The 64324-nt window shown below is 29.8% G+C and overlaps 4 protein-coding genes and 1 long non-coding RNA gene across 6 annotated transcripts; 4 read left to right on the top strand and 1 right to left on the bottom strand.

Moving 5' to 3' along the window:
• Positions 1–5858: 5858 nt before the first annotated feature.
• LOC129915739 (protein takeout) lies at positions 5859–16669 on the bottom strand. Its single transcript, XM_055995404.1, has 5 exons — positions 16514–16669; positions 6779–6871; positions 6561–6714; positions 6349–6482; positions 5859–6224 (listed from the first exon to the last, which is right to left on the bottom strand). Exons 1-5 carry the CDS (start codon positions 16602–16604, stop codon positions 5887–5889), a joined length of 810 nt encoding a protein of 269 aa, XP_055851379.1. The 5' UTR covers positions 16605–16669; the 3' UTR covers positions 5859–5886.
• LOC129915748 (uncharacterized) lies at positions 14233–15084 on the top strand. The gene is made up of 2 exons (XR_008772366.1): positions 14233–14511; positions 14574–15084. It is a non-coding gene; the product is annotated as an uncharacterized LOC129915748 (long non-coding RNA).
• A 6572-nt stretch (positions 16670–23241) lies between the features above and the next one.
• LOC129915740 (circadian clock-controlled protein daywake-like) lies at positions 23242–24741 on the top strand. 2 transcript variants are annotated; one of them, XM_055995406.1, is made up of 6 exons: positions 23242–23345; positions 23417–23539; positions 23780–23875; positions 23937–24087; positions 24149–24282; positions 24348–24741. In XM_055995406.1, exons 2-6 carry the CDS (start codon positions 23461–23463, stop codon positions 24695–24697), a joined length of 810 nt encoding a protein of 269 aa, XP_055851381.1. In that variant the 5' UTR covers positions 23242–23345; positions 23417–23460; the 3' UTR covers positions 24698–24741. The 2 variants fall into 2 exon arrangements, with proteins under 2 accessions (XP_055851381.1, XP_055851380.1); XM_055995405.1 differs by having other exon boundaries at positions 23272–23539.
• A 6350-nt stretch (positions 24742–31091) lies between these two features.
• On the top strand, positions 31092–43348 carry LOC129915724 (polycystic kidney disease 2-like 1 protein). The gene is made up of 13 exons (XM_055995384.1): positions 31092–31261; positions 31327–31693; positions 31767–31991; positions 32056–32281; positions 32391–32864; positions 32929–33146; positions 37198–37422; positions 37483–37714; positions 37773–38003; positions 38069–38311; positions 38368–38612; positions 43138–43185; positions 43240–43348. The coding sequence occupies exons 1-13, from the start codon at positions 31105–31107 to the stop codon at positions 43337–43339; spliced, it is 2991 nt and encodes a 996-aa protein (XP_055851359.1). The 5' UTR covers positions 31092–31104; the 3' UTR covers positions 43340–43348.
• Positions 43349–44264: 916 nt separating this feature from the next.
• LOC129915741 (uncharacterized) lies at positions 44265–48268 on the top strand. The gene is made up of 3 exons (XM_055995407.1): positions 44265–44521; positions 47275–47533; positions 47596–48268. The coding sequence occupies exons 1-3, from the start codon at positions 44516–44518 to the stop codon at positions 48093–48095; spliced, it is 765 nt and encodes a 254-aa protein (XP_055851382.1). The 5' UTR covers positions 44265–44515; the 3' UTR covers positions 48096–48268.
• Positions 48269–64324: the final 16056 nt, after the last annotated feature.

A 64324-nucleotide genomic window follows, 5' to 3' on the forward strand; every position in this document is an offset into this window, starting at 1 on the left:
AGATTGTATCCTGAAAGTGAACTTTAAGAAAGGATTTCTACAATTAGGGTAAATAGGGATAAAATGATATGGTAAAAAAAATTATATTCCAAACGGCAGAGATTTGAATTTTTGATTAATAAATTTGTTAAAAACATGGCAAAAGGGTTGGAAAAATTCTAAAAAATCAATACTGAGCTAAGAACTGTTTTTATTTTTTAACTATAAAATACAAGTTTTGAAATTTTGCAAGAAAACATTTTTAGGGGTATTTTTGAGTGTTTATATAATAAGATTGATTTACCTACTTACACTGCGCGTCACTTGAATAGAAACAACAATTTTTCTTTAGAAAATTGCGATTGGCGCTTTGGCGAGGTAACTTAGTAGATTTTTGGTTTTGCATTTTCAAAGAGGAACTTTTAACAAACAATTTTGTAAAAACAAAAAAACCCAAAACAGAAACCGTATGGCTACTAGTTGCGTTTTTTCGCATTACTTCACAAAAAACAGTGTTTTTTTTGCGTCACTTGAATAGAAACAAGCTCTTAAATTAGATAAAAATGATGAAAAATCATGGACAACACTAATTTTAGGAAAACAGTATTAAACTTTGACATTATTTGCACATTATAACTAATTGTGGGCTACGAGCTACCAATAGGCACCACAGAAAATGCATAGATAGGAGCTAACATTGGAAATGCACTTGCACTATGCAAAATCGCGAAAGATATTGGAAAATTTGCCAAATTTGGATGAGAATATGTATATTTAAAATATCGTAAACTAGTGATTGAATAAAAAAATAAGTCAGGTGAGACCCAAATCAAGAGCAGAGAAAAAAATAATTTATAAACTAGCTGCAATTTTCTTCACTTTGCCGCTAAAATCGGTCAAAACGTGGTGTTAGTGCGATGGTAATGTGTTGGTTTGTTCCATCATGGAAGTTATTAGATAAATTTGCACAACTTTAAAAGAGCCTCAAAATGTAAAATAACAACATTTTTAGTTCTAATAAGATTACAAAAAAGTTAACTATTTAATTATATTTTATATTTTGTTTTGCTGAATTATAATATTATTATTTTGTGGTTGTATTTCTTCCCTTATAATTCAAATAAAAACGCCATTTTTTATTTTAAATTTTCCAATATATTTCGAGGTTCATACCTCATCTTCAGGGCTAAAAATATTTATTTAATAAGCGTTTTTAATATATAATTATATAAACATATACAATAAAAATAATTTACCTATTATAAAAACTATTTAGTTATAATATACAAATTATTTCTTCGGCTAACAACATTAATGTTTTATGATTATGATTATGATTGTGATTGATTTTATTTTATTTTTAATTTTTTATTTTTGATTTTTAAAATTTAAGAATCAAATCTAGCAAAAATTACTGAGTAAAAAATAAAGTGATTATTTAACAAATTAATATTAATCTAAATTTAAGAGCTAACTATTAAATTATGATAAGTATTGCTGTAGTCTTTTTTGTCTGTTTTGAAATTACAAACAATTTCTTCATTCGAACTGAAAAGAAGTGAGGTAAAGAGTGGTTTTTAAAAAGGAAAATATACCAACTCAGATGGACCACTTTAATATTAGTCCTATTTCATTGGTTTATGAAAGAATAACTTTTATCGCATCGCCACCAAAGGGCACTAAAATGTGTTATAGTAATACACTTAGTTTTTATGATGTGCAATAGCAAAATTGAAGCTTCACGCTTCGAAAAAAGATGCAAACTTTTACAAAGAAATAATGGTAGAAGCTCTTGGGAAGTTTAGGAACGTGGAAAAACAACCGTCTTAGAGATTGGACAAGGATACTTCCAGAAAAAACAACGCAATAGAAACAAAACAGATGCATTCCAGATGAAAACGAAAGTTTATTTCACTTATTCAATCCTTAAATTGTAGAAAATGTCATTTTCTTAATTTGTAAGAAGTTACCAAACACTTTTATCACTTTCTCCAATTAGGTCCACGATTGTGTACAGTACAAGTGCATTTTCAATGTTAAATTCTATTTATGCTTTCCTATGGTGCCTATTGGTAGCTCGTAGCCCACAATTAGTTATAATGTGCAAATAATGTCAAAGTTTAATACTGCTTTACTAAAATTATTTTTGTCCATGATTTTTCATCATTTTTATCTAATTTAAGAGCTTGTTTCTATTCAAGTGACGCAAAAAAAACACTGTTTTTTGTGAAGTAATGCGAAAAAACGCAACTAGTAGCCATACGGTTTCTGTTTTGGGTTTTTTGTTTTTACAAAATTGTTTGTTAAAAGTTCCTCTTTGAAAATTCAAAACCAAAAATCTACTAAGTTACCTCACCAAAGCGCCAATCGCAATTTTCTAAAGAGAAATTGTTGTTTCTATTCAAGTGACGCGCAGTGTATAACGAGAAAAAATATTTTCTTTTTTGTCCCAAACTTTCTGACCGATTAAGCTAGAACTACATCGAAACACAAAGTCAAAAAAATTATAAAAAGTAAACAAAAGTACAAAATATCAAAAACAATTTTATTGATGTGACATTTAAAAATTAAAATTATTTGAAAAAATTAGAAACTTTTTGTACTTTTTTCACTTTGTGTTTCTATGTAGTTCAGGCTTTACAACCATATTTCATATTTTTTATTTTGATAGCTATATGGATAAAAATCATAAGATGAATAGATAAATAGGCAACATTTCTTGTATTTTCATAGTTATATTTCTAAGAAAACCATAAAAAGATGTCTTTCTTTAACAAGTAATATTTTTAGGTATAGCACTTACAAATTTGATTTAACATTATTTGGCAATGTTCGAATTAAAAAATAGAATACCAAACTTTTTCAATTATCTTATAACGTTATCAAGTAAAATTATTGTCCGAAAACCGACTCTACGGACAACAATTTGCTTCAATATGCTGGCAGAATTTTGAAGACAGAATTTTGAGCCACTCGCGAAATATCAAAATAGACTCCATTTAATTGTAAAGCTGCAGTAGGATTTATCTTATTTAAAAACAAAAAACATATAAACCTTATTTAAGTTTAGACAATCCTTTGTAGGGATATCGCTGGATACGTGATATCTTAGGGTACTGCCCATAAGTTTTTTGATTACTGTCCACAAGTTTTCAATGAGGACTTTTCACAGGTCACTTCACAATTTGAAAGAATTGATTTCCAAGCCAAATCCGGGCAGTATAGTATTTTGGAAAAATACAGAATCTGACCAAATGGTATTTAAAATAGCGTCCGTTCTGAATATATTGGAAAAACCGTTGGCATAAATTTTGAAGAATTCCGAATTTGAACCAAACATTTTTTTTTCATTTCTTTTTTTCATAACTTCTTCACGAATTACTTATTCTAATGCAATAAAGGCAACACTACCGCTGGGTATATAATTTTTTAAATGAATCTCAAAAAAGAAAGGGGAAAAGAGGTGTTTGAATCAACGTGTCATTTTTTGTCATCTTTGTCGAAATGCTACTGTGGAATGATAACATTTTAATGCCAACACTACATCATGAGAATACCAATTCCAATTCGTAGATGAAAAACATTAATAGATTTAAGAGAAGTTTTGAATTCACAATTGATCTTACTTGATCATGTCTTTGATTCAAATATGGCCATATTGAATAAATTATTCTTTTATTCAACAGTAAAAATTTGTTTTGTTTAACCACAGTGTTTTTTTTTCTTCAAATATGGATAAGTCATTAAAACCATACTTACGTGCGTCAAAAACATAAAATTAGGTTTTAAGTGTTTTATAATTGTATATATTATTGAATATTTCTTCATGATGTGACCTTAAGCTTAGACGTTAGAAACACAAACATTTCATAATTTACTACTTCAAGAACCATTTCATTTCGGTTCCAGAGTTGATTTACCAATTGGAACTTTTTTTTAGCTTATATACTGCGAACTGAACCTTTAGACAAATTTGTAATATCAACATAATTTTGTACAACAAATCAGTGATTAAATTTTTTAACATACAATTTTTTAACATATTATTTTTTTTATTTTTTTTTTCAAATGCTTTACTTAGAGGTTCAACGTGGTGTATGTGTAACCTTTTTTCAATTGGAAAGTTTTTGCAATTATTGCATTAAAAAGTATTTTAGAGTTTTTTTTTAATTTGTACACAAATTATTTCAGTAAAAAGGACTGACGTTCTACATCTTTTTGTTAAGCCAAACTCTTTCTTTAATTTTGTATCTAAGAAACCTCTTTAAAGAATATTTTTTGAAAAAATATTATTTTATTTATTTTTTTCAAAATTGTATGCAATTAATCACTAATTTTGTTTTCAAAATTCAATGCGCTCATTAGTTTTAAGTCAAAAACAGGAAACCGGATGCGAAAATATAGTTCAAGGTTTTGAAAAATAAAATATATATAGCATAAGCATTAACGCTGGATTAATTCTATTTCTCATTGATAACGCCTGAAAAATGACCTGTGAATTATTCTTATTATGCCTGGGGCGTTCGCTATGAGTTCTTCCTATTAATGAAAAATAAAAAAAAAAAAAAAAACAAACACACAAAAATGTGCAATCGAAAGATTAATAAATGAAAAGAAAATACTATAAGGAGAGAATTAAAATGGTAGCTTAGGAAAAAAAAAAAAATTGTCGTGAAATCTTTAAAAATAAGAAAAAATATAGTGTAGGATTCTGATGTTCTTTTCTTTTCAAACTCATCATCATATTTTTGTGAACAAAAACAATTTTTTTCAAAAATTAATAATTATAAATAAATGATATCAAAAGATTGGTAGAATCAGTTTTAGCATATTTGAATATTTGAACAGAACGTAAATTGAGTAAAGTGTTTTTGAAAAAAATGGTCTTCGAACTCAGAATTTTTGAAAAAATAATTTAATTAAAAAATTTTTCAAAATTTTCTGTGTAAAAATATTAATTTATCTTTCAAAAATTTTTGCCCATATTTATTTGTGAGATATTTCCTTCTCCACTTAAACGATGGAAAATTGTCTTTCACTCCCATACAATTTTTCCCTAAGTAATCTAGACAATCTGTTGACATAATTTATAAAATGTAAACAAAATTTTTGAAAAAGAAATTTTAATTTAAAAAAAAAACAAAACCGGAAATAAGGGTGACTTTGTGAAGTTTTTCTAATATTTTGCAGGATACCTACTCTTTTCAATTAACTTAAACTTGGTATGACAGTTTATTCTCAAGGTATAAAAAGTTCTTACTATTTCAAAAATCCCCCACCATTTTGAGTCTGAACGTCTCCAATTTGAACAAAGTTACTTTGTTTTTGGGGTTACCTTGGGTTACTGACGAAATATGTAAGATATCCAGTCAAAATGAAATTTGTATCAGCCAAACTTTACTTAATCATTAATTCAATTTTATTTCAACTGAAAGTTACAGTGCGTGAAGAAAATAGAGTATTTTTTTGCATTACTTTTATTTTTTTCTAAGAAGCTGTTTAGACTCCTTTTGCAACAATATTTCTCCTAGCCCAAGAAGAATATTTTTATTGAAGGAAATTCCTCGTTTAAGTGAATTTATTGGATAAATGGTTTACTGTGGTTAAATAGTTTAGACTATTGTGGTCCAACTTTCCGATTCTTCTTGAATGAAAAAAAAAATACCCAATCTCTACAATAGAGCTATCATAATTTGGACAAACATTTCTTTTTTCACATACCTATTCTAAATGTGAGTTAACGCCTGCTTACCTTTTCTTTATTAATTTAGTCCTTAACTGAGAAATAATCAGATGCATATTTTTTATTTATTCAAATAAATTAATGTTTTTTTTTTTCATTTTATTAATTAATTATTAATTTATATTTTTTTTATTCATTTTATGTAAACTAGTAAACATTGTACATTAGTTAGACTTTCCATATAGTTTCTCAGAAGTAGGAATATCACTAACAAAAAAGTTCGCCGGAACATAATGGAAATATGCTTGTAATTGTCCTAAAAGCACTCCTTCTATAGTTTTTATTAAAACAGGCTTTAAAGCTTCAAATAAATCTTTCCAATTTTCATTGAAGAATTCATTTGTACTTTCCTCGATTTCCTTATTTCCATTGAACAAATTATCAAATCTTGTTCTTAGTTTTGATATGGCAATATCAATACGAACGCTAGTAACGTTGTAAAAAGTAAATCCACCCTTTTCATATAGTCTTGTTTTACTGTACATTTTTATTCGAAGATCATCTAAAAATAAAAAAAAAGATATTATTTTTGGATTGTTCTTATTAATAAACAAATGAAACAAAAAAAAAAAAAATATTTGAGATCTAGAGCTCAATTTTACTTGAAGCTATTTTTTATAACTCACCGCACTCAATAAACATTTCTCCATTTCCTTGAAGGGGAACAACTAAAATTTTTCCTTCCATTTTATAATGCCCGTCCACTCTTAAATTTGGTACCAACAAAGTTGTTTCCCAGCTAAAATCTTTCTTGCTAACTCTAAATTATATTAAAAAAAAAAACATAATGAACATTTTTCATATACCTAAGTTTTCAATAAATATTATTGTTACTAACTTGCTTTCTTTGACAATAGTTTTTGCAAAACCTTTTGTTACAAGATTTGTTAAATTTGCAGATATTGTCGCAACTTGATTATTATCTTGTTTGTAAACAAGTTTTTTAATAACAAAAGGATCGATGGGTTTGCCAACTTTAAGACCAGGGATACCTTTAAAATGTTCATATTTTATTAGTTTTTGAAATATAATTACATTTATTTGAAATTTACTTACCCTTGGCAAGTTGATTAAATACTTTTTGTACAGAATTTGTGGAGCATTTGGTAAATTCAGGCTTGTAAATTTCACATGGTGTTAAATATGCAGCTGAAAATAAAAACATTCACAAAAGAGTTTAGAAAAATTTAGGGTAGTAGGGATAATACAAATTAAGTTTGGAATACTGAAATCAATTAAGCATATAAGATAAAAATAAGGATTAAGAACTGACTTTTCTTAAATTTGGCATAATGGGTTAATTTTTTTTGGAGTGTATCCAAATTATAAATATTTTACTAAACAGTAAAATATTAATTAAATACATCCAACTTATATTTTTACTTGCGATATACATACATAGGTACAGTGACCATATTTCTGGAAGCGAAACCCGGGACAGATACAAAATTCGTTGGATCGTTTTGAAAATATTGGTGGTGGAACTAAATAATTGACGAACATTTAAAAAAAACTAAAGCCTAGTCTAGAGCCGAAACGAAAATTTTCATACAAAACCAGCAAAAAATTTTGCTTTTCGTTGCACAATACGCAGTTTAGGTAACGAAATTCTTACCTGTGCTAAAATATATGGAGATTTTTCAATAATTTGTCACTCCCAATTATTTGTCGAGGCAATTTTTCTTGCAGCAAAAGTTTTTTGACTTTGGAGACTTAGAAAAATGTTCGTTTTGCGTCGGCAGCGTACTAGGCTTAATGCATTATCCGAAAAATTTGAAAAATTTTAATTTCCAGCCACTGTTTTCTTGTTTTCCGTATTGATACAATATTGAATACAAAAATCAGAGAATGTTCGAATACGGGACAATCACGGGATAAATTACAAAATACGGGACACTTATACGTCCCGGGTTTCTTAAATAAAAACCCGGGACAAGCTGTAGAAATACGGGACAGTCCCGGGTAAACCGGGACGGATGGTTACCGTATACATAGGGCAAGTTTATGATTCGAAAAAAAAAACCCAATTTCAACAAAAATTTTTATACAAAAGCGTTTAAGTAACCGTAAAATTTTCAAGAAACACATTTTTGGATCTTTAAAAAAGTTTTTGAATATGGGTCAGAGAAATAATGCAAAATTTCGTTTTTGAGTGTTAATTAATTATTTCTTCAAAATGGCATACCTACTAACTTTTTTTTTGAAAAATGTTAGAACATTTTTATATATAAAAAATATTTATTTTTTTAAAACGGCTCTAACGATTTTCAAAAATTCTTTTTCTAAAAATTTTTTTTCATACAAAAAATCATTAAAAAACTGATTTTTTATATTTTTTTATATTACTGGTGAAATTAATTTATTAAATTAAATTTTAACTTCCCCAATTTTTTTTACGCCGACGTTATGTAGTAAGTAAGGAATGACCTCAAAATCTTTGATTTCTTATGAATTGAGATTGAATTTAAGCCACGTTTGTTACTTATTGTGTACTAATAACGTTTTACTGTTTTCTGTTAGTGTAAGATGTTAGGATACAGAGGCGAACGTTGAGTTACCGGGGCCCTGGGGTAAACGAATTTTTTGTTATCAATCTTAATCAAATGAAACATCAGAGAAAATGTCTTTTAAAGTTCTATTCATAAATTGAAAACCAAAACTTTCTTGGATGTCTGGTTCCTGAGATATTTCCAACCAAACATGTTTTTTTTTTGTTATATTCGGCCTTATTCTTTCCATTTGTTATTTTTTTTCTGGCTAGTGCAAGTTGTATGTGAAAAAGATTATATAAATTGTTTTTTAGATCAAAAAATTAATCTTTTTTTAAGTTTTCCATCCAGAAATATGTTTGAAAATTTGCACTTATGTACTTTTACACTTTTAAGAGAATGTAGTTAATGCTTAAATGCCAATATTTTATTATTTTTTTTTTATTAAAAAAAAAACCATAAATAAATGTTTCATAAAAAATATAAATTTTCACGTAGATAAAACGTTGCGCCTTGCGAACAACCATCTTACTGCACTCCGTCCCTGTCAATGCATATGTGTTTTTGTTCATAATTCAATCTGTTACAAAAATACATATATGTATAAATACAAATAATAAATTTTAATTTTTAAATTTATAAATATTAAATGCTAATTTTTATTTTAAATTTAAATTACATAATTTTGTTACAAAAATAAATAATTTAATTTTCTTGCACTTGTATTAAATCACATTATACTTTTTAATACTCCGTATTGCATCCTCCCGACAGCACTGACACAAATTTTAAAATAAATAACAAATATAATATAAAATAAAACAAGCAAAACAAAATAATTAAACTATACGAGAAATTAAATGAATGTTTTTTTATTTTTATTACATTCTGATGCCGATGTCTTTTGAACAAAGTCTCGAAATTGCTTTTGAATTAATGATATAATCAACATAGTCTAAGAGCCAGGAGCAGATTTCTTGCGTGAGAGGTAACCGATTCATATGAATGTCAGAGGTAGCGTGGGTCATGGTGATGACGAATACCTTAGTCTGCCTGCATTTATTTGGGCCGTTGTCGAGAAAAAGCGCATCAAAAGTACCATTTTTCTGAAAATCGATTTAGTGAGGGTAACCACTTAAAATTTATTGATAACCAACGCCACATACTCACTGATAACAAATATACCAATGGCAGACATTTTAAGTGTGGCCAAAGCCCCGGCAGACTGTCCCGAAAATGCGTTTTTCTTGGCGTTTTTAGACTTTGGGGTAACCACCTAAAATTAATCGCATCCTGTAGCGGTGGACTCCCTGATAACAAAAATACCCATGGCAGACATTTTGAGTGTGGCCAAACCCTCGGCAGACGGTTTTGAAAATGCAGTTTTTCTGAAAATTGATTTATTTAGGGTAACCACTTGAAATTAGTCGCATCCTGTAGCGGTGGCCTCCCTGATAACAAAAATACCCATGGCAGACATTTTGAGTGTGGCCAAACCCTCGGCAGACGGTTTTGAAAATGCAGTTTTTCTGAAAATTGATTTATTTAGGGTAACCACTTAAAACTAGTCGCATCCTGTAGCGGTGGACTCCCTGATAACAAAAATACCCATGGCAGACATTTTGAGTGTGGCCAAACCCTCGGCAGACGGTTTTGAAAATGCAGTTTTTCTGAAAATTGATTTATTTAGGGTAACCACTTGAAATTAGTCGCATCCTGTAGCGGTGGACTCCCTGATAACAAAAATACCCATGGCAGACATTTTGAGTGTGGCCAAACCCTCGGCAGACAGTTTTGAAAATGCAGTTTTTCTGAAAACTGATTTATTTAGGGTAACCACTTGAAATTAGTCGCATCCTGTAGCGGTGGACTCCCTGATAACAAAAATACCCATGGCAGACATTTTAAGTGCGGCCAAACCCCCGGCAGACGCTCCCGAAAATGCAGTTTTTCTGAAAATTTATTTATTTTACTTTTTCACATAACTCGCGTGTTATTGGACCTAGCAGAAACAATTGTATAGCAATCTTAAAGCTAATTGAATTTCCTACAGAATATGTTAAATAAGTTTTTTCGATTAAACCTTCGGTTTAAGAGTTAGGGTGGTTTTTTTGAAGCAAGTCAAAGGGTGATTTTCTTATTTTCGTCATATCTCTTTTATTTGAGCTTTTTTAAAAATTAATTTGAAGTAAAAGTTGTAGATCTTTTTATTACCTTCATTTATTACATTAACGGTTTTTCGATTTGACAGACCGTTTTCTATCTGTAGGAAAAAAACTTCAAAAAGTTTGCATTTTTTTATATAGCTTTTTCCTATATAAAAAATTGTAATCTTTTTACCCCTCCCCGCCTAAAACTATACAATTTTTTTCTTGCCTGAGTGCAACCTACACGACTAGGTTTTTTGTTACATTTATTGCAAATTACCCTGTACTATGTAGAACCTTTTTGCTATATAAAAAATTGCAAACTTTTTGAAGTTTTTTCCCTACAGATCGAAAACGGTTAATGTAATAAATGAAGGTAATAAAAAGATCTACAACTTTTACTTCAAATTAATTTTTAAAAAAGCTCAAATAAAAGAGATATGACGAAAATAAGAAAATCACCCTTTGACTTGCTTCAAAAAAACCACCCTAACTCTTAAACCGAAGGTTTAATCGAAAAAACTTATTTAACATATTCTGTAGGAAATTCAATTAGCTTTAAGATTGCTATACAATTGTTTCTGCTAGGTCCAATAATACGCGAGTTATGTGAAAAAGTAAAATAAATAAATTTTCAGAAAAACTGCATTTTCGGGAGCGTCTGCCGGGGGTTTGGCCGCACTTAAAATGTCTGCCATGGGTATTTTTGTTATCAGGGAGTCCACCGCTACAGGATGCGACTAATTTCAAGTGGTTACCCTAAATAAATCAGTTTTCAGAAAAACTGCATTTTCAAAACCGTCTGCCGAGGGTTTGGCCACACTCAAAATGTCTGCCATGGGTATTTTTGTTATCAGGGAGTCCACCGCTACAGGATGCGACTAATTTCAAGTGGTTACCCTAAATAAATCAATCTTCAGAAAAACTGCATTTTCAAAACCGTCTGCCGAGGGTTTGGCCACACTCAAAATGTCTGCCATGGGTATTTTTGTTATCAGGGAGTCCACCGCTACAGGATGCGACTAGTTTTAAGTGGTTACCCTAAATAAATCAATTTTCAGAAAAACTGCATTTTCAAAACCGTCTGCCGAGGGTTTGGCCACACTCAAAATGTCTGCCATGGGTATTTTTGTTATCAGGGAGGCCACCGCTACAGGATGCGACTAATTTCAAGTGGTTACCCTAAATAAATCAATTTTCAGAAAAACTGCATTTTCAAAACCGTCTGCCGAGGGTTTGGCCACACTCAAAATGTCTGCCATGGGTATTTTTGTTATCAGGGAATCCACCGCTACAGGATGCGATTAATTTTAGGTGGTTACCCCAAAGTCTAAAAACGCCAAAAAAAACGCATTTTCGGGACAGTCTGCCGGGGCTTTGGCCACACTTAAAATGTCTGCCATTGGTATATTTGTTATCAGTGAGTATGTGGCGTTGGTTATCAATAAATTTTAAGTGGTTACCCTCACTAAATCGATTTTCAGAAAAATGGTACTTTTGATGCGCTTTTTCTCGACAACGGCCCAAATAAATGCAGGCAGACTAAGGTATTCGTCATCACCATGACCCACGCTACCTCTGACATTCATATGAATCGGTTACCTCTCACGCAAGAAATCTGCTCCCGGCTCTCGGTCTAACAGGTCTATACGAGTACATCAGGGTAAAAATATTCATATCAATTTTTTTTGGTTTTTTATGTCAATTTCAGTTTTCTTCGACGTATCGGATGTGATTATCTACACCTTTCTCCAGGATTGTTTCACAATATTCAATTTTACATCTTCTTTAAATGAAGAAAAAAAACATCCCGTCTTTAGAAAGCAAAAGACGTTATTCTATTTTCACCACAATATGGTTCACTGTTTCAATATCCTCAATTCGAACACATTTTTATACATCTACTTGTATTATATTATTGTAATATATGAATTGTAAATGAATGAATGTTTCTCAATAAAAATCTTTTAGAAAAGTAAATTAAATTCCATTTTCCCTTTGCTTGAGATATCAAAGTAAATTCAAATCTTGTTTGTACTTACCTTCGAATCGGATTTAAAATCCATTTTAAATGGATTATATTTATATTCCTCATTTTGAGTATAGAGACATTCTTCTACACGTATTTATTTTGCATTATTTTGTGGTGGATAACACCTAAATGCTCTTCAAACAATTTAAATAAGCTATAACATATTCCTTAGCATGCTGCTGTCTGCAAGGGAAAGTACATTGAAATCGCATTTATTTTATAATTAAAATAAATGCAAATATAAAACATATAATCATACACAAGCTGGGAAACAATTTCTCTTGGTTAGGTTAAAGGTATAATTAGGCACTGTTTGTCTGTTCAAAGAAAAATCGCAAAATTTGTATAATCCTTGAGTAATAAAACCTCAGAATATAGACTGATAAAATTGCTTGAATCTTTTCGACGTGGTTCCTATACCTTATTTAATTGTGTTGCAACCTATCTGGAAAAGTTCTTATTCACTGTGTTGCAAAATAAAAATCATGTCAATTACTTTGGAAATGACCTAGCAGAGGTTTTAGGTTTTACTGAGTACATCAGATTTCGGCACTTGAAATTTTTCGTAGACCCTCAAAATTTCAAATTATCGTAAAAAAAAACCGTTTTTCAATGTTTTCAGATTTCAACGATTTTTTACTCAGCCATTTTTCGGTCAATTTCAGATTTTACAGTTCTAAACAAAGGAGTGCTTGTTCTTTTTGAAAATATTTTTTTTATTATGCTCAAGCACCAAATTGGGTGTAGATTTTATGGGCTGAATCTCAAAACACAACATTTTTTCACCGTTTTTTAGAGTTCGGAGACCGTTGTGTTTTGAAATTTTTTTTTATCAACAGTTTTATTGTTTTATTTATAATAAAAAAAAGTTTTAATTCATCAAAATTAGTTAGACATTGTGGAAGTTGTAATTTTTTTACTCGAGAAAGAAATTTCAATTTTTTGGGACAATATAAAGAAATGAAAAATTAATTTCTCTGTTCATAATAATGGTAGAAAATTTTTTGTGGTCTTAATCTTTAGAAAAAATGTTATTCTCTGTAAATACGTTTAAAAAATTTTGATATCGATTTTGGTTGCTCAGATATATATTTTAAATACTGTTCATTTTTTCTTACCCATGATAACACGAGCCAAAAAAAAAAGTGCCAATACTTTTGACCACACCTGTCTATCTTTATGTATTTTGACGTGCTGAATCCGAATCTGAAGTCAATTTTGATAAAATTTCAAAAAATCATGAAAATTGGTTTTTTTTTGAAATAAATAAAAATTTATTTTTGGAGTAAAAAAACCATAACTTCCACAATTTCTAACTGTTTTTTATGAATAAAAGCTTTATTGATTCAACAAAAATATAACAAAAAAACTGTTTATAAAAAAAAATTCCAAAACACAAAATGTAGCTTAAAACGATCTCCGAACTCTAAAAAACGGTGAAAAAATGTTGTGTTTTGAGATTCAGCCCATAAAATCTACACCCAATTTGGTGCTTGAGCATAATAAAAAAATATTTTTGAAAAAAACAAGCACTCCTCTGTTTAGAACTGTAAAATCTGAAATTGACCGAAAAATGGCTGAGTAAAAAATCGTTGAAATCTGAAAACATTGAAAAACGTTTTTTTTTGCCGATAATTTGAAATTTTGAGGGTCTACGAAAAATTTCAAGTGCCGAAATCTGATGTACTCAGTAAAACCTACAACCTCTGCTAGGTCATTTCCAAAGTAATTGACATGATTTTTATTTTGTAACAAAGTGTTATTATGAAAAGCTCAGTGGTTTTTTATTTAATTCCTTTTTTCTTTGTTTCATCAATAAATCACTTACTTTTTATTGTTTTGTTTGCTTTTACTATCACTTTACTCTTGAATTTTTTGTTAATTTTTGTCAACTTTCTTTGAATAAACGTTGTTATCGTTGTAGAAGTTGTCAGTTCCAGATTGGCGTTTACTAAAGATCAGCCAAATCCATCTGCACTTTCTAGATCTAGATGGAACTTTTTCTCTTCGAAACAATTTTTTTGCGTCATTGATTGAGCTCCAAAACGAATTTTCTGCGGCCTTTAATATTGCCGGGTGACAACATTGGTTAAAGTAAAGCTTCATTTACTTGAGCTTGAGGTCCTGGGAGATACGCAAAATTAACTAAACACGTCAAACAATAAGTAGTATATTATTTTCAGACTTCAGTTGCCACGAAGACTTGAAACTTTTCGATGCACTACGAGTCAAACCACAGCTTGACAATACAGAAACTATGGATGGCCAGCGATGGCCAGTATAATTTGTACCGTAATTCTTGCTATCGTTGATATAATTTTGATTTAAATGGTTACTCCAGTTTATTTCTTTTACAATTTGATGAATTGACAACGGTGTAAATCTTTAAGAAACTTCAATAAGTTTCGAGTTCAAATGACCCGTGACAAAACATCACAAAAATAGTGCTTTTGGAAGTTCAAAATTCAATATCTCAAAAACTTGGCACTTTAGAGCCATTCTAACGCTAGCTTCGAATTCAGAAGGTCATCAGAAGGCCATAAGAAGAATATAATTTGGTTTCTAAGGAATAATATTTCTTGTCATTATTACTGTAGGTAATTTACGGAGAAATCGATCTTAAAAATCGTTTTTTTTTTCAGAATAACAGTGTAGTTTTTCTACATAGTCTTGAATAAAAGGTTTTAATCTATATATCTGCTTTCCAAACTTTTCTAAACTTTTTTGATTGTAGAATAGGCTTTTTTTTCAAATTATGTTCGTCAAAAATCCAAAAATTAATATTTTGCTAAAAAAACAATTAAAATAGGTAAAAAACATTACAAGTAATTTTTATCCAGGTTAAGTTAAAATCCAATTATTTTTGTATAAAAATAAAAAAATAAAATATCGTATTTTTGCATTTTTCTCAATATTTTTGAGCAAACACGAAAAATGGTTTGAGTAAAAGTTTTAGATCTTTTTTTTATCTACAACTTTTGGTTTAAACCTTTTTTTGGAAAGAAACCGTAGACAACCACAATTTTTGACACCCCACCACCACCACCCCCTTCCTCCAATTTGTTTGTGCGTAATTTATTTTTCCCTTCCATATACCATTTATCCTAAATTTTCTCACCTCCCTTATGTTGCTAAAAGTTTTTCAAATTTTGCCCTCTGAAACCCGGTTTGGCACTGGTCTATAAGGAATACAGGAAAATTCCTTTTTGCAAGTTGAGTATATAAATGAAGCTTAGAGAGGCAATATATGTAAAAATGAAATTTTTTGTTTGCTATACTGGAAATGTATTTCTTCCGAACAAATATTTACATTGAAAATTTGCATATAATTATTGAATGAAAGTGAATTATTTACTTAGATAGTTAGAGCTGAATAATAATTGACATTTACTTTAAAACCCCTTAATTAAAAAAAAAATAATGACTAGGTGAGTATTGGTTAACTTTTAATTATTATAATTTTCATTTTAGTTACGCCTTCTTAAGTTCAAATCATTAACAAGTTCCTACTTAATTTATATTAAGATACAATATAGGTACATAATCTAACTTACGGCATAAAAATTCGTATTTAAGTTCTAGTTTTATCACTCTACAGACACAAGTGTCCATAAAATTGTATGAAATATTCTCGTAAGTAATCATCCAAAAGCCTATTGAATAGATTGGCTATATTTTTATTTATCAAATAATACGGTAGGTAGTTCCTACTTGTTTCATTGAGCCAAACTCATAAAAAAATTATATTACATTGTAATTAAAGAGTGGCTAAAGGTCACTATAATTTGATGACAAACAACCACAACTAAACACTTTGAACCACAACAAGGACAGCAACATAACGTTTACGTAAAACGTAATTAGAAGAATAATATATCGGACAGTATGAAATTTCATGGATTTGTTGAGATGTTTTATTACAGGGTGGTATGTAATGGATTACTCTATTTATAAAGGAAATATCTTGTATCTTGTATCTATTTTTCTATTAACGAAACTTAAACACACCAAAAAAAAAAAAAAGAACACAGACGAAACGCGACGACAAAACAACAATCGAAGATTGATTGCCCGAATTAAGTTTTTATTTTTGGATGATTGGTTTTGAGTTATATCAACTTACGTGCTTCTGTTATATAGACATCTTCATTGGCAGATGACACAAATGAATGAAGCAAACCGATAAAGCAAATTATTTTCAAGTAAACTAACATTTTGAGAAAATAGTTAAGAGAAAAGTCTTATTATCACAGAAGCAAGAAGATAAATAAATTGAATTTAGAATGCTTCATCTATTTATTGCAGTTGCAGGCAGCAGTAGTTTATAACTAACAGCTAAGTTTTATAGTTATTATACTTGGCAATTCTATCTCACTATTTTAGCATTAACATACGATAATATTATGGAGGTTAAGTTTTTTTTTTTTTTCTATTTTATTAACTTAGTAGTTATTATACCATAATCGGTTTTAACATATATCGATATATTTTTATATAGGTTTTATTGGATAGTTGTAAAAAGTATAATGAAATAGGAAAACATTTCTTGAAATGTGAGTATTTACATCTATGGGTGTAACTTATATTCTACAAAAATTTCCATTCTGTTTCAATGTAGCTGTTTATTTGCGCCCTTTAATAGCTGTTATTAATAAAATATTATATTAATATAAATATATTTCATATAAAAAAGTTGTTTGTTTGTAGACCATTAAGTACTTCAATTTAACAATCAATGAAGTTAAACGAGTTTTGTTTAAACAGTAACTAAAGCATTAATTTTTTCGTTTTTTTTTTAGCCCCCATTAGAAACTATAGAAAACTGTTTCTTCTTTAAATGGGGCCTAAATACTTAATCATATTGCAAAACAGCTTTTAAAAACATTTAACAATACTGCTTCAGAAGATACTACTCCGAGGATAAGGAATATATAGAAAAGGACTTTTCGGAACTTCAGTGTAGGTACCCAAGTCATGTTTGACCGGGCGGTTAAACATTTTTAGGACTTCCACTCCCAGCTACAAAGACGACTACAAGATATCACACCTGGAACAGACTGTTTGAAGAAGATAAATATCATCATGGGACAACGACGAAAAACACCCACGGCCAAACAACAGACCCTAGCAGAATTAGCCGAAGTATTTGCAAACCACTTCTAGGGAAATTTCATGGACAATCCTCCAGTTCCTCTACAAGAATTACTGATCGAAGTTGAAGCATGATCACACATGGTAGACACCAGAAATTAGAAGCAACACAATCCCAAAAAATGAAGACGTATTTCATAAAGAGGAAATATGTGAGACCACCAGTGCAGGAAACTTAACAAAGTCAACTGGATCGGATGTCATTTCCAACTTTGTTTTGATAATGTTGCCGAAAATCACCCTCTTCTTGTTGACAGTGATCTTCAACAACTGCTTTAACAACGGTTATTTTTCCGCAGCATAGAAAAAGTAGCGATTTTTACAGTACCTACTTAAAAAAAAGACAGACATACAGTGGAAGGATACAGGCCTATCTCACTACATATTGGTGCATTAGCAAAGTACTCGAGTTAAAAAGGTAAAAAATGTCTGTTTACAAAGAAATATGATACCGAACTTTCTCAATGGATTCAAGGCTAATCACTCACCGATGCTTCCTCTTCTTGGACTTCACAGCAAGAAGGAAACCACCCTAGGATGCCTAATAGACATCGAAAAGATATTTGACAGCATCTGGATGAATGGGCCAATATACAAGCTAATGGAACTTGGTTTTCCAGAATTTTTGGTAAAAGTTATCAAACATTTTCTTACAAATCATCTCTTTTTTGGTACAGGTTTCCACCAAAAATCAAGACTACGAAACATCAAGGCCGGATTACCACAAGTGTCGATGCTAGGACCTTTTCTTTTCAACATATACACTAAAGGAAAAATCTAACGTATAATTTTGGAAAAATTTGCATGAAACATCTGAAAAACAAGTTAAAAAAATTTTAATTATAAAGAGTTTGTTGTAAAATCGATTTTCCGAACCGTGCAATGTAACTCAAAAACTAATGAAGCTATCGACTTGAAATAAAATGCAAATTACTCGTTAACTTATTAGCCATAAATATTTTTTTTAACAATTTTTTTATAAAAAAACATTGTGTGTTTTCGTTTTTTTGGTCTTTAATTTTTATTTTACACTTTTTTTTTTGATTATAAATACCCGAGTCGAACTTTATGTACGAATTCAGTACTCAATATACTTAATAGAATCTATATTACTACTTACAATTTTAAATTAAACCTAAATATGAACTTTGTATACTTACTAAGCTCAGTATCTCCTGAGAACCCTCCACGACGGATAATTAACGACTTTTAAAACTGAAAACACTAGTTTAATCCTAAGCATTCTACTTATGTCCAGAATTGTAAGACCTAACTATGTGCCTGAAAAACTCTTTAAGCTTGGTAGATACTATTAATACTATACTTAAGCTACATTGAGAATTTAAGTCCTAAATGTTCCTCTTCAAATTTGTACTTTTCAAATTCTTAATACTATTAAAACTCCAAATTCTAGTTATGTCCTTAAAACTCAAGTTCAGACATGCAACAAACTTGCCCATTGTCTCGTGCACATTTTCAACGGCATTCGAAGTAGGTCAAGGCGAGTGCGGTCGGTATCGGTTATTTTTTTTTTTTTTTTTTGATTTTTACCTAGTGAAAAAATTTGCGTACACGCTACTTAGGTCTGTTTGATGGGTGCTGCCTAAAACAGAAATATTTCTACTTTTTTAACATTTTTAACCCAATTCCTGTTTGGGTACTCTAGAAATATTTCTGTTTAAGGCAGTACCAAAACAGACCTATTATACCTATAATAAAAAAATAATCGAGGAATTTTTTTTAGAAAAAAAGTGGAATGTAAAATGTGGAAGTGAAATAAAGTGAATGACAACAAATAAGCGTGTCGCGACATGTCGGTCAAAATAAATAAATTCTTTTACTTATTAATTAAATGATTTTTGTTGCATAAAAAAGACAAAAAGTGGTTTTCGTCATGACTTCCATCGGTCGATGTGCTCGTTTGTCAGTTCGTTGGGTGCGTCGGTCGGCGTGCATAAAACTGCAGCCTAAACGGGTCGACGGATTTTCTTAAAATTTGGTAAGAATGATTTTTTCATAATTTGCAAGGTTGTTTTTTTTTGTAATATGTATCTCCTTTGGAAAGTGTACCCTAGACTGGGCCAAAAAAAAAAAATATTTTTTTTTTGAAAGTTACTTCGAAAATCTTGTTCAGGATGATGAAAAAAAAATTTGGTGAAAATTTGAGCCGTTAAAAATAATTTTAAGAGGTCTATCATCGGTGTTTTTTATTTTTATACATGATATGATGTTTTACAACAGAACTGCTAGACGATCAAAGTAAAAAAAAGTTCTGTTCATTTTTTCTTATATAAAATTAAATTTTTTACAAAAAAGATCTAATTGAAAATTTTCGTCAGACGAGCCGTATTCGAGTAATTAAGCTTTTTAAATCGAAGTGTTTTTTCAATTTGACTGTTTCACTTTGGAATGTTGTGATGAGCAAATAAGTGAATAGAAAAATAAAACCACGACAGATTCTTATAGGAAATTTAATTCAATAGTTTTCTTATGACAAGTAGGTATGCATTGCGATTTGAATAAGATTATCTTCTAAACGGTTAAAGCAATTAATTTGCTGCCAAGGAACTTTTTATAAAACGTTTAAGTCCCTACAAGAAAACATCTTGCTAATTTGAAAATATTGAATTTTCAGTGAATTAGAAAATTTTGAAATTGAAAATTGATTTTTTAATTTTTTTTCTCGATTTATACGTGAATAACTTCTTTAGAACTCAAAAGCTTAATAACTCGAATACGGCTCGTCTGACGAAAATTTTCAATTGGATCTTTTTTGTAGGAAATTTAATTTTATATAAGAAAAAATGAACAGAATTTTTTTTTACTTTGATCGTCTAGCAGTTCTGTTGTAAAACATCATATCATGTATAAAAATAAAAAACACCGATGATAGACCTCTTAAAATTTTTTTTAACGGCTCAAATTTTCACCAAATTTTTTTTTCATCATCCTGGACAAGATTTTCGTAGTAACTTTCAAAAAAAAAAATATTTTTTTTTTTGGCCCAGTCTAGTGTAGTGCAATTTTCTCGAAAACGGCTTAAAGGGTTGTAACTGAATTTTCTAAAGGTAATTTTAACAAAATTGCGTTTTTAGTTTTTATAAAAAAAAAAGGGTAGTAGAAATATAGTATCTACATATTTCATTTTTTTGTAAAAAATTCAAATTCAAATTTCACACTTGAATGGTTAACTAATATTATGTACATAATTTTTTAAGGTTCAGAGTTTTATGAGGATACAATACAGTGATACAGATAACGCCTGAAAACTGAACTGTAAATTTTTCTTACAATGTCAGGGGTCACCGCCGCCAATGGATTCTAGCTGTAAGCCTTTTAAGGCAATAAAATCGCATTTTTTAATGGAAAACTAAAAAAAAATTATAAAGTAAGCCTAGAGAGAAAAAAAGGGCCTATAGAATTTTTGAAAATATAAGTAGAATAAGTAGGACTTAATGCGCTTTTGTAGAATATTTAGGTTTTAACCAGGCTTTAATTGTAAATTTTTTGGTCCTTAATAACTACCCAAAATGGGATTTTTTCCGATAACCGACTATTTGAGGTCTTAAATAGAGGCTATTTCCTATACAAAATAAGTGATAATTATGACCTATTGTATCTAAACAGAGAATATTTAGGTTTTAAATAGTGCCAAATGTTCGACTCGGGTAATTTTCTGGACTTGGGCATTGCACGGCGCAAACTGTAGACGCAAACTTTAAAGAGCTGTAGAGCCACCATTTTGTTTTATTGTATCAATACTTCATAATGTCAATAATATCATATACTTTTCCAAATTTCAATAAATGCTTTCGGTTTTCCAAAAAAAAAAAATTATTGAAAAAGCTGTCTTCCAGAGGGGTTTCCCCCCTTAAATTAAAGTGGTTTTCGTTGATTTTCAGTTGCTTTAAAGTGCCACGAAAATATTGTCTTACATTTTCTGATTATAGAAACTAATTTTTGAGATAAAGATCCAAATACTTGAAATAATTTAAAAAATTCTACATTAAAGCTTCTTTCACTTGCAAAGTTTATATTTGTAATGAAGAACATTATATTTGTAATGAAAACATAATGAAAAACATCAAGTGAGTCACTTAAATGAATCACATCAAAATTTTCCACGTTAGCCCTTAAAATATACAAATGCTTCATATAAACACTACTTATTACGGCATTATAATATCAATAAGCTTATTCCTTACACTTTCAATAAAGCGTAACCAATATTTTGTTTTGCACTACGAACTAAAACACTTAAATTGTATCTAAATATTTGCCTGTTATGTATCAATTTCATTTTTCCTATTGACTGCAAGAACTCGAACTTGATGTATTCACTCGCCTCAAACAATGACATATATTTTACATTTTTCTCAATTTTGTTTTGGAACTATTCATTTTTTTTTTATTGAAAAGAGTCAGAACCTTATAATATAGCTGTGTTGTCTACAGAGGCGTTCGGTGAACTGCCGGGGTCTCAGGGGAAGGTTTAATTTGCGGGCCTTTTTTCTATTTATTTTTCTATTTAAAAAAAATTAAGGAGTTTCTTTACTTTTGCTTTGATTTTTTTTATATTTTTGAAATTTATATGTTCCAGTGCCCAACTAAAAATTTTGATTTCAAATTTTGTACCCAAAAAGCTATTGGTAGTGGTACCTATAACGTGTCTATGTCTATAAAGCGTGAAGTCAATGGATTTATTGGAATTTGCATTAAGTTTTTTTTATCAAGTTTTTGGGTCCCTGCTTGAACTCAATTTTCTTAGAACCTAGTAAGCTATATTCTTTTGAACAACAATTCTTTTAACACACTATATTTATTTTCTTGGGTCTCTGTAAAAAAAAATATTGACAGAATATTGATAATTTTCGGGGGCTCGATACATTTAATTACTTCAGGAGTTCTTTAATGGTAGGGCCATATTTTGTATATTATCTTGTGTTGTCGGTGATTCATGTCCTTAAGATAAATTAGGAAGCTTAGTGAACATAAGATCTTCTCCACATGAACTTACCCCATGGGCCCTGGAATCAGCCGCCAGTAAGTACGCCTCTGGTTGTCTAACACTTGATATTTTTCTGTCTTTAATGAATTAGATATGTGTTAATCTTGGTATAATTTACTCTCAAATCTCAGACTTAAATTCTTAACAACAAATTAATACTTTGAGTGTTTTTTTTTTTTTTTTTCTTACCAGGATAGGTCATTAATTGACTTGCAATTTTATTATATTTAATGACTATTTTTTTTTTATCATTTTAATAACATTGTTTTTCATTACCTCGACTTACTCGTAAGGTCATTGTAAAACTAAATCTTAATTGTATATACCCAAACCTGCTCATCATTATGAACTGACACTGACAGTAAACTTATGCCGACATATCTAAAAACCCTTTAATAACTTCTGCAGTAATAAATTGTTTTTTAAATGCTTCTAAGTAAAGTTAATGAAAAAGCTTGGCATCGGTAATTACTCGTGTAATGCCAACTTATGTGACTGTCATAATAAATATGTTTTATTGTTTAATTTATTTTATTAGTACTCGTAGATTGGACCAGAATCTCCGGATATTCAACTTACATACTAAATTTAAAACAAGTTTACAACCCATTAAACCAAATGTTCTAAATAAATAATTTTTTTATTGATAATGACAAAGAATTTTTTACAAAAATAAATAACCGCAAAATAATATATTCTTCCAAAATAATAATAATTTATTTTTTTTTAAACAAAAACCAGTTGAACAAAAGTTCGAGATAGTTAAAACATTTTAATATGCCATTGTGAAGTTCAGGTTCGTGAAATACTTTGGGTTGGCGGCTCATTAGATCAACTTGCCAATGAAATTGTTCAATCTGTTTTCAGCATCGTTTGCAAAAGCATCTTCATTCTGAAATACTCCTCTCGCAATGAAAAAACTTTTAACTTTATATATTTTCGGTCTTTTAGCCTTAAGTGTAGTTGGCTTGGACTATCTTACAGAAAAACGTAAGTAGTTACTATGACGGTCTGAATTAATTTTAATTCGATAAATTTAAATAAATTAAGATTAATAAATCTTCTTTTTTTTGGTATAAAAAATATTTAAATTCTATTGACAAAAAAAAATATAAATCAACTTCCTGATAGTGATACCTGTATAAATGTGACTCATTCTTTTAAATAATTCCAACAAACGTCACCGATATTGTTTTGACTAGACTTTATTGTTTTGTTTTTGTTTTTTAGCTGATTACCTTGAAGAAGGTTGCAGTATTAAAGATCCGGAATTTAGCAAGTGTTCTATACGAAATCTGCAAAATGTCTTCAACCAATTGAAAGACGGTAAATGAAATCAAAGCTTATATAATATTTTTTGACTGATTACAAAAACAATTCTATATAGGAATTCCTGGATTAAAAACTCTTCCTAAAACGGATCCTTACTATATCAAAAAGGTTAAACTCTTGCAAAATAATAATGCAGCAAAGTTCGAAATTGAATTGGCCAATTTGACAGCAGTAGGATTTGGTAAAACCGTTATCAAAGAAAACTAGTAAGTAAATTTTGTTTTGAAAAAATAAAAACAACTTTCTAATAGAGTGTATTTATTTAAGTGTCGACGAACGAGATTACAGTTGGAAGACCAAGTTCTTCCTGCCAAAACTTCGTATCGATGGTGACTATAAAATAAATGGTAGATTATTGGCATTAACATTAAAAGGAGCTGGAGCATTTTTTATTGACATGGGTGATTATTTTTAAGTGCTTTATTCTACAATATGATTTTTTAACATATTTATTTTTTGTTTACAGAAAACCTTGAATTTAAAATGTTATCCAAAGTTAAGCTATACGAAAAGGGTGGAAATACATTTGGTAATGTTAGCCAATGTAAATTGGATTTCAAAATTGGTGCTCTTAAATTGAATTTGGATAATTTGTTTAATGGACAAAAAGAATTGGAAGATAGTATGAATACTTTGTTGAATGAAAATTGGATGGACTTTGTTGATGCAATGAGACCAGCACTAACTCAAATGATGGAAGGAATTATGGAGGATAATATGAGAAAAGTATTCCATTTTGTACCAGCGAAATTTTTTATTAAAGATATTCCGAAATCTTATGAGTTAAATGGTTACAAAGACAAAAACAGTAGTTGAAAGGATTGATATATAAAATATTTCAATAATAACATAAAAAAAAATTTGAATTGTTGTATTTTTATTGTTTGTGAATGCCTTAATAGTTGAAGATTGATAAATTACAAGAAAGTTCTAAATGTTACAAAGGTGTGCGTCCCACTTGTTGAACATTTACGTACAAACAATGTGTCTTCTTATTATTACAGTGATTCCAAATTCTTTTTTTTTTCCTTTAAGTGTTCAATTTTTTTTTTTAAATGTTAAAAAAAAAACTACTATTAAATGACATTTTCCGCTTTTACATTTTTTAAATGTTATACAGGTTGTTCTATTCTACTAATCGAATCGCCGAGATTGAGGTGTTCATTTAGGAAAAATGCAAAATAGTGTCAATTGAGCTAAGCTCAAAATAAAAGTTGCAAATTTTTGAATTTGATATAATGTAAGGACACATTAAGCTATAAAACTGCTTATTTTAATTCTAGTTATATACATCTAGTCCCACAAATTGTTTGGTCTAATAGAAGAATATTGGCCCTTTGTAGTAGATCCACATACACATTTAACGAAAGCTCAATTTAAACAAAAAAATAAAGCATACATCTCACTTCCAAATAAATAAATTGCACGACTTGCTCTTATGCTTAAAGTAACTATAATGTTAAAGCTTTTTATTCAAGAAATTTAAAATTTGATATTTTGAAGAAATTTCATAAGTAGTATAAAAAAATTAAATCTGTTTTTATAATTAATCTCCATTTTAAATTATCTTAAAAAAAAAAACAAATATGCCATTTTATTTCTTGTATAAAAAGGTATTTTAAAAAAAAAATTTTCGAAAATTGTAGGAGCCGTTTTTTAAAAAAATAATTTTTTATGTATAAAAATTTTTTAACATTTTTCAAAAAAAAAGTTGGTATGCCGTTTTGAAGAAATAATTAATTTACACATAAAAACTAAATTTCAAAATTTTTCATTGATCCGTTTTCAAAAAATTGATTTTTCAAAAAAAAATTTTGAAATATTTTTTAAAAATCCAAAAATGCGTTTTTTGAAAATTTTCTAAATTCTTCATATTATCTTTACTTACACACGTTTGTATAAAAATTTTCATTTAAATCGGGTTAATGTTGTACGAGATATTCAGAAACGAAAAAAACCGTTCTATGACAGGTACCATTAATAACGGTACAAAAAATAGTTTTTTTATTTTATAAAAAAAAATTTAAATCAAAATCGTTAGAGCCGTTTTTGAAAAAAATTAGCTTTTCTATTTCCGTTATATGGCAAGTACCGTTAGTTTTGGTCATAAAAAAAAAATTTCAATTTCCTTTCTAGGGAATCACCAAAAACTGCTAACTACCAAGTTTGAAGAAAATCACTTCACTCGTTTAAGCTGCAGCTCCAGATAGAGACAGACACACAGACAGACAGACAGACAGACAGACAGACAGACAGACAGACAGACAGACAGAATTGCCGGACCCACTTTTTTGGCATTCTCCATCATCGTAATGTCATGTAAAATTGTTATCTCGAGTTCGATTTTTTTTACGAATCCTAAACTTGCCCTATAGTACCTATATCGCAAGTAAAAAGTACTATGGTTTTAAAATCGACTTAGATATGGGTGAAATATACTTCTAATCTAATTCTAAGTTTACAAGTTAGATATATGTAAATAAATGTCTTATTACTATTAATTTTTGTCTTAAAATAGAGTTTTGCTAAATTCGAGTCTATTACTAAGGGTCAGTTGTCCTCACTTTTGACTAGTAGAATGTGAAATTCGATGTTAAATTGCTTCTACAATATGATGGCTACACAAACGATTGAGGATTATGTACTACAATTATTTTTTGAGGAGTTACAAAAAAATATCAAAAATTTATAAAAAAAATTAAATTTTCTCCCACCTTCCGAAACAAACCTGAACTTTGACCAACAATTAAGTTAAACTCAATCAATTTACGAAATTCATTTACAGATAATTTTTTATATAATAATTTTATTGTTAATAAGTCTATCTTTGCTCATTTTTTTGCTCAAATGAGTAAAATTGTAGCTACATATTAAATAAAAACGATACCAACCTCTTTTTCAAGATGGTGGCTGATTCCGACAGCTGATCATCAGGGCTGCCACCTTACTCCTTTAGCAGTAGATCTACTGCGTTTTAGCCCAAATGAAAATCTACTGCGCAGCTAAACGAATCTACTCCCCTTTTAAAAATTTTAATGGTACCTATTGTTGTCTATTTCAAAATTTTAAATACTGAGCCACGTTAACTCACTCTAAATGTATTCACTGAAAAATTCAAATGCAGCCCTATCGTGAGTTTTACGTGAACAAAATTCCTAACGAAAAATTGAATTTCACTTGTTACTTCTGAGTTGCTTCGGGAAACTCGCCGTATTTTTAACTCTTTTTCAGGTAATTCGAGAAGTTACCGACATCTTTTAGCTCAGTTTTATTTTGGCTACTGGTGAAAAGTAAAACTCGCGATACCTGTTAAGATTTCGGGCGAACAAAATGATGTGAAATGACGTGGAACCGGAGATAGCTGTTTTTTTTTTTTTTTTTTTTTTTTTTTACTGTTGATCTAATAGTTTAATTTGTGTTGTAGTAAAATATATTTCTGTGATTTGAATGTTGTTTGTATATTTGAAAATCTACTGCGGTATATTGCAATCTACTGCGTTTTCTTGAAATATACTGCGCTCAATTATCTTTGGGGTCGCATGAAAAATATTTTGTCCTACAAAAAATGCGATATTTTATGATTCAATAAAAATGAAGTTTTGAAAAAGACGTTCAATCAATCGTCATTTCAAAAAAAAAAAATTAAAATAATTTGAAATATCCATTGATAGAAATAGAAACGTCTTTTTAAGACTTAATTTCTTGTAATCTGAAAAGTATAGCAGTGCTTTTCCTACAACTCAGTAGTTAGCTGCTCATTTTTTGATTTTGAAAGAAAAACACAAACAATACATTATGTAATTGCTTGTGTAATTTGTTTTTTTTTTTTTAATTCCACCTATTTAAATGACCATAACCTCCAGGGTTCGGACTTTACTTCGATCGAAGTAGATTTACTTCGATTTTGGGCAAAAAATAAAATCTACTTCCCTACTTCTCTTTTTCAGGATCTACTTCTATTTCTTAATTGAAAAATATTTTTCAAGTAATAAATTTAGAGGAAGGGATTTAACTTCAATTTTAAATCTGGTCATGGCATTGAGAAATAAAGCTCAACTGATATCTCAAAAGATGAATGGAGGCCAATTATTATTCTTCGAATTCAAGATAGAAATAAAGTTTGTCAAAGTAATTTTGACTGATTTTGAAGAATTCCGGATCAAAAATTTGTTAGATTATGCTGAATTAACCGTTTTACCCTTAAGCACCGTTACATCTTTTGGAAAAGATCATAATAAAAAAGTAAAGAAAAATAATTTTGTTGAAAAATAATTTTTTTTTGAATAAATTTTTGGAAATAAATGTTCTGAAAGTTTAATGTTGAAATCTACTTCCAAAATTTTGGATCTACTTCACTTTTTTTTTCAAATTTGCTTCGAAATTTTGAAACTGAAGTCCGAACCCTGATAACCTCCCAACGAAGTATGCTTCTTGTATAAAATCTATAACAAAGAATTATTAGAAAGTTAGACATCAAGCAAAAGGGACTATGACAAGAATATTGAGAACGGTCCAATTTTTTTTATTTTCAAAAGTACAACCTTAATGGTCACAGTAAATGTAGTTTTATAAATAAAACTATTTAGAGCCGTTTTTGAGAAAAAACATGTCCTAATTTGGTCATAATGGCAAGAAGTACATACCTACCGTTAACTTTAGTCAGAAAAAAAAATTCAATTTCCCTTTGCAGTAGATATGACCAAAAACTCGCTTTACTACGAAGTTTGAAGTAAATCTCTTAAATGGTTAAGGCTGTAGAGCTTGAGATAGAGAAAAACTGGAGGCAGGTATTTAGAATTGAGGGAGCCAATTTATTTTTGCAAAACCCGAATACAAACATATTTCAAGAAACCTCTTAAATGTCGAAGAAAACTTAACATAAATAAGGAGATTGACTTCAAGCCCGCTTGGGAGATAAATTAGGTATAACATAAAGGTCGAGAAGATAAAAATAATTCATATTATGATAAGCAGATAATATTGAATTCAATAATCTATTAAATCCGGCTCTGTTTAAATTGACTTGCAATTAATTGAATAGTTTGTTAATAGCCTTACTGCAGTTACTTAATATTCTCGATTTAATGCACATGCTTTTTCTTAATACATATTGTAATTTTGTATTTATAAATGAGAAAATATTTAACCAGTTAATAAATAATTTTATATATTGATATTGCTCTTAAAGAGAAGAGATAAAAATTATTTTATGAAGAGAAATATTATTCTTTTTCATTATTTTCCTTATGATTGTGTTTGTTATTTGTTTAATCTATGGAGATTTGCATTTTCAACTTGCTTTTAGTTGAATGTCTATCATTATAAACAAACAAAATATTATATTGATTTTCATGGCACACACCGTCGTCATCAAAAGTTTGAGAGAACTTTTCTATTGGTTTACTTTTCTGTTTATCATTCATTTTTGCTATACCTATATCATTTCTTCATCATAAAATAAACAAACAAAATATACAGTAAAAACTCTACTTGTGGACAGTTTGAATAAGCGCATGTTTCTTTTGAGTGAAAACCGTTTCAGCAACCAAAATGTATCCTCATTTTCTTAAGTTCAAAAGCTCTGAGAGTTTTCACTGTGTTTATATTTTCGCGTGTCCAAAATAAGATACTTCAAACGAATCATTAAAAAAAGTTTAAATGAATTATACAACAAAAAACCATTCCTAGAATGATTTTGAAATAGGGACAATCAATATAATGTGAGTCGTTAATGTAATTCATATACAAATAACACAGGTCTGCAAGGAAGGAATTTTCGTAAACCAAACTATACTTTTCCAAAGAATTTTCGAAATCAGAATCTGAATTCAGTAATGTTATTTAAACTCGAGACATTCCAACACAAATATTCAAAAACTTGTTATTTTTTTTTTTTTTCGGAAAATCCTTTAAGCCCAATCTGTCACCAATACGTAAACAACCCTTACCCTATAGGAAGACGACATATCAGAAACTCCTTTCTCCGAAACACAAATACATAGATTGCCTTCCATGTTTCCATGTAAAAAAATAATTTATCGTATAATTACCTTCTAGAATTAGACATATTATGGTATTAGTATTCTTCTTCGTGATGCTAATCTCTTAATCGTAGTAAAGTTCCTAACTTAAACTTTCTCTTTGAAACTTTTTCGTAACTTGGTCACTTACCATTTCACAGCCAGATCAACTTTTTTTAAGGAACTTTATCTATGCAAATTTTTTGGTCAAATTAATTTTAAATTCTTGACCAACAACGTTTAGCAGCAGTGCCGTACCTGGAGTAAACCAATTTTGAATTAAGTGACCATCGCTTGAAATTTTGTTAATTTAGTTATAATTCGATTATATGTAATCGATTCCACTTCGTTATAAGATGGGGATAAGATTTTGTTAAAATAACTTTAGCCTTTATCTTGAAAACTTTTTGAAGTGAAAACTTCTTTAGTATCGTAGTGATTTGAAACAAGATGAAACGAAAAAGCGACACGAAAAATCATTTGATCATAACTTTTTTGTTTTAATAGATAGATGAATGGAATTTATACTGTAGATAGGTAATTAAAATAATTATGATTGTGTGTTCATTTAATTTCATATTCAAAATTCTGAGATAACGGTGAAAAGATGTTCTTTTTCTAAACACGTTATATCTTTTGATCTGGAGCACATAACAAATTTATTTAACTTTAATACGCATGCTGATAATGTTACCTTTCATTTAATATATCACACATAACGGTACGTGCTCTACAAGTTTTATAATCTTTAATTGAAAAAAACTTGAAAAATACCTCAAAACACCTGTGAAGAATTGATGCCGATTCTAGCTCTTTTTGTAGATGTCTATGGTCGATATAAATATTTTGAGCTGAAACAATAAGCTTTCAGATGGTATTAAAATTATTGTGAATTGTCATATAAAAAAAGTGATGGAATAAAAAAAGTTATATTTTTTCGACTTTTTAAGGATTTTTAAGGTTTCACTTCAACCACGTGTGAATTGCACACATGATTTTTTTTTAAATGTAATGTATGCATGAATGTCCTGTTCACCTGTTCCATCATAGTTTCTAAGTTACTTATTGAAATTTGACAAATGAGGTGTCCTTGGAAGCGTCTTGCTCGTCCTCTGTTTTTATCACATCAATAATTGAATATATAGAACCCTGCAGAGGCAAATTTTAATAAAAGTAGTCCCAGAAATATATTTCAAATTAAACATGGAAAATAGAAATACTAATTTTCTTAAATATTTTTGGATTCAAGTCCAAACTTATTCCTGTCGGGAAATTCAATCAACCAGAAAAGAATCAACTATTTTTTTTGACTTGTTGGAAGTATTCATTTTCATTCTATTTTTAATTGCAACAACAATTGGTATGTATACATGATTGAAGATCTTAATTAAAAAGCAACAGTTTTTTTCACGTTATTTCTTTCAGTATCATTGTCTACCCGCAATATCAATATGTTTCATTATGAAAAAGCATTAGAAAAACAGTTTATTGTACGTTCGATTTTTAATGAATATGGATTTGAGATGACGTATAATGATCTGATAACTGTTGCTGATTGGTGGTCATTTATTGAAACAACATTCATTGAAAGTATTTCGGAGTTTGATAATCACAATGATAATAATAAAAGTGCTGAAATATTGCCAAACAACGTTATTCTTGGTGTTCCAAGACTTCGACAGATAAGAGTTCGAAATGAAACTTGTGCTATACATGGAGCTTTTCGAAATCAGTTTAAAACATGTTATGGAGAGTTTTCGAAAATAAATGAAGAAACAAATGAATTTTTAAAGTGAGTCCAAATTATGTTCAATTTTTTAATAGTTGTTTTTTGAAAAGCGCTCTTGACCCTATTCTTTCGATAGCAATACTCATACAACTGCAGATTATAACAACAACCAACCAGTATGGGGAAAAATATCGACTTATAGTGAAGCTGGTTATATTGAAGAATTATCCCTGATACGTGAAGAAACTGAAGCCACTTTGGAACAGTTGAAATCTTCAAGCTGGATTGATAGGGGCACTCGAATGGTTTTATTAGAGTTTGTTTCTTATAATGCAAATGTAAATTTGTTGTGCAAAATAAAGTAGGTAACACCGAAAAGTTTTGTTCTAAATTATAAAATGTTTACAAACTGTTTTTTTTTTCAGAATGATGGTTGAATTTATTCCGTCAGGTGGTATTTTGACATCAAGTTCTATTCAACCGTTAAAATACTCTATTTTGTGTGAAGGATTGGTCGAATGCTTTTGCGTATTATTGTTTTATGTGATAGTATTATTTTATACTTTGGAGATAGTATTGAAAGTTACAATAATGGGAGTTCTTAGTATTACACATTCTATTTGGAGTGTTTTGGATATTTTTGTTGTTGCGGTAAGTTTAAAATACCAAAAATGTAATTGTCTTTGTCTTCAAACAATAATATTTTAAAAGCTCTCCCACAGCGACTATTGAATCGGCGTTAAATGATTGTTTATTTTAGCTTGCATATTTTTCACTGTTCTACTTTGTTTGGCATACAAAATATTTGAAAAATGTTTTAAATGCCGAAGAACCTAAGGCAGAAGACGTTTTTAAATTGGACATTATTTTTTATTGGAATATGTATTTCAACACCGCAATGGGAATCAGCGTATTTGCTGTGTGGATCAAAACATTTAATTACCTTCAAATGAATGAAATATTTTTACAATTCAGTTCAACTATTAAACAGTGTTCAACAAGTTTATTTGGATTTTCTATTATGTTTGGAATTGTTTTTGTTGCCTATGCTGATTTATCGGTTCTCTTATTTGGAACAACTCATGCTGATTTTCGGGACTTTTCAAGTGCAATGTTAACGATGATGCGAATGGTTCTAGGTGATCTATATTACTCGGAAATGGAAGAAGCTAGTCCAATTTTAGGACCGATATACTTCTTGTCATATATTTTATTTGTGTTTTTTATACTTTTGGTATGGAAAAAAAAATATTTTATTTAACAAATATAAACGATTATGATTATGTTTCTCTTTGCAGAATATGTTTTTAGCTATAATCAATGACACCTTTTCTGCAGTCAAGAGTGAAAAAACAATAATTGAAAATAAAACATTTAAAGATTTAAAAGAAAAATTGCTTATGATAAAGAACAGAATTTTATCATCAAAAACTGAAATGAAAAACTCCAATAAACGGTCATTTACACCTGAAACAGATGATACAGGAGCACATAGAGAGAAAATGATTTTAAAATCGTGAGTATTATTTGTTTTGTTTTAAGCTTCAACAGAGTTTACAGAAAAATCTTAATTGAGAATCTTGCATTAAGAGATTCCATATTTTTAGGTTAGGCATATCTAATCTTTAAAAAATTGCAGTAAATACTCATATTTTGTATTCAAACTATAACTTGATTAACAAAATGTGAAAACATGCCATCTAAAAAATCACATGCTATTTTAAAACATTCGTGGCATAGATAATTTTGAAAAGAGTTTTTTTTTCTAATTTCTCACAAAAAGTTAAATTTGTGCTTGTCCCCTTTTGATCCTCAATTACTTCAAGTACAGATAAAGTGGTACCAAAAATTAAAAAATACAAAATTTAACCTCGAAAGTCTACAAAAAGTTTCTTTTAGCCTTAAGGATGAAGGATCAAAAGAGTTTATTAAAAAAATTTTAGTGAGAGTGAGAAGAGTATTTGACGAGTTTTTCAAGCGAGGGAAATAAAGAAATTTTGAACGGAAGTTTTATTCGGAGGTATTTTTGTTTTTTTTTACTAAAGAAACACCCTTTCACCTAAAGACTCATTTTATTTTTAGTTCCCTTACATAAAAAATGTCTAAATACTTAAGTTTTTAACGAATAATTGGGTTTCTGAGACTTAATATAGAATAAACTCCCTCCTCGAAAAAAAACACCCTTTCACCAAAACTAGCTTTATGAAAACTCTTTATTCTATGTTTTTCAAATTTGTACTGTTTTCTAAAAAATATCTTCTAAGCAAATTGATCAATTTCTTTTTGTTTTAGGATGATAAAACTTATTCCAAAGCCAAAAACTAAAGAACAACTGGTTGAGTAGGTTTTCTTCTCACGATTGTTGGGGTAAATTTTAAATTCCTTTTTCTTTATTAGATTAAATCAAAGAATTGTAATCCTGGAAAAAACAATTGATGACATTCTTCAAAAAGTATTAAAAGCTAAGTAATACCTAAGCCTTCAATTGATACTTTAATAAATTAATCAAAATTATAATGCTTTGTATGTATTTTTTACTTTTTATGATTATTTTTTGTTGATATTTGATTTCCTTATTCATAGGTGATATAACATAAAAAAAAGCAACTGTAATATTTGAACGTTTCATACATTTAATTTTAAAACCTTTCCAAAGCTACCAAACATTTTTACTATTGTTCTTTTATAAATGTATATATTTACTTAGCTTTAAACTTCAAATACACATATGTATTGATTGGAAACACTATGGAAGTAACGAACAAAAGTCTTTTTAAAAAACTGTTTTATAAAAATCATGACAAAAATAAACAATCTGCTTTTAATGAAGTGAAAGATTTTTGCATTTATCTGGTGTTTCTTTTGTTAACAACAATACGTACGTTTCTTATTCCTGTATTTTTTTTTTTACAATATTATAATTTTAACATGCCTTTACAGTAGCAACATCATCAAGAGAAATAGGAATGTTTTATTTTAACAACACCGTTGACAGGCTATTCAACAATAGATTTACATCAAACCAACATGGATTAGAATTGTCTTATGAAGATTTAGTTACCATTTCTGACTGGTGGTCATTTGTTGAAACGACATTTATTGAAGGAATTGATCAATTTGAAAACACAATAATGCCAAAAAATGTGTCTAATGATGGAAATGTTTTGTTGGGACCACCGAGGTTGAGACAGATTAGAGTCAAAAGTGCACCGTGTGAAATGAATAATGTTTTTGAAAATAAGTTCGAAACATGCTTTGGAGAATACACGAAGAGCAGAGAAGATGTATCTTCTCATCTTAAGTGAGTTCGAGAAAGGTTTTATTATTTCTTGAAACCTACATAGATAATATTGTTCTTCTGATAGGTTATAAATTTACTTTTCATGTGTATAAGTACAGTCAAATTAAGCAAAAAGAAAGGTTAAACGTTGGTTTGAATGCTTAGCTTAAATGTAAGTTATAGAAACTTACATTTATATTAAAAGTCTAGGAAAATATTATGATCGCAAGTCGCGATTTCAAGGCTCAACCCGGAGGTGAATGTTTATAAAAAAAAATATTTTGGCGTGACATGCGGCACGTGAATTCGAGGTACTTTTTGATGCCAAAAAGATTAAAATCAAGACTTATCAACAATCATAACGAAAACAGTTAAATTATTATCACCAACTCACCTTCATAAAATGGGAATTTGATTCAATTTGGCATACATATTTTATTGGTCATGGGAAACGAATTCCGAGATATTTCACAAAAATCTAAATGTAAGGAAAGAGCTGTTTTTTTCAAGAGAAGTGTTAAGTGCACGAACTACACGTGCGAGAAGAATAAAAATCCATTTGACATCAAAGCAAAGATTTGAAAGATTTTATAAAAATTACTTTTATCAAAACGTGTTTTTGTTAGTTTAGGACATTTTTGTATGTAGAGGATTTAAAGACGGTTAGGTACACGATTCAAAAGTTTTTTTTTTATCAAAAAATAGCTGTATCAGAAATGTCAGAAACTTATTGGAAATAAATAGCCTGGTTAATTTAACTTTATAACTCCTCATTTTATTTTTTCAAGTGGTAGTGGTATATTTCCTTCTAATTAAAAAATCCTTTTACCTAAGATATTCTTAAAGACTCTTAATTTTTATTACTGAATCTAATGTAAACATTTACATACCCCAAACGTTCACTAAACACTCTTAGTAAAAAAATCTTTCTACCGTATATTTACGTTTAAATTCGTATGAAATATTAAAGGTAAGCTAGATCTGAGATGCTAAAATTATTCATTATTGTTTTAAAATTTTTTTCGCCCAAGAACACGTTTGTATTAAAAATTCAAATGCTGCCTCCTTCAAACACTATAGATGCACTTTCATTGCTTTAATATGCTGCAATCTGCTTCAAATATGTTCCTATGTAATTGTCCACGTTTAAATGCATTAAAATTTAATTTAAACAAAAACTCGAAAAAAGTACGTATACGCCACAGTGAACAATTTCAAAAGTTTACCTACATATATGATTTATGGCTTTGTATTTACTTAATCCTTTAAAATAATAAATAAATGTTTGCATCTAAAAACTTTTGGTTTTCGTGATAACCCGGAATAAATGCTAAAAATCACTATGCTGTTAGATAAATAAATAAACTTTAATATTAGATAAAAATGAAAATAAGCTGGAAATGGAATGCAGGCTTTTGTTATTGTTTAAATAAATTAATAACAATATGATTTCATGTCACTATTTCTTCAACTTAACTTTTACATTGCAATATTAGGTAGGTACATTAAATTATCATTTTGCAGCATTTTGACATAACATTTAAATTTCAACCAATTTTTTTTTTTTTTCATTTTAAAAAGATGATTTCAATAAAAGTCTCTTAACTTTAGGGGACATAAAAAACTTGTTCATTCAGTTTAAATTTAATTTTTTTAATTTCGACGCGATCACTTCGATATCGAGGTATATCGGTTCGGGCTTTGAATGGAAAAGGATCTTTAACCATGAATATTGCAGCAACCACTGATTGCACAAGAAAATTAAGGAGGGTATTTTGAAATCTTGAATAAATTTCCCACAATTTTTTTTTTATTTTATTCCTAACATTAATTGAAAAATCAAGAAAAAAGTCTTTTTAGATAATCAAGCGCCTAGGTGGCAATATTAGGAAATCCATTAATGCTTATTATTGTAATGTCCACAAAAGAGCCATAAATTTGTTTTATTCGATCGAATTTTTGCTAGAAAATGAAAATATCACGATTTTGACTTTTTTTGTTGCATTTTTGATAAAAATGTGTGAATTTATGGAAAAGTACTTACAAAATCAAAAGTAGTAGATTAATAAAAATGTTGTATATGTTTACTGGGTAATACTATAATTGGAAGCGATTTTTTAAATTCTTTCTTGAGCAATAATAATTGATGGTAAAATTAAGAAAAAAATGTTTTCTTATTCGTTCTCAATAGAGAAAAAAAATATAATGAAATATTTTCTATAATTCACTACAAATTGGCAGAAAGAACTCGATATGTAAATTTTAATTTACCTTATTTTCTTTTCAGCAAAGAACACTTATCTCAGAGTCAAGCATACACTTATAGCATTTCAGGATCTATAACGAACTACCATGGAGCTGGTTTTATTGAAATGCTTGACTTTGACAAGGAAAATAATGAAAATGTTATAGCTGAACTAAAGGATGCATTATGGGTGGACACAGCTACACGAATTATTCTAATAGAATTTATACTGTTCAATTCAAATGTTAATCTATTTTGTAATGCAAAGTAATAATAATTTTACAATACGTTATCCTTTATAAATCTTTAATAGTTATTATCCGACAGGTTCTTAGCAGAAATTCCTCCGACGGGTGGAATTATTACATCCAGTCAGCTTCAAGCCTTAAAATATTCTCCTTTATGGCATGAGGGAGGATATTTAAATATTTTTTGCTCGGCAGTATTATTCGGATTGATACTTTACTACACATTGGAAATGGTTAGAAATGTTGTTTCAAAGGGTTTTATGAATATTTTTGGATCGATTTTTAATTTGTTAGATAGTTTGGTATTACTGGTATTTGGATTTATATATTTTGAAATAAAAAAGCTTTAAGAAATATTTTTCTTCTCAGATCGGTTATTCTGCAGTTGTTTATATAACATGGCACACATTTTATTTAAAATCGATTTTAAAGAAATATGAACAAGATTACGAACAATTTCTTAGTTTAGATATAATATTCTATTGGAATGGGCTATTTATTGACCAAATGGGAATCTTTATTTTTATTGTTTGGATTCAAATTTTCAAATACACTAAATTCAATAAAACTATGATGCAATTTATTACAACTCTTCAAAGGGTAATCAAGAATCTTATATCAACTTATTAATACAAATTATAAAAGTAAATATTTTTTTTTTTCAGTGTGCAAAGGATCTAATAGGATTTAGTATTATGTTTTCTATTGTTTTTATTGCATTTGCTCTACTTGCTGTTTTAATATTTGGATCAACTCATTCGGATTTTTGCAATTTTTCAAAAGCAATCTTAACACTTATGCGAACAGTGTTGGGTGATTTTGATTTTGATAAATTGGAAGCAGCCAATCGTTTTCTTGGACCAATATTTTTTATTTCATTTATTATATTTGTATTTTTTATATTAATGGTAAGTTTTTTTTTTTTTGCTTCTTCTTAAATGATAATATTGAATTTTTGCTTTAGAATATGTTTTTGGCAATTATAAATGATACTTATTCAGATGTTAAATCAGAAATAATTGAAGAGAGAGAAAATCAATTACAAGATTATATTAAGTCATTGCTTGAAAGATTAAAAAGACTGATTATTAAAAATTCAAACGATAAAACAAGTAAAAAAAGTGATGATCAAGACTCTCAAGTGTCTAGAATTTCCAGTGAGCCGTCTGTGGAGGAGAAAGATAACAATTATGACACAATTATTGATAAGTAATAACAAATTTTTTTTCTTTCATATGCAGCTGTCAAAATAGACAAAAAATTAGGAAACCGATTAAGTGAAAAACTAATATTTTCGTTTCCTTACAATTTGTAAAATCGAATTAATTTCTAAAAAACTGCTACTATTAATAAAAGTAAAAATTAACACTGCCAGTCAAAAGAATAGGGTCACTTTATAAGTGACAAAGAATTTTTCTCCTACAAACTAAAGAAAAAAAACTTTTTAATGATGTACATTCAAAGATTGCCCCTTTCCTGACTTGAAACTGCATTTACAAAAAGGCTTTTGTTAAGAGAAAAAGCTCTTTTTAAACGTTAACAATGTGATATGTACTACTCTATTGATGAACAGTGTATTGGTAATCTTTTGGCCTAAATTTTTGTATAGATTTTGTCCTATAAAAGCTTCAAGCTAGGATTGCACGGTCAATGAAATCGGTCAACGCAATCAGTCAACTTGTTGACTCTGTGACGCAAAAATGACGTCAAAATATTTCTCAAGCGTTTCATGTCGTTTGACAATCCATGCAAAATAAATTCAATGCGTTGATGGGAAGGAAGACACACGCATTGAAACACAGTTTTATTTTTGACGGCACGGTGATAGAGTGAAAATAATTTACCTGGTAACCCATTTCGTTGACCGTGTAATCTGAAGTAAGCTGAAACACTGGAAAAAGCTCACCCTTTATTCGGTGGATGCAATTTTAAATGTAAGGGTATTTAATTGAGCAACTGAGTTAATAACAAGCTGAGGGTTTGTATGAGGGCAGCCCTCTAAAACTCCCTAGAGAAAGTGCTTTATTCTAAGCGAGGGCATAACATTGTCAAAGAAAATGGAAGATCGTTTCTGTCCAAACAACTGCAAATATTGTGTGGTGTATATCCAGCTTTGCTGCATGTAACTCTATCGGCTTATTTCCTGTGCACATCGCAACTATGATTTTGATGAGTATTCTATATAGACCGAGAGCTGAGAGCAGATTTTTTGCGTGAGAGGTAACCGTTTCATATTAATATTAGAGTAAGTCCCAGCCATGGTGATGACGAAAACGAACGTCTGCCAGCATGTGTCTGCGCCTTTGCTGAGAAAAAGTGCATCAAAAGTACATTTTTTCTGAAAATTGATTTAGGGAGGGTAACCACCTGGAAACAATTGGAACCTGACGCCCTCGTCGCCCTGATTACAAAAACACCCATGACAGACGTTTTAACTGCGCCCAAACACCCGACAGACGAGCCTGAAAACGCGTTTTTTTACGCGTTTTTAGGGATTGGGGTAACCACCTAAAAACAATTGGAACCTGACGCCCTCGTCGCCCTGATTACAAAAATACCCATGACAGACGTTTTAACCGCGCCCAAACACCCGACAGACGAGCCTGAAAACGCGTTTTTTTACGCGTTTTTAGGGATTGGGGTAACCACCTAAAAACAATTGGATTCTGTAGCCCTTGACTCCCTGATTGCAAAAATACCCATGACAGACGTTTTAACCGCGCCCAACACCCGACAGACGAACCCGAAAACGCGATCTTTTACGCGAACGCAAGGGCTTGGGGCAACCACTTGAAATTAGTCTCATTCTGTTGGTCTTGACTCTCTGATTACAAAAATACCCATGACAGACGTTTTAGCTGCGCCCAAACCCCCAACAGACGAGTTCTAAATCGCGATCTTTTTTCGCGAAATAAAAAACCAAGGACTTGAGGTCACCACTTGAAATTAGTCTCATCCTGTTGTCCTTGACTCCCTGTTTGCAAAAATACCCATGACAGACGTTTTACCTCCATCCAAACGCCCAACAGACGAGTCATAAATCGCGATCTTTTTCGCGAAATAAAAAAGCAAGGACTTGAGGTCACCACTTGAAATTAGTCTCATCCTGTTGTCCTTGACTCCCTGATTGCAAAAATACCCATGACAGACGTTTTATCCGCGCCCAAACAACCGACAGACGAACCCAAAAACGCGATTAAATTTAATTGAAGATTTTTGTGAACAAACATTTTTTTTTCAAAAATTTTGCTTAAATTTCATACATTTACTAATGCCAAAAGATTGGCTAGGCAATTAAAGGAAAACAACTATTTGAGGCTATGAGAGCAATAGTGGCGTAACCGGTTTTTTTTTCAAAAATGAGTTTTTCATAAAAACTTGGTCTCTTAATATATCTACTTTATTACAAAAATAGATTTATGTAGCTAGATACACTCAGAACTAGATGGCACTCAAAAAAGTGTTGTTTTGAAAAACCCTGTATCTTAAATCACTCGTAGCTCAAAACTTCCTTTTTATGGCTTACGCCACTATTGTTCTCATAGCCTCATTTGAGAGTCATGGACAATATAGTTGTTTTCCTTTAATATGAGTGAAGGACAATCTTCCATCTCTTAGGCGATAAATGCAATTTGTAGAAATGAGATTCTGGCTTTTTAAAAACGTGTATGCAAGTATTGTAGGTGCTGACCGTTGTGTTCAAAATATTTTGTGTTTGAAGTTAATTTTTGAGAAAGTTACATTTATCGCCTAAACGATGGAAGATTGTCCATGACTCTCAAATAGTTGTTTTCCTTTAATTGCCTAGCCAATCTTTTGGCATTAGTAAATGTATGAAATTTAAGCAAAATTTTTGAAAAAAAAATGTTTGTTCACAAAAATCTTCAATTAAATTTAATCGCGTTTTTGGGTTCGTCTGTCGGTTGTTTGGGCGCGGATAAAACGTCTGTCATGGGTATTTTTGCAATCAGGGAGTCAAGGACAACAGGATGAGACTAATTTCAAGTGGTGACCTCAAGTCCTTGCTTTTTTATTTCGCGAAAAAGATCGCGATTTATGACTCGTCTGTTGGGCGTTTGGATGGAGGTAAAACGTCTGTCATGGGTATTTTTGCAAACAGGGAGTCAAGGACAACAGGATGAGACTAATTTCAAGTGGTGACCTCAAGTCCTTGGTTTTTTATTTCGCGAAAAAAGATCGCGATTTAGAACTCGTCTGTTGGGGGTTTGGGCGCAGCTAAAACGTCTGTCATGGGTATTTTTGTAATCAGAGAGTCAAGACCAACAGAATGAGACTAATTTCAAGTGGTTGCCCCAAGCCCTTGCGTTCGCGTAAAAGATCGCGTTTTCGGGTTCGTCTGTCGGGTGTTGGGCGCGGTTAAAACGTCTGTCATGGGTATTTTTGCAATTAGGGAGTCAAGGGCTACAGAATCCAATTGTTTTTAGGTGGTTACCCCAATCCCTAAAAACGCGTAAAAAAACGCGTTTTCAGGCTCGTCTGTCGGGTGTTTGGGCGCGGTTAAAACGTCTGTCATGGGTATTTTTGTAATCAGGGCGACGAGGGCGTCAGGTTCCAATTGTTTTTAGGTGGTTACCCCAATCCCTAAAAACGCGTAAAAAAACGCGTTTTCAGGCTCGTCTGTCGGGTGTTTGGGCGCAGTTAAAACGTCTGTCATGGGTGTTTTTGTAATCAGGGCGACGAGGGCGTCAGGTTCCAATTGTTTCCAGGTGGTTACCCTCACTAAATCAATTTTCAGAAAAAATGTACTTTTGATGCACTTTTTCTCAGCAAAGGCGCAGACACATGCTGGCAGACGTTCGTTTTCGTCATCACCATGGCTGGGACTTATTCTAATATTAATATGAATCGGTTACCTCTCACGCAAAAAATCTGCTCCCGGCTCTTAGACTAATATTGCTTACCAGTTTTAAAATTTAAAACTTGCAATTTTTGGTTTGGAATAATTTTCCTATAGGTACAAAACAATATAGTTAACTAATTTTCAGTTTTTTAATTGCATTTAAGCTTTTTTAGGATATTGCCAAATTGTATCATTTAGTCATGTTTTTGTCTAAATAAAAGCAACCTTCTGCTGCTTGACATTTCTCACTTGTTAAGTCTATCATGAAAAAAAAGAAAAACTTGATATAAACTGGCATGGATACCGTCATGAAACAAATAACCCGGTGCTTTTGGATTTTTTCTGTTCTGTTCCCTGTAGAACAGATTCATTATACACATCTAATTTTTTTTTACAAAATTTAATGTTATGGAGTAATAAATTTGTTTTTAAACGTTAACATTTTTATTAGTTTTTAGTCAACTATAGGAAATCAGATGCATAAACGCCTTGATGCTTTCGTCCATGGAAATTGTGAATAAAAATTTCGATTTTATTTTATTCTAACTATAGCAATTTTATAGCTATAAATGCTTCCTGATATTGAAATAGTGTAAACCTCGCCTACTCACATTAATTGGAAAACTCACGTTATTTAACCAACCAACTAAGGTTGATAGACTTTTATACTTGGTATTGCATGAAGCTATAAAAATGCTTTCATTTTGGTAATATGTCTACTTCCAAAATTTGCTTTGGGCTCTTAATAGCTTTTCCTCCTCGTTAAATTACTTCTGTTTGTGTTGCACATTTTTTGTTTCTATTTTTTATTTGGTGGGGAGATGGTAAACTTTTAACTATTTATTTTTTTTTTCTTTTTTGATTTATTTTTAGATATTTTGAAACTATTTCAAGTGAGAGAGAAGATATTGATGAAGATTTGTTAGTAATTTTTACTCAAAAATATATTTTCTATTAATTTGCCTATATTCGCAGGTTAACAGAACGTGTTAGTCTTTTAGAAACGAAATTGGAAAAAGTTATTGGAAATCTTGATGACATTTTAAATAAATATGAAGAAAAATCAAAAAAATAAAAAAATTAAACTATCTTATCTGAGTGTTCTAACTTTAAACCACTTAGTTAAGAATTTAATGAACGCAAATTCGAATGGCTGTATTACCTACTTAACCCCTTACTCTAAGGATAAAGAAATATAATGATAAAAAAAAAAAAATACAAAATCAGAGAGACCGTCTGGTGAATCAAAAATGTCACAAAAACCATCGATTTACCATCATGTCCATGTTGTTGGCATTTTATGAAGACAATTAGTCTTTGTCACTTCTGTTTATTCCTTAAATTTAAATTTACGCTACAGGGCCTGCGGTTCTTTTTGATTAGACAAAAACAAAATTCTTTGAAGTAGCAGAAAATTTATTTTGAAGACTGTCAAAAAGTCTAGTTGATGAATTAATGATAATTCCGGGTATATTTTGTTGTTCCAAATACAAAAGTTCTTATTTCTATAAAAAAAAAATAAATAGTTCAATATGAAAAATCAAAACAAAACCCTATCTACTCTACATACCACCCATTGTAAACTGGTTAATCCAATGAAAATCATTTCAATCTCAATACGAAAAACAACAAAAAAAAAACCTACCAGGGCCTCCCAGAAACTACTAAAAGTCTCGGTGTAGTCAAATTGACTGGTGCTGGTATGCTGCTCCAATAATAAATATTTCAAATATTTGTATCTATTAAGCACATGAGAATGCATTGCATACGCCTGCAATCAAGCTTACACATAAAAAATGTCTATGAGACTATAAGCTATAAGACATTGCAACCAAAAAGAGTTTTGTTCGTTGCTTGTTCTTTACTGCAACACAAGGCTTGAACTTCATATAGTAAGCTTAGCTTTATGGAAAAATATAACAAGACTCTAGGCGTCTCTGAGCTCTGAGACAAATATTACCATAGCAGTTATAGGAAGTGGTATAAAAGCGATCAACACTTGAGGTTTCTTTTGAGTCCGTAAGTTAACAGAGTTTCGAGTAAGTGTGCTATAGTTTTGCAAACGAAAGAAATTGGAAAACTTCGTTAAACTCATAAAAAAAGTATAACAATTTAATCACGGTTCATTAAATAATAAATTTTAAGTTCGGGTTGTGTAAAAATCAAGAAATTTGTTTTTAAGTGAAGAACGAAATTGCATCTTGTTTTTATTTTTATTTTGTGTGTGGGAAAAAAAGCAAAGAACACGAAGATGTTGGTAAGAGACTCTTTGTCATTAAGACATTATTACAAAAAAATACAAATGTTCTCCTGTTTGGTTATGTAAAATAAAAATGATTGTGAATTATGTGAGATGTGACACACAGTGACAAAAGAGTACAAAATAAACTGCTATTATACAAATAAAGTCATAAGGTTACAAGAACTTGGAATGTTTGTTTTTTTTTTGTATCGAAAGGTGTGTTAGGTGTCATGGGTTAATCAAAGTAAATGTCAATTATAAAATAAAATTACCAAAGTTTATAAAGAAAAAAATTACATAATGGATTAAAATATTTGAATTTTGCGGAGATAACATGGAATGTATGAATGTATCTAATTAAATTTGCATTAGTGTCAAAATGTCCTTGAAAAGCTTAAATGTGATGTCAACAGGTGTTTGGCTCAATCAACAATTCTTTTTTTTATGTATTGACAATACTAATATCTAAACAATGTGCCCCTAAGACATTCTCATTCTGAGAAAGCAGTACAGTGAGTCAACAACTATTTTTTTAAGAAGTAAATATAAAAAGAATTTAAATGAAATAGAAAAGGACTTTGGAAACCAAGAAAGTGGTACCTAAAAAGGTCATTGAACCATACTCGTACGAGTTAGAAATTATACTTTTTTTTATTGGTTCATGGTTTTCTTTTGCATTATTTTTACTAAAACAATGAACTAATTCTAACCCCGTGAATTTATTGAATGACCTTGGCCCAGTTTTTATAGTTCAATATGGAAAAATAAAAATATTTTTATTTTTCACAGACATCACTGCTTTGAAACAAAAAAACGACAACAAAGTGACAAACTTGATGGGTCTCTTTTTTGAGTACTTCGTAAAGTGTTTTGTATTTTAAATACGATTAATTTTTGACTAATGGCCTTTTTTAAATTATTATATTACCATATTCTTTGAGTATTTTTTTTTTTTTTTTATTTCAGTTATTTTTGTTAAAAAAAAGAAACTTTTTCAGCCAACAATCAGCAAAAAATGTAAAATAAAAACAAACGAGACTCATTACATTTTACTAATGATTTGGCTCCATAGCGGTTTTGATCAATTTGAAAGGAATTCATTCCAATTTAAACAACATGAAATTATTTAGCTTTTGTTTACTTATCCATTAAAAATACTACACCGCATTTGCTAGCAAATCAACAATTTGCAAAAAGCTAATTTTGTTGTCTACTTTTACTGAAGTTCTATATCTGAGAAAAAACCATAAGATGATATCATTTAATTTGAAAGTCGGCCAGTTAAATAATTTTTGTACGAGTAGTTGAATTATTTCAAAGAATAAAAAAAAGTTACGTATACACCACAGTGAACAACTTCACTTTGATCGTAGATTACAAAGCTTCCAGTATAGATACAAATAAAAAACATATCTGATGACCTCTTTCTCAATAAGGATCAAGCATAACTTTGCCTTGTTTTTGTGAAGTGTTATTGAATTGAAATTCTGGAGCATTTCGTTCAAAAGTGAAATAATGGCAAGTGGTTGAAATTATCATGAGTCCAGAATTTCAAAAAACATTAGGTACTCTTGGCTTTAAAAGAACAATCCTTAGCCTTTTTTGCCCAATGCATGAGGACTAATTACATATTGGAAAAATGGTATATGATATATCAGGCATTATTTTTATTACATGGTTCCCGATATATTTTTTTTCCAATTATATGTTAAAAAATGAGAAGAAATAATTTATAAGAATATTGTTCAATTCAAAAATCATTTTTCTTTACTTTTACTACTATTCACTAACACGTATCAACAAATAAAAGCATACTTTAAAAAGATAAACAAGAGTTTTGCTGCTTTAAATGTAAGACTACTTCCTTAGCATTAAAGAATACTTTACGTCGTTTAAAACTGTCCACTGTACATTTAAAAAGGAAAATACCCCAGATAAGTAGATAACAAAATCAAATCAACTAAAATTAGAAACTTCTGCATAGATAAAGAAATATGCATTTACTCCAATAAAAAATGTTTTAAATCATTTTCCTATCAAGATATACTTTCTTGATTCACTGTACTTACTTCATTCGACATTTTTTTTTTGCAGCTTATTACAAATATTAAGCAAAAGAACGAGTTATAATTCTTATGCCAAGGTTATCCTCTTTTTAACCTTCATCATTCTCTATAACTTCTACGATTTATTTATTATGTTCTTTTAATTTCGAGATTAAGAGTAAGCCTAGAATTTACGAGAAAATGAATCATGGTTATAATATCTACTTTAAAATAAAACAATTATATTTCAAAATAATTAATAGACTGCTATTTAGAAAACGATTTATTAGTTTTTAGATATGAATGGTTGGACACATAGCCATATGTGTTTTTTATCTTTGAAATATTAATTTTTTTTTTCTATCCAAAAACACCTTCATAGCTTAAAGGCAAAACAAAAAAAAACAGTTCGTGAAATCGAATCCAGTATATTTTTATGTTTTTCTATTATAAAAAAAAAATTACGCATACACCACAGTGACCAAAAAATAAATTGAAAATCTAGTGGAGCCTGGAACCCAGAGTTCTATAGTTTGATCATTTTTAATTTTTTGAAAACATTCAGTTATGGTGAAATCAAAGCATCTGCTAATTTGTCTAATCTTTCCTTGAAATCACATAATATTTAGGAAGAGCCATACAATTCATGCCAACCCTCTTCTCAATCATAAATGCTTTTATTTTGTACTATTCAAACCTTTCTGTCAAAATCTATAATTACAGCTGGCTTTTGCATGCCTTTTGTTTGTTCTACAAGTCAACTCACAACAATACACAACCCCAGTACCAATATTAAAACAAATCAACCGACACAATGCTGATGGCTCATACACATATGGATACGAAGGTGCAGATAAAAGCTTTAAAATTGAGACCAAATATCCTGATGGAGAAGTTCATGGTAAATATGGATATGTCGATGATCAAGGACAGGTGCGTGAGGTTGAATATGGTGCAAGTAGACGTGGCTTTGAACCTCAAGGTAAGATAACAAAATCAAATTTTTTTGTTATTACTTCTTCATATCTTCATCCATTTTTATAGGAAGTGACATAAATGTTGCTCCACCAACTTTGAAAAGCAGTAATCCATATCCATTGGGTCCAAACGAAATTGATGATGGCCAGTATCGTGAAGATCCAGGAGTCTACTACAGTAGCAACAACAACAGAAACACCGCTCCAATTACCTTTCCACAAAATAACAACTATCAACCACCTCGTCGTCCACAGTGGACACCACCGCCACAGCAACAACCACAGCCGCTGCCACCAAGAAACTATCCAGTAAGCAGATTTAGCCTTGATGATCTTCAACAATCTTCTCGTCCTCAATGGTCACCACCACCTCAACCTGCAGCACCTCAATATTATAATCCTCCTCAGCCCAGATATCAGCCACAACCACAACCTCAATATTATAATCCTCCTCCACCAAGCTACCAACAACCCTATCCAAATGTTCCCAATCATCACCATCCTGCTCTAAGAAATATTGACATAGCGAGTGGTTCGTACAGCATCGATTACACAGGCAGGAAGTAACGAAAAAAATACTTACAATTTGTATTATACATAAAAAGATAATAATTTAATTCATACATTATATGTTAAAAAAAAAGACTAAACCAAACTTCTATTTCTTAAGAGGCCTGTGTTCAATAGAGTTGACATTTTTTTATTTTTTTTTTTCAGCATAATAATACCATTTGAATTACTTAAGTCTGCTTAGATATTTCTTAGATATTTATCATGTTTTTTTTTTTTCTTTGCCTAAAGTAAAGTAATGTTTTGTTTAATGAATTCGAACTGGTTTCATTTAATTTTGTTTTGTTCCTAAGCGGAGCAAGCAGAATTACCAACGACGTTTTTCTACGCCTATTTCCTTTGGGTAAAAAAATTCGCAAGCTAATGTTTTCAAATAATGAGGTCATTTCTGTAAAATACAAAGTTTGGATCTAAAAAATAAAATAAAATATGACTAAAATTATATGAGAACAACAATATTTATTGCTTATTTTTTTCCAAAGTCCAAATTTTTTTTGTTGTTTACAAGTTTTTTTTTTTTTTTTAAATTTTTTTAAGAGGTTATCTGGAAAAATTATTGTCCATAAACCGACTTTTCAGAAAATGAAATATTCGATGAACATCTAATCGTAGTCTTTTTTCATGATTTGAAGTAAGTTTAGAATTTTTTATCTTATCTTATGCTATTAATGATAATCAAGCCAACAGGTGTTAATTAAAACAGAATCACAAATCATTAATACATTTTTTGAGTTTTTTTTTAACCCTTTTTTTCTAACCTGAGACCTAAACCGCTATAATTTTAGATAGGCTACGGATTTGTATATTATAATTACGATGACCATATTTCTAAAAGTGAAACCCGGGACCAGTAAAAAATTTGTTGGATCGTTTTGAAAACTTTGTTTTTTCAAAAAAAAAAAAAAAAATAAAATGAATAAAATAAAATGAGATTGCTTAAACGAACATTTTCGTTGAAATCATTTAAGTCGTTTACGAGGAAGTCAAAAATCTAGAAAACGGTTTTATAACAGGAACTGTTAATAACTTCTGAAAAAAATTGTTTTATTTTAATTTAATTTTAAATGATTTTGAAATTTTGTAATATTAAATTCAACTGTCCTTAATAGTCTATTGAATAGACCCTTTTGGATGGAACAAATTCGTTCAAGAGTTTTTATTGGCGATTATGATTCTTTGGCATACAAGAATACTTTAGCCAAAAGTGCTACTAAATCCATTGGTGCATTTCTGAGAAAACGGCAACACTGGTCGGTTTTCAGTTTTTTTGATTTAACTCGAAAATCAAGCCTGACTTTGAAATGGTTCAAAGACACTTTTTATAGCAAATTAAATTTTCTGTCAAGTTAAGATGGTTAAAAAATTTTAAAAATTATTTTTGACTAATATTCTAACCTAAAATCAAAGAAAAAAAAGTTAAAAAATTGACAATTTTATTTTTTTTTACTAAATCAAGGGGCATTTTGTGTATGTAGCCGGGACGTCCAAACTTTGTACTAATGAAATAAAGTAGAGGTAAAATCCTTTGATAATATGCAATTTTTAATTTTTTTTGTCAAGAAACAACTTAAATGTACCTATTCAAAAATTAGCACTTTTTCTAAATTTTTGACTTTTTTAATTAAAAGCAAGTTTTTAAAACTCGATAAAATCGTATTAATTGGTAACTTTTAGACTTTTAAAGTAAACATACTTCGAGGGAGTGATTTAATATAAACTAAATATGACAAACAAAAAAATTTATTTGCATCCTTATGGCTTTTTGTGCAATTTTGTGTATGTGCATTTTTATAAATTCGGGTCGAATGGATGGACGGAGAGCCATTAGCTTTGGTCTATTGCATAGAAGAACATTTAATACCAACTCTTTTACTGTTTTCAATGGCCTGAAAAACAATTCTTGTAAAATCCGCGACCAACGAAAAGTTTCTCTTGAAAAACAAAAAAAAATACTCTGATGAGTTTGAAACAAAATAGCTCAGGCAAATTAGCAAATCAAATTGCACTTTTCGCGGGACAAATTTTTTTCATGGAACGTGTTTAGGTGAATGTCCTTATCGTAAAAGTGAATTTTTTGGGATGATAAGATATCGGGAACAGCCGCCATCTTGGAAAAGAGGTCGGTGCCGTTTTTATTTTATAACTCCATTTTTACTCATTTAAACCAAAAATGTCCGAGGATAGACTTATATCAATTAAATTATCTAAAAAATGATATACAAATGAATTCCGTGAGTTAGTTAAATTCAATTTTATAGTCGGTCAAAGTCCGGGTTCTTCTCTCAAGGTTAAGATAATATGACATTTTTTAAAATATCTGAAGAACTTTTGATTTGTTTGGGATTTTCTAAAAGAATGAAATATAGCACTTTTAATTATCTATGAAATGAGCCCTTTATCGTTACTGTAACCAACATAATGTATACTTATCTAACGTCGAAGTTCACATTCTACCAGTCAAAAGTGAGAAAATATCAAGTTTTCTTCTATTAGACCGAGCAAATTTTTGAAGTGGAGGTATAACCAAAATATAAGTAAACAGTTTTTTAACTATATTCGTCTAAATATTGAATTCAAAGTTTGAAATCTTTAATGTTAACCTTTATATGGTTTTCGAGGTTTTAAATGAAGTGAATTTTCCAATTAATGTGAATAAGCTAAAGTGACACTATTTAAAATTCTAAATATAAGAACTGATGCCCTGTCATTTTTCCTAAACATGAACACCTCAATCTCAGCATTACGATAAGTATAACTCAAGATATGAGGTGTGTAAGCCGTTATGTTTTCGAGACTATTGTGTTTAATTTTTGATTGTTTATTTGAACTATTGAAATCCCAAATATGTTCAGTTTAAAAATCGTATATCATGACTTCGACGTTTGTTGCTTCTACAATGTGATGGTTACAAAAACAATAAAGGGTTCATATTTCATAGATAATTAAAAATGCTATAATTCATTCTTTAAGAAAATCCCAAACAAATCGAAAATTCTTCAGATATTTGAAAAAATGTCATATTGTCTTAACCTTGCGAGAAGAACCCGGACTTTGACCGACTATAAAATTGAATTTAACTAACTCACGGAATTCATTTGTATACCATTTTTTAGATAATTTAATTGATAATAAGTTTATCCCCGGACATTTTTGGTTTAAATGAGTAAAAATGGAGTTATAAAATAAAAACGGCACCGACCTCTTTTCCAAGATGGCGGCTGTTCCCGATATCTTATCATCCCAAAAAATTCACTTTTACGATAAGGACATTCACCTAAACACGTTCCATGAAAAAAATTTGTCCCGCGAAAAGTGCAATTTGATTTACTAATTTGCCTGAGCTATTTTGTTTCAAACTCATTAGAGTATTTTTTTCGTTTTTCAAGAGAAACTTTTCGTTGGTCGCGGATTTTACAAGAATTGTTTTTCAGGCCATTGAAAATAGTAAAAGAGTTGGTATTAAATGTTCTTCTATGCAATAGACCAAAGCTAATGGCTCTCCGTCCATCCATTCGACCCGAATTTATAAAAATGCACATACACAAAATTGCACAAAAGGCCATAAGGATGCAAATAAATTTTTTTGTTTGTCATATTTAGTTTATATTAAATCAATCCCTCGAAGTATGTTTACTTTAAAAGTCTAAAAGTTACCAATTAATACGATTTTATCGAGTTTTAAAAACTTGCTTTTAATTAAAAAAGTCAAAAATTTAGAAAAAGTGCTAATTTTTGAATAGGTACATTTAAGTTGTTTCTTGACAAAAAAAATTAAAAATTGCATATTATCAAAGGATTTTACCTCTACTTTATTTCATTAGTACAAAGTTTGGACGTCCCGGCTACATACACAAAATGCCCCTTGATTTAGTAAAAAAAAAAAAAAATTGTCAATTTTTTAACTTTTTTTTCTTTGATTTTAGGTTAGAATATTAGTCAAAAATAATTTTTAAAATTTTTTAACCATCTTAACTTGACAGAAAATTTAATTTGCTATAAAAAGTGTCTTTGAACCATTTCAAAGTCAGGCTTGATTTTCGAGTTAAATCAAAAAAACTGAAAACCGACCAGTGTTGCCGTTTTCTCAGAAATGCACCAATGGATTTAGTAGCACTTTTGGCTGGAGTATTCTTGTATGCCAAGGAATCATAATCGCTAATAAAAAGTCTTGAACGAATTTGTTCTATTTTTGCTCTGGAGCTCGGGTCTATTAAATAGACTATTAAAAGTTTTGAAATTTAGCTACGTTCTTTCTCTTTCATATGTTGTTCATTATTCGAAAAAAAATTTTTCTGGTGTATCTTTCCAACCTGACAATAACAAGCTGGAATTAAATTATAATTGATGAAGAATTTTTAAAAACTAATGCTTTTATTCGAAAAATTAAAAAAAAAAATTTATTTTCCAACCACCGTTTTCTTGTTTTTCGTACAAAGTTATTAAAATTTTGAATACAAAAATCAGAGAATGTGGAAATACGGGACAATCACGGGACACATTACAAAATACGGGATACTTATACGTCCCGGGTTTCCTAAATAAAAACCAGGGACAAACTATAGAAATACGGGACAGTCCCGGGTAAACCGGGACGGATGGTCACCGTAATTATAATAGTCAATATTAACACTTGGAATGTCAATTTAGGTAGGTATTCAAATTTTCAAAGCGGTGAAAATTTGACCACCACATAAAAATTTTAAGCGTTTTTGTCTCTCTTACGAAAAAAAAAATAAAATTGTTTATTTTGTTTTAACAATCACCGATTCATACTGTCATCGACTACAAATACTTAGATTTATTGATTTCCGCCCGTATGTTAAAGAAAAATGTGATGCAGCGAAAATAGTAAGTAACAAACTTTATGTGGCGCAAGATTTTTGTAACAAATATATTGATGCTTCCGTCAAGTTTAGACAACATGTCTTTGATATGAAAATCAAGATTTTGTCTACGAAAACATAGAGAGTTAAAAAAAAAAAATTCAAATTTTTTCTTCAAGCGTGTTCTTAAACTTGCTAGTTGTACAGGGTTGTAAAAAAAACATTTTTTTAATGCATTTGTTATCCACTAAAAATTTAAAAAAAAAAACTTTATTGCAAAAAAAAAGTTTACATTGAAAAAAAAGATATTTATTCCAAATAAAAATATTTTGCATTAAAAAAAATGTAAAAAAATTTGAATTGCAAAAAAAAAAAAATGTATTGCAAATAAAAAAATGTCTGCATTGAAAAAAAAAAAAACAATTCAATGCAAAATGTGTGCATTAAATATTTTTTAAAAATATTCTTCTAATTTCTTAGAATTTCGACTATGTATCGTCAAATAGTCAAAATTGTAAGAAATTCAACTTTTTTTTCTTATAAATTGCACTAAAATTGTCATTGAGATAATGAAAGCTTATGAAATTGAGAATCAAATATAAAAACAAATTTGTCCTACATAGCCGAAAAGTTAGTTAAAAATTCAATTGTTTCTTGCAAATTTAATTTTTTATAAATAATTTGTTGCTATGAATATATGCAACAAATTTCTCAAATTTTTTTAACCTAATTTCTGATATACAGTCATTTTATCAAAAAGACTTAAAAAGTTTCATTTGTTTATAACTTTTATAAAAATTAAAATTTTGAAAAATGTTTTGGGTTATTTGTTTACCACATTGCAAAGGTTGATGACTCTCTTTCCCTTCAATGTTTGAATAGAGCGCAAACGTCCACACTTAGACTGATATATTTATGTAGAAAGGTTTAAATAACGTGCCTTACAGATTTAATTATTTTGATGAAAAGCTTTTCTTCCATATAATAATTATTATTTTTAGAACAAGAACTAAGGTGTTGAATTTAAGATAAAAACTACACAGAAGTGACCTTTACCCGATATGTAGTTTGTGCAACCGAAATAAAACTGCCACATATTTTCACCTGGCGTAGAAGAAAACTACTAGTCAAGTGTTAAGAACGGCTGACCCATTTAGGGCGTTGTATAGTGCAGTCATTAATTAGCCAATAGAAATTGCCCCACGGCAATTTTAAACTGACCCACTTTATAAATTGGAAAAGCATTTCATTTCATTTCATTGGATGTAAGCTAAGTTTCTTTAATTTTGAAATAATCCTTAAATACACAAAAAAAACTTTGCCTTTTACAAACTTTGGACAATGGACATACGCCTTTATAGCCCTCGCTCACTTCAAACTTTCTATATCGGCTCACAGTTAAGTCGGTCTCTTAATCAATTAGTCTATTTAATAGACCCGAGCACCAGAGCAAAAATAGAACAAATTCGTTCAAGACTTTTTATTGGCGATTATGATTCCTTGGCATACAAGAATACTCCAGCCAAAAGTGCTACTAAATCCATTGGTGCATTTCTGAGAAAACGGCAACACAGGTCGGTTTTCAATTTTTTTGATTTAACTCGAAAACCAAGCCTGACTTTGAGATGATTCTAAGACACTTTTCATAGCAAATTAAATTTTCTGTCAAGTTAAGATGGTTAAAAAATTTTAAAAATTATTTTTGACTAAAATTCTAACCTAAAATCAAAGAAAAAAAAGTTAAAAAATTGACAATTTTATTTTTTTTTACTAAATCAAGGGGCATTTTGTGTTTGTAGCCGGGACGTCCAAACTTTGTACTAATGAAATAAAGTAGAGGTAAAATCCTTTGATAATATGCAATTTTTAATTTTTTTTGTCAAGAAACAACTTAAATGTACCTATTCAAAAATTAGCACTTTTTCTAAATTTTTGACTTTTTTAGTTAAAAGCAAGTTTTTAAAACTCGATAAAATCGTATTAATTGGTAACTTTTAGACTTTTAAAGTAAACATACTTCGAGGGATTGATTTAATATAAACTAAATATGACAAACAAAAAAATTTATTTGCATCCTTATGGCCTTTTGTGCAATTTTGTGTATGTGCATTTTTATAAATATGGGTCGAATGGATGGACGGAGAGAAATTAGCTTTGGTCTATTGCATAGAAGAACATTTAATACCAACTCTTTTACTGTTTTCAATGGCCTGAAAAACAATTCTTGTAAAATCCGCGACCAACGAAAAGTTTCTCTTGAAAAACGAAAAAAATACTCTAATGAGTTTGAAACAAAATAGCTCAAGCAAATTAGTAAATCAAATTGCATTTTTCGCGGGACAAATTTTTTTCATGGAACGTGTTTAGATGAATGTCCTTATCGTAAAAGTGAATTTTTTGGGATGATAAGATATCGAGAACAGCCGCCATCTTGGAAAAGAGGTCGGTGCCGTTTTTATTTTATAACTCGATTTTTACTCATTTAAACCAAAAATGTCCGGGGATAGGCTTATTATCAATTAAATTATCTAAAAAATGATATACAAATGAATTCCGTGAGTTAGTTAAATTCAATTTTATAGTCGGTCAAAGTCCGGGTTCTTCTCGCAAGGTTAAGACAATATGACATTTTTTCAAATATCTGGAGAACTTTTTATTTGTTTGGGATTTTCTTAAAGAATGAATTATAGCACTTTTAATTATCTATAAAATGAACCCTTTATTGTTTTTGTAACCATCACATTGTAGAAGCAACCAAACGTCGAAGTCATGATATACGATTTTTTAACTGAACATATTTGGGATTTCAATAGTTCAAATAAACAATCAAAAATTAAACACAATAGTCTCGAAAACATAACGGCTTACACACCTCATATGTTGAGTTAGGTATACTTATCGTAATGCTGAGATTGAGGTGTTCATGTTTAGAAAAAATGACAGGGCATCAGTTCTTATATTTAGAATTTTAAATAGTGTCACTTTAGCTAATTCACATTAATTGGAAAATTCACTTCATTTAAAGCCTCGAAAACCATATAAAGGTTAACATTAAAGATTTCAAACTTTGAATTCAATATTTAGACGAATATAGTTAAAAAACTGTTTACTTATATTTTGGTTATACCTCCACTTCAAAAATTTGCTCGGTCTAATAGAAGAAAACTTGTTATTTTCTCACTTTTGACTAGTAGAATGTGAACTTCGACGTTAGATGGCTTATACATTATGTTGGTTACAGTTACGATAAAGGGCTCATTTTATAGAAAATTAAAAGTGCTATAATTCATTCTTTAAGAAAATCCCAAACAAATAAAAAGTTCTCCAGATATTTGAAAAAATGTCATATTGTCTTAACCTTGCGAGAAGAACCCGGACTTTGACCGACTATAAAATTGAATTTAACTAACTCACGGAATTCATTTGTATATCATTTTTTAGATAATTTAATTGATAATAAGCCTATCCCCGGACATTTTTGGTTTAAATGAGTAAAAATCGAGTTATAAAATAAAAACGGCACCGACCTCTTTTCCAAGATGGCGGCTGTTCTCGATATCTTATCATCCCAAAAAATTCACTTTTACGATAAGGACATTCATCTAAACACGTTCCATGAAAAAAATTTGTCCCGCGAAAAATGCAATTTGATTTACTAATTTGCTTGAGCTATTTTGTTTCAAACTCATTAGAGTATTTTTTTCGTTTTTCAAGAGAAACTTTTCGTTGGTCGCGGATTTTACAAGAATTGTTTTTCAGGCCATTGAAAACAGTAAAAGAGTTGGTATTAAATGTTCTTCTATGCAATAGACCAAAGCTAATTTCTCTCCGTCCATCCATTCGACCCATATTTATAAAAATGCACATACACAAAATTGCACAAAAGGCCATAAGGATGCAAATAAATTTTTTTGTTTGTCATATTTAGTTTATATTAAATCAATCCCTCGAAGTATGTTTACTTTAAAAGTCTAAAAGTTACCAATTAATACGATTTTATCGAGTTTTAAAAACTTGCTTTTAACTAAAAAAGTCAAAAATTTAGAAAAAGTGCTAATTTTTGAATAGGTACATTTAAGTTGTTTCTTGACAAAAAAAATTAAAAATTGCATATTATCAAAGGATTTTACCTCTACTTTATTTCATTAGTACAAAGTTTGGACGTCCCGGCTACAAACACAAAATGCCCCTTGATTTAGTAAAAAAAAATAAAATTGTCAATTTTTTAACTTTTTTTTCTTTGATTTTAGGTTAGAATTTTAGTCAAAAATAATTTTTAAAATTTTTTAACCATCTTAACTTGACAGAAAATTTAATTTGCTATGAAAAGTGTCTTAGAATCATCTCAAAGTCAGGCTTGGTTTTCGAGTTAAATCAAAAAAACTGAAAACCGACCAGTGTTGCCGTTTTCTCAGAAATGCACCAACGGATTTAGTAGCACTTTTGGCTGGAGTATTCTTGTATGCCAAGGAATCATAATCAGCAATAAAAACTCTTGAACGAATTTGTTCCATCCAAAAGGGTCTATTCAATAGACTAAATATGAAAATGTATGAAAGTGCACACACTACAACGATTTATGTATCGGCCGCAGTGTATTTGGTAGATATCTCAGGCAGATTTATAGCCGCTGGTATTACTGCACTGCACCAATTTTTTTATTTCCTTGAATTGCGAGTCTCGGCAAAATCAAGGGGCACGGTAGTGCCCAGCCAAGTTCTCTAGCAACTTTGGCACTACACCCTTATTTACAGGAAACAACTCAGGCCATTTTCGACCCCCCTTTAACTTCCACACCAAAGATGCTAGAAATTTCATACTCGCTACATTTATTGAGCTTGTCAAAACCAAACTCCTTACAAAATTTCAGCCTTTTACGATGAGTAGTTTCTGAGATATAGGGCTTCAAAAATCGCAAAAACCGTAACTGACTGACTGACTCACTCACTCACTCACTGACAGATCATCAAAATTATGGAGAACTTCCCGTTAACGTAGAAACTTGAAATTTTACACGGTGATAGGGCTTGTGGTGTATACAAAGGGAAAAATCGAAAATTTGAGATTTTCAATTCAGGGGGCGTGGCATCCGCCCATTTCCGCTGAATTATCATCAAATATTATAGAGCACTTCTGATTGTCGTAGAATCTTGAAATTTGGTAGAATGGTAGAGATGGTAGTTTATACAAAGGAAAAAATTTAAAGTTTGAGAATTTCAGCCAGGGGGCCTGGCAACCGCCCATTTTCACTGAATTTTCATCAAATATAGAGATTTTCAATTCTACAGCCATACCTTGCAAAAAGTAGTGAAATCACAACAAAAACATTACTGTTAAAAAAGGAGCCAAGTTCTCCTATGTTGAAATTATGCTGGCACAAAAAGTACTGAGATGTAAAAGTGTACCAAGTTCTAAAGTTTGGGTTCAAATTCGTATCAATAAAATTTTGATTGTTTACTTGGCAATTTTTGAAATAACTTTAAAAATCGGTAATTAAAAGAAAAATTGTCAAGAGAACAATCAAAATTTTATTGATACGAATTTGAACCCAAACTTTAGAACTTGGTACACTTTTACATCTCAGTACTTTTTGTGCCAGCATAATTTCAACATAGGAGAACTTGGCTCCTTTTTTAACAGTAATGTTTTTGTTGTGATATACTTTAAATCATTTTTTTGACGTTGTTTTGCTCCCCAAAATTTGTATGTGTGCAATGTGCATCGCTATCACTTCTCAATCACTCAATCACTCCATTAGTTGAACCATAAACATAAATAATAATAAAACGAACTTTAATTTTTGTATTTAGAAAATTAATTGAACTAATTGGTAGCAGTAAATAAATTAAATTAATTTGTTGATCTAGAAATTGTTTCCTTTCTATTTCTGTTTAAATACACTAAATTAAAAAGCAGATCAATTGCATACTTTCTAACATTTATCAATCAATGGTTTAATGTGTAATAATCCAAGGTGGCAACCATAATAATAAAAAAAAAAAAACTACTGTAAGTATAATAATATGTAATATCCACTGAATTATGCAATCACAATATGTACAACACCCAGTTTACCCAGAGCTCCACATTCCATTCCATTCAACTACCCACAACTGCTTTCAACATGGTTTTTCTCTATAGACTGGTGTTGGACCAATCGAAAAGTCCAGCTTAATTCAATAACAATTCAACTGTAACCAAAACTATACTTAAAAATATTTTTCGGTAAGTTTAGTTTTGAAAGTAAAGTCCAAACACTGGCTCTTATGCTGCTGTGTAAGTGTTTTACCATTACCTACCAAGTGGCTTGCATGTAAATGTGAATTAATTTTATATACATTGCCTTAGTCCACTGAAAAGACCTTTCGATATATAAAAATCCTTATATACAAAAAAGCTAGGCTTCTATATCTACTCTACACACATATGAAGAATAAAAATAATTTTCCACTCATTGTCAGATCGAATAGAGTTTGGGTTCGAAACCAGGGTAGGGTATGGGTTGTGGCCTTGCGGAAGTGGACAGACAGTCATCGCTATCCACCTTCAAGGCTATCAACATCAACATACTATTAATATTTACCTAATGAAAACAAAAAAAAAAAATAGTATGAAAGTATGAAAAATATATGAAGAATGCGAGAGTTTGTCATTAAGGCAAAAACCACACGCAAGTTGACTTAAAAACTATCTATATTTTATTTAGTTGGTTAGATATGCCTGCCAGTTGTAATTCTAATGTCATTCCTTTCTTCATGTGGACTTTTTTTTAGAGCAGACTGTTGGCAGAGTGATTCAGCAGATTGCGCTGATAAATGAAGTCCAATTTTTATTCGGTGGCATTTAAGTAAGTAAAGTGTACCGGAATACACACTTACTCTCTTACCGACAGACAAACATGAAACATGTTTTTTGTTTTTTTATAATAAAATTAAAACAACTGAAAAATATAGGTACGTTTAATAGTAACAGGTTCTTGCTTAAGGTATAGGTAAGTGTTTTTATTTTTTTTTTTTGGTTGTACTATAGCCTTATGTGCACTGTGGCACATAATGATCAATAGTTGTTGCAGTTTTTTTTTGTTTTTCGTATTGGGAAGTGGATTTGCATGCATTTTTTTATTACATGGATTTTATAAAAATGCTCTATATTTATGCAGTCTACAAATTTGAAAACATAAAACTTGTTTTGTTAAATTAAAACCAAAAAAATTATGTAAAAATATGTGCAATATAGGAAGTATAGAATAGTGAGTTATATAGTGCTTCTTTGCAAAATTATTATAGCAAAGTCAAACTCCTCGTTTGCCTTATCACAATAAAGTTATGGAGTTGAGTTATCTACATACATGAATTCAAATGGAATTTTTGATTTAATTATAACTAACGAGCATTTAGAGAGACAAAAAAAAAATTATTACAAAATTCAAATACATAGGTAGGTTAAATTTAATGTCGATGTGGCAATTTAATTTTACAACAAAGGAGATTGCAACTTAAAATAATTTATACCTAGTAGAAAGAAGATTATGATTATTGATTGCAACTTAAAAAAAAATGTGCATTAATAATCATTTTTAGCAAAAAAACAAAACCGACTTCCATGGATCAAAACTGGATTTTTTGGTTTTTAAAATAGTTCCTATGGCTAAAAGTGAACGATTTTGAAATGGGACCACACTGCAGCCACCAGCTTTCCAATACAAAAAGAATTATCAAAATTGGTTCACTCAGTCCAAAGTTATGCGGTAACAAACATAAAAAAAAAAAAAAAAAATACAGACGAATAGAATACCTCCTCCTTTTTGGAAGTCGGTAAAAAAAAATGAGAAAGTGCTTCAAATCGATAATATTAATTGTATTGGGTCAAAGTGGGTTGGTACCTACTTCTAAAAAAAACGATTACTGTTAGTTCCGGTAATATTTTGTAAATTAAATTAATGAAAACAAAACTTTTGTCACTTTTAACAACGTAAACAATATTTTTGATGAATTCTCAGTTTCTTCTTTCACTTCCTGATCTTTCCACGCATGAAAATGACCAGAACAACCACTGCCTTTTTTTCACAGTCTACATTTTTTTTTATTTTCTGTCAGGAACTCTTTATGCATCTTCACAATTATTCAAATCCAATATAAATTCAGTGAATTACAAAAAAAAAAAACACTATTTCGATGCACTATTTTTGTCCTCCTCATTGCAATTTATTTTATTTATTTATTTTATTTTTTAATTTGCAAGTGAAACGTTCCTGATGAATTTTATCCCTGTACCGTCATGGGAATTACTGAAAATTTGTACCTATTGCACTGACAACAGTTAAAACATTAAAAGAACTTTTATGGTCACTTGGAGTAGTAGTATAAATTTGGTTTTAATTTTCTTAGATTCAAAAGTTGTTTTGGTTTTAAAATGACCTCTCAAGAAAAATTATTTTAAAAGACATACCTGATTTTTGATGCAGTTTTTGGCCAAACGCCAAATGGGACTCGTAGCGACTTTAGGTATGTACGTAAGGGTATTTCTTCTAACAATTTCCACCATTAAAAATGCTGTAGGTATATAATTTTTCTGAGTCAGGCCTCTTTTATGTCTAAATTCCTTGGCATATACCCAACCAAATACAGATAAAAAAAACTGAAAAAAAGGAGGCCTCCACAGTCCACGCACAAAAAAAAAAAAACACAAATAAATCCTTGACGGAAAACGTTTGGCACGAACGGAATGCTCCGATTTAAAACCGGGTTTAAGAAAAAAAAGGAACTATGATGGAGTACCTATACAAAATAATCATTTTTATCAAAAAAAAAACAAAACCGACTTCCATGGATCAAAACTGAGTTTTATGGTTTTTGTAATAGTTTCTATAGCCAAAACTGAACGAAATGGAACCACACTGCAGGTACCAGCTTTCCAACACAAAAAGAATTATGAAAATTGGTTCGCTCAGTCCAAAGTTATGAGGTAACAAACATAAAAAAAAAAAAATACAGACGAACTGAATACCTCCTCCTTTGTGGAAGTCGGTAAAAAAATAGGTCCCGAAATTCTTTGTGTCTGTCTCTATAATGTCTTAAACGGATGAATTGTTGGATTGTAGAAGCATCTCTGTATTTTTGTATATGTACCGTTTTTGGTAATGGATTATCGGTAAAAAAAAAAAACTAGAAAATTATCATAAAAAATCAATTGGTAGTACCTATATATATTATTTGGTCATGTAACAAAATAACTTTTTAATTTTTCTTATGAAAAAAGGTTACACATACACCACCGTGACCCACCATTTGATTAAACAAGCTTCCTACACAAAATTCCAAAGATATAGCTAAGTTAAATAGAATAGAATAGAATAGGTTCAATAGAAAAATCAGAGTAGAAATTCGGCAAAGGTTTAAAGAAAACACCAAATGAAAACATTTAAACCTTTATAACTTGAGAACAAAGCTAAAACGAGAAAATTAAGTCATAAATTTTCCGCCATAGAATTACCTAATGGCCATTGATTTTTAGCTATGGCGATGAATGTGGGACAACCTGTTTACATTCAAGCTATCTTCTCGCATTTTGTTAGTAAAACATTAAAATATTTAAAGTTTTAAGCCTGAACTACATACATACAAATACAATGTGAAAAAAGTACAGAAAAGTTTCTATTTTTTTCAAATAATTTATATTTTTAAATGTCAAATCAATATAATTGTTTTTGTTATTTTGTACTTTTGTTTACTTTTTATATGTACCTACTTTGTTTGACTTTGTGTTTTGATGTAGTTCTAGCTTTATCCTTAAAAAAAAAAAATGCCTTGAACATTACATATGTAAGCTTCATTTTTAGTGGATGGTTAAAATTTTTAGAAATTTTTCAGAAATCAAAATATTTACTTTGAAAATTTGAGAAGAAAGTAAATCTTTTTTGTATTGCAAGTTTTGCAATGCAAGTCTTGCAAGTGAAAATACCATTTTTCAGATTATTTGATCGTAATTTAAAACTATTTTTAATTTTTGATATTGAATTTTTATCAAATAAAAACGGGCCTTTGCTCCTACATATCGTCGGCCTCATAAGTAAACCTCGTAACTCCCAAAATCAAAATTTTTCAGGAGAGACAAAAGAGTAGAGAAATAACAGAGTAGTTGGGAGTTAAGTGCTGTACAAAATTTGAATTTAAGTCTATTTAGAGTTTTCGGAATGACTTCAAATTTTCTGGGTAGCTCCGCTGACATATTTTCTAAAAAATGCATTCAAAAGTCATTTTCGAAAAAGTGCAGTTACGAGGTTTCCTTATGAGACCGACGATATTGCGGTTACTATTCCAATTTTTTTAAAGTGCAATCGAACAATGTTTCTTTTTACATAATTAATAAATATTTTGAAAACAGAGAATGATGCCAAGTATTATTAATTGAATGGTATCTTACAGGATGCAGCCAGATGGTTTCAATTGATTCGATTACCTCTCATCCCTTTTCTGTAACTTCCGGTGTTCCACAAGGGAGTCATTTAGGTCCAATGCTGTTCCTTATTTTTATAAATGACCTTCCTGATGTCCTTACTAACTCAACGTGTCTTATGTTTGCGGACGATTTAAAATTTTTTAGGCGTGTAAAAAATTTAATAGACTGTATAACGTTAGATGTCAGCTTATTGGTATATAGACATTAGAAAACCGCCGTAAGATGTTTGCTATAAATTTTGTCAGTGATATTTTATCATATCATATTGATTGTCCTTATTTGTTATTGCTGATTGATCTTTACGCTCCTTCTAGAGAACTAAGAATTCGAACCTTATTCCGTTCATAGAGTGAATTATGCGTTTAATGAACCTATGACTCGCAGTGTTAGGGAGGTTAATAATGTGTCAAATAATATAGATTTTAATTTCCATTTGAGTAGAAACTCATTCAAAAATATGTTAAACTTGTATTTTTTAACTAATTGAATAATGTTAATAAATAAGTTTATTTTTTTGTATATATGTAGCTTTAATTTTATAATGATTCAATGTATAATTTAAAAATTTCGTTAGTCTATTTGAGATTGTAAATTCTAATTGATATTAAATAAATAAATAAATAAATAAATAAATAAAAAAAGTAACTGGGAAATTCCATTAAAAAGTTGACTAGTTTTTCCATAAATTCGGTTCCAAAATATCAAATTTCAGTATTTATCAACTATTCATTTATTGATAGTTTGTTGACATTCGCAATACGGGTGACGGGATACGCTGTTAGAACAAAATTTATATTCTTAACTTGGTGAAAATCACTATACAGCACTCAAGCTTATACTGATTCAAGTTTTATAAATATGTACCATAAAATATACCAACACACGATTATATTACATCCATTTTTTTACAATGACTTTCGACTATATCCACCTCAATCAAATTTA

This window comes from Episyrphus balteatus, chromosome 3 (assembly GCF_945859705.1).
Source record: "Episyrphus balteatus chromosome 3, idEpiBalt1.1, whole genome shotgun sequence".
NCBI lineage: Eukaryota > Metazoa > Arthropoda > Insecta > Diptera > Syrphidae > Episyrphus > Episyrphus balteatus.

Excerpts from the sequence above, each read along its gene's own strand:
- LOC129915740 (XM_055995406.1), top strand. The coding sequence starts at position 23,461 with ATGAAAAAACTTTTAACTTTATATATTTTCGGTCTTTTAGCCTTAAGT. Across the intron at positions 23,540-23,779 it reads GGACTATCTTACAGAAAAAC|CTGATTACCTTGAAGAAGGT; the intron begins GTAAGTAGTTAC and ends TTTGTTTTTTAG. Across the intron at positions 24,283-24,347 it reads AGCATTTTTTATTGACATGG|AAAACCTTGAATTTAAAATG; the intron begins GTGATTATTTTT and ends TTTTGTTTACAG.
- LOC129915741 (XM_055995407.1), top strand. Across the intron at positions 47,534-47,595 it reads ACGTGGCTTTGAACCTCAAG|GAAGTGACATAAATGTTGCT; the intron begins GTAAGATAACAA and ends CCATTTTTATAG.
- LOC129915724 (XM_055995384.1), top strand. The coding sequence starts at position 31,105 with ATGGAAAATAGAAATACTAATTTTCTTAAATATTTTTGGATTCAAGTC. Across the intron at positions 37,423-37,482 it reads AATCTATTTTGTAATGCAAA|GTTCTTAGCAGAAATTCCTC; the intron begins GTAATAATAATT and ends ATTATCCGACAG. Across the intron at positions 38,312-38,367 it reads TTGTATTTTTTATATTAATG|AATATGTTTTTGGCAATTAT; the intron begins GTAAGTTTTTTT and ends TTTTTGCTTTAG.
- LOC129915739 (XM_055995404.1), bottom strand. The coding sequence starts at position 16,604 with ATGTTAGTTTACTTGAAAATAATTTGCTTTATCGGTTTGCTTCATTCA. Across the intron at positions 6,483-6,560 it reads ACTATTGTCAAAGAAAGCAA|AGTTAGCAAGAAAGATTTTA; the intron begins GTTAGTAACAAT and ends AATATAATTTAG. Across the intron at positions 6,225-6,348 it reads AGAAATGTTTATTGAGTGCG|ATGATCTTCGAATAAAAATG; the intron begins GTGAGTTATAAA and ends TTTTATTTTTAG.